The sequence below is a fragment of the Pongo pygmaeus genome, chromosome 6 (assembly GCF_028885625.2).
Source record: "Pongo pygmaeus isolate AG05252 chromosome 6, NHGRI_mPonPyg2-v2.0_pri, whole genome shotgun sequence".
NCBI lineage: Eukaryota > Metazoa > Chordata > Mammalia > Primates > Hominidae > Pongo > Pongo pygmaeus.
In genome coordinates this window covers 26,113,926-26,186,014 of record NC_072379.2, presented here as the reverse complement: position 1 = coordinate 26,186,014, position 72,089 = coordinate 26,113,926, and the positions used below count along the sequence as shown (strand labels likewise).

The following is a 72,089-nucleotide window of genomic DNA, read 5'->3' as shown; positions in this document are numbered from 1 at the left end:
TACACTTGTAGTGTTTTTTTCCAGCATAAATTATTGTATGTATTATAAGGCCTGAGGGCTGGAGTTTGCCACATTATTTACATTTGTAGGGTTTCTCTCCAGTATGAATTATCTTATGTTTAGCAAGACTTGAATGCCTCTTAAAAGCTTTGTCACATTCTTCACATTTGTAGGGTTTCTCTCCAGTATGAATTCTCTTATGTGTCTTAAGGGTTGAGAAGCAGTTAAAGGCTCTGCCACATTGTTCACATGTGTAGGGTTTCTCTCCAGTATGAATTCTCTTGTGGTCATTGAGGGTTGAGGATACGCTAAAGGCTTTGCCACATTCTTCACATTTGTAGGGTCTCTCTCCAGTATGAATTCTCTTGTGGTTAGTAAGTGTTGAGGAGCGCGTAAAGGCTTGGCCACATTCTTCACATCTGTAGGGTTTCTCTCCAGTATGAATTCTCTTATGTCTAGTAAGGTTTGAGGGCCACCTAAAGGCTTTGCCACATTCCTCACATCTGTAGGGTTTCTCTCCAGTATGAACTCTTTTATGTGTAGTACAGTTTGAGGAGCGGTTAAAGGATTTGCCGCATTCTTCACATTTGTAGGACTTCTCCTTAGTATGAATTATCTGATGTTGATTTAGGTGTGAAGGTATGCAAAACGATTTGCCATATTTTTTACATTTGTAGTGTTTCTTTCCAGTATATCTTGCTTCATGTCTATTGCAATTTGAAAATTTACCAAAGACTTTGACACATTTTTGACTCCGAAATATTTTGTTTTGGGTATTTGACAAACATTGGTTAACTTCATTATAACCTCCTTTGTGCATCTCACACTCACCCATACTTTTACAGCATTTTTTAAATTGTAAATTCTCATGTCCACATTTTCCATATGTTCTCAGTATTACTTTTTGGAGTGAATCTTTTATGCCCTGCTCTGGATGAAGGTCTTGGGTGAAATGAGAACACGTAACTGAAAGACATAAAAATCACAAGTTACTCCACTTACTAGACTCAGATAAATATACTTTACAAATCGAATATATAAAATTGTACAAGGCACATTAGCAAAATGGCATATCAAATTACCACAGGCCATAATTCCTTCATAGATGTATAAATGTAACAAAATCATAGTGATCAAAATATCTTTGTTGGAAATTTATAGAGTAAGTGTGTGCCCCATGTGAGCACAATGTCAAAAGCCATATAGAAAGAAAAGAAGTCTGCTGCATTTGCCCAACACAGCCCTTCCTCATCCCCAATAGAAGAACATGCTGCCTTTAATGACAGCTTTAAGTCTTCTGTGATCAAAAGTAAATGTTACAACAGCAGAAAGACTGCAGTACCATGGACAGAAAATAGGTGTAGAAAGTAGTTAGTTATTGACCAGTAATAAGAAACATGAAGAAGTCTTTTAACTGAAAAATAAATACAAAATTGCAGACAAGACACATCCTGAGAACACGTTTGCGAGACTCCCAGAATCTCTACCCAATACAATTGGTTTCAGGCTACGCCAGAAAAGTGCTGCATTATAAAGATTGTGAAAGGTAGTTTTATGTTAATGTCTAAATCTCAACCAAAGATTATAATGTATACAAAATATTTGGGCAACAAGGTCCAATCAAAAAAATCAAAATTTTCAAAAAGCAACTATAAAAATAAAGATGTATATATTGATTTTTAAAATTTAAGATAATCCGTATTTTGCTCAATGAGAAAAATGGAAAACCAGACATCAGATAAATGAGAATGTCAACAAAAGGCTTGGAATAATAAAAATAAACAATTGTGGAAGTAAAAAAGAATAAGTGAAATAATTTTAAAGTATGAAAAAAGTAATGTAAAAAATGAAGAAGCTAAACAAACTAGGATATACACAAAAAGATCCATAACACATATTTAAGCAAAGTTTCAAAAGTCACAAACCAGAAGATAATCTTGGGAGCTGCAAGATAAAAGTGAGGTATTATTTATAAGCCTAGTCCTCCGAGACAACCGTGAATTTGTCAACAGAAACCTTGCAGGTCAGAAAAGAACTGTGTTAAATGGTCAAAGGCTGAAAAAGAATCTTCACTGTAAGAATAATGTAATCAGCAAAAACGTACTACAAAATAAAGAAAAAAAAAAGATCTTCCAGAATAAACAAATGCTGGAAAAGCATACAAGCACTGCACGTACCCTAAATAAAATGCTGAAAAGAGGTCTTTCCACTTAAAATAATATGATGAAAAAATATATAATCATATGAAAATACATAACTTTCTGAAAAACATGCATATATAAAAAAATAAAATTCCGTGGCATTATTGTGATGGTGCAGAAAACATTTTTAGTTATTCTTTAAAATTTGAAAGATGTAAGCATAAAAATATCATAAAACATAAAAAGATACAATTAGCAACATCAATACGAAGTATAGGGTAGATATAATGAGGACAAATTTTTCTATGCAACTGAAGTCATTTTTTTTTTTTACCAGTTTAAAATGTACTGTTGTAACATTAACAGGTTTTATAAAATCTCTAATGTAGCATAAAGAAAAAATCTTTATAGACGCACAAAAGACAATGAGTCAATTACTAGCATGAGACAAAGATTAATATTATATAATGGTAAAATGAGTCCATTTACTAGGAATCTATAACTATTATGTCTATCTATATGTATAGGCATATATAACATCAGGGCTTCAAAATATATAAAGCAAATATTGACAAAAATGAAGCAAGAAATAAAATAACAACATAAAATTATAAACATTAAGACCTCACTTTCAATAATAAATAAAAAATTTAAATAAAATATCAATTAAAAAACAGAAAGCCTGAATAACATTATATTGTGTATGAATTCATTTTGCAATGCTATAGAAAATAACCTGAGACTGGGTAATTTATAAAGGAAAAGATTTATTTGGTTCACAGTTCAGTAGACTGTAAAAGAAGCATGTGCCAGCATCTGCTTCTGGTGAGGATATAAGGAAGCTTACAATTATAGTGGAAGGCAAAAAAGAACCAAACATGTCACATGGTGAAAGATGATGCGAGTGTGAGGTGGAGGAGCCAGGTTCCTTTAAACAACCAGCTCTCATGTGAATTAAGAGAGTGAGACCTCTATGATTACCAAGGGGATTGTGCCAAGTCATTCATGAGGGATTTGTCTCCATGATGCAAACGTTCTCATTAGGCTCCACATCCAACATTGGAGATTACATTTCAGTATGGGATTTGGAGGGCATCTACACCATATCACAAACCAAACAGGCTAAACAGACATGTACAGAACTCTTCAGTCAAAAGCAAGTGGATACACAATATTCTTATTTGTACCTGGTATATTCTGTTAGAACACATAAGTCTTAGTAAATTTCAAAAGATCAGCCAGGTGCAGTGGCTTACAGGTGTAATCTCAGCACTTTGGGAGGCCAAGGTGGAAGGATCACTTGTCCTGCAGCTGAGGGACTTGACTGTTGGAAGGAAAACTAACAAACAGAAAGGAATAGCATCCACATCAACAAAAAGGACAACCACACCAAAACCCCATCTGTAGGTCACCATCATCAAAGACCAAAGGTAGATAAAACCACAAAGATGGGGAGGAACCAGAGCAGAAAAGCTGAAAATTCTAAAAATCAGAGTGCCTCTTCTCCTCCAAAGGATCGCAGCTCCTTGCCAGCAACAGACAAAGCTGGATGGAGAATGACTTTGACGAGTTGACAGAAGTAGGCTTCAGAAGATCGGTAATAACAAACTTCTCCGAGCTAAAGGAGGATGTTCGAACCCATTGCAACGAAGCTAAAAACCTTGCAAAAAGATTAGATGAATGGCTAACTAGAACAAACAGTGTAGAGAAGACCCTAAATAACGTGATGGAGCTGAAAACCATGGCACAAGAACTATGTGATGCATGCACAAGCTTCAGTAGCCAATTCAATCAAGTGAAAGAAAGGGTATCAGTGATTGAAGATCAAATTAATGAAATGAAGTGAGAAGAGAAGTTTAGAGAAAAAAGAGTAAAAAGAAATGAACAAAGCCTCCAAGAAATATGGGACTATGTGAAAAGACCAAATCTACGTTTGATTGGTGTACCTGAAAGTGACGGGGAGAATGGAAGCAAGCTGGAAAACACTCTGCAGGATATTATCCAGGAGAACTTCCCCAACCTAGCAAGGCAGGCCAACATTCAAATTCAGGAAATACAGAGAACGGCCACAAAGATACTCCTCGAGAAGAGCAACCCCAAGACACATAATTGTCAGATTCACCAAGGTTGAAATGAAGGAAAAAATGTTAAGGGCAGCCAGAGAGAAAGGCCGGGTTACCCACAAAGGGAAGCCCATCAGACTAACAGCGGATCTCTCAGCAGAAACTCTACGAGCCAGAAGAGAGTGGGGGCCAATATTCAACATTCTTAAAGAAAAGAATTTTCAACCCAGAATCTCATCTCCAGCCAAACTAAGCTTCATAAATGAAGGAGAAATAAAATCCTTTACAGACAAGCAAATGCTGAGAGATTTTGTCACCACCAGGCCTGCCTTACAAGAGCTCCTGAAGGAAGCACTAAACATGGAAAGGAACAACCGGTACCAGCCACTGCAAATACATGTCAAATTATAAAGATCATCGATGCTAGGAAGAAAGTGCATCAACTAACGGGCAAAATAACCAGCCAACATCATAATGATGGGATCAAATTCACACCTAACAATATTAACCTTAAACTTAAATAAGCTAAATGCCCCAGTTAAAAGACACACACTGGCAAATTGGATAAAGAGTCAAGACCCATCAGTGTGCTGTATTCAGGAGACCTATCTCACATGCAGAGACATCCATAGGCTCAAAATAAAAGGATGGAGGAAGATCCATCCTCACCAAAAAAATGGAAGGCAAAAAAAAAGCAGGGGTTGCAATCCTAGTCTCTGATAAAATAGACTTTAAACCAACAAAGATCAAAAGAGACAAAGAAGGCCATTACATAATGGTAAAGGAATCAATGCAACAAGAAGAGCTAACTATCCTAAATATATATGCACCCAATACAGGAGCACCCAGATTCATAAAGCAAGTCCTTAGAGACCTACAAAGAGACGTAGACTCCCACACAATAATACTGGGAGACTTTAACACCCCACTGTCAATATTAGACAGATCAACAAGACAGAAGGTTAACAAAGATATCCAGGACTTGAACTCAACTCTGCACCAAGCAGACCTAATAGACATCTACAGAACTCTCCACACAAAAGCAACAGAATATACATTCTTCTCGGCACCACATCACACTTATTCCAAAAATTCACCACATAGTTGGAAGTAAAGCACTCCTCAGCAAATGTAAAAGATCAGAAATCACAACAAACTGTCTCTCAGACTACACTGCAATCAAACTAGAACTCAGGATTAAGAAACTCACTCAAAACCGCTCAACTACATGGAAACTGAACAACCTGCTCCTGAATGACTACTGGGTACATAACAAAATGAAGGCAGAAATAAAGATGTTCTTTGAAACCAATGAGAACCAAGACACAACATACCAGAATCTCTGGGACACATTTAAAGCAGTGTGTAGGGGGAAATTTATACCACTAAATGCCCACAAGAGAAAGCAGGAAAGATCTAAAATTGACACTCTAACATCACAATTAAAAGAACTAGAGAAGCAAGATAAGACAAATTCAAAAGCCAGCAGAAGGCAAGAAATAGCTAAGATCAAAGCAGAAGTGAAGGAGATAGAGACACAAAAAACTCTTCAAAAAAATCAATGAATCCAGGAGCTGGTTTTTGGAAAAGATCAACAAAATTGATAGACCACTAGCAAGACTAATAAAGAAGAAAAGAGAGAAGAATCAAATAGATGCAATAAAAAATGATAAAAGGGATACCACCACCGATCCCACAGAAATACAAACTACCATCAGAGAATACTATAAACACCTCTACACAAATGAACTAGAAAATCTAGAGGAAATGGATAAATTCCTGGACACATACACCCTCCCAAGACTAAAACAGGAAGAAGTTGAATCCCTGAATAGACCAATAACAGGCTCTGAACTTGAGGCAATAATTAATAGCCTACCAACCAAAAAAAGTCCAGGACCAGAAGGATTCACAGCCGAATTCTACCAGAGGTATAAAAAGGAGCTGGTATCATTACTTCTGAAACGATTCCAATCAATAGAAAAACAGGGAATCCTCCCTAACTCATTTTATGAAGCCAACATCATCCTGATACCAAAGCCTGGCAGAGACACAACAAAAAAAGAGAATTTTAGACCAATATCCCTGATGAACATCGATGCGAAAATCCTCAGTAAAATACTGGCAAACCGAATCCAGCAGCACATCAAAAAGCTTATCCACCATGATCAAGTCAGCTTCATCCCTGGGATGCAAGGCTGGTTCAACATACGCAAATCAATAAACGTAATGCATGGCATAAACAGAACCAAAGACAAAACCACATGATTATCTCAATAGATGCGGAAAAGGCCTTTGACAAAATTCAACAGCCATGCATGCTAAAAACTCTCAATAAACTAGGTATTGACGGAACGTATCTCAAGATAATAAGAGCTATTTATGACAAACCCACAGAAAGTATCATACTGAATGGGCAAAAACTGGAAGCATTCCCTTTGAAAACTGGCACAAGACAGGGATGCCCTCTCACCACTCCTATTCAACATAATGTTGGAAGTTCTGGTCAGGGCAATCAGCCAAGAAAAATAAAGGGTATTCAATTAGGGAAAGAGGAAGTCAAATTGTCCCTCCTTGCAGATGACATGATTGTATATTTACAAAACCCCATCGTCTCAACCCAAAATCTCCTTAAGCTGATAAGCAACTTCAGCAAAGTCTCAAGATACAAAATCAATGTGCAAAAATCACAAGCATTCTTATACACCAACAACAGACAAACAGAGAGCCAAATCATGAGTGAACTTCCATTCACAATTGCTACAAATAGAATAAAATACCTAGGAATCCAACTTACAAGGGATGTGAAGGACCTATTCAAGGAGAACTACAAACCACTGCTCAAGGAAATAAAAGAGGACACAAACAAATGGAAGAACATTCCATGCTCATGGATACGAATAATCAATATCGTGAAAATGGCCATACTGCCCAAGGTAATTTATAGATTCAATGCCATCCCCATCAAGCTACCAATGACTTTCTTCACAGAATTGGAAAAAACTACTTTAAAGTTCATATGGAACCAAAAAAGAGCCCACATTGCCAAGACAATCCTAAGCCAAAAGAACAAAGCTGGAGGCATCACACTACCTGACTTCAAACTATACTACAAGGCTACAGTAACCAAAGCAGCATGGTACTGGTACCAAAACAGAGATAGAGACCAATGGAACAGAACAGAGCCCTCAGAAATAACACCACACATCTACAACCATCTGATCTTTGACAAACCTGACAAAAACAAGAAATGGGGAAAGGATTCCCTATTTCATAAATGGTGCTGGGAAAACTGGCTAGCCATATGTAGAAAGCTGAAACTGGATTCCTTCCTTACACCTTATACAAAAATTAATTCAAGATTGATTAAAGACTCAAATGTTAGATCTAAAACCATAAAAACCCTAGAAGAAAACCTAGACAATACCATACAGGACATAGGCATAGGCAAGGACTTCATGACTAAAACACCAAAAGCAATAGCAACAAAAGCCAAAATGGACAAATGGGATCTAATTAAACTAAAGAGCTTCTGCACAGCAAAGGAAACTACCATCAGAGTGAACAGGCAACCTACAGAATGGTAGAAAATTTTTGCAATCTACCCATCTGACAAAGGGCTAATATCTGGAATCTACAAAGAACTTAAACAAATTTGCAAGAAAATATCAAACAACCCCATCAAAAACTGGGCAAAGGATATGAACAGACACATCTCAAAAGAAGACATTTATGCAGCCAACAGACACGTGAAAAAATGCTCATTATCACTGGTCATCAGAGAAATGCAAATCAAAACCACAATGAGATACCATCTCACACCAGTTAGAATGGCGATCATTAATAAGTCAGGAAACAACAGCTGCTGGAGAGGATGTGGAGAAATAGGAACACTTTTACACTGTTGGTGGGACTGTAAACTAGTTCAACCATTGTGGAAGACAGTGTGGCGATTCCTCAAGGATCTAGAACTAGAAACACCATTTGATCCAGTGATCCCATTAGTGGGTATATACCCAAAGGATTATAAATCATGCTACTATAAAGACACATGCACACATATGTTTATTGCAGCACTATTTACAATAGTAAAGACTTGGAACCAACCCAAATGTCCATAAAGGATAGAGTGGATTAAGAAAATGTGGCACATATACACCATGGAATACTAGGCAGCCATAAAAAAGGATGAGTTCACGTGCTTTGTACGGACACAGATGAAGCTGGAAACCATCATTCTGAGCAAACTATCACAAGGACAGAAAACCAAACACTGCATGTTCTCACTCATAGGTGGGAATTACAGTGAGAACACTTGAACACTTGGAGTGGGGGGATGGGGGAGGGATAGCATTAGGAGAAATACCTAAAGTAAATGACGAGTTAATGGGTGCAGCAAACCAACATGGCACATGTATACATATGTAACAAACCTGCACGTTGTGCACATGCACCCTAGAACTTAAAGTATAAATATATAAAAATATATATATATATACACACACAAATAGGAAGAAGCACTTGAAAGTATGCACAAAATTAATAATTTATAGAAAAATGCAAAACAAAATTACCTTACATCAGTTAGAATGGCCACTATAAATTTTTTCAAAAACACCAACCATGTTGATGATGTAAAGAAATTGAAACCTATGTAAGTTGTTGAGAAAAAAGATGCAGCCATCATAAAAATATCATAAATGTTCTTCAAATAATTAAGAATGAAATTATCATGTAATACAGCAATACCATTTATGAAACTATATCTAAAATATACAACACAGTAAAATGAAGACATAAGAAATATCCTGCTTGCATATCCCCCCACAGCAAGTATCATAACCCAGCCTCTAAATAAATAAATAAATACATATACAAAAATTTAAAAATGAAAAAAATTTTGTAAAAAAACTTTATATTTCAAGGCTATAGTAATGAAAACAGAATGGCCTGTGTAGAAAAATGGAAAACCACCAATGAAACAGAAATTACTATTCTCACACATTTTAGACATGATGCAAAAAAAATTTTAGAAACAGTTTAACTTAGAGTTTCTCAAAAATATGTAAATATTAGTGTGTCCCCAAAAGCTATGGCAAAGCAGTCAGTTTGTGCAGTCCCTGATAAGCCATAAAGAAAACTTTGGCTCACACTGAACTTGAAGAAAGATTATTGAAGTGGAAGTAGAATCCTTAGAGAATTTAACAGCATGGGGCAGAAGGTGTCCCTATGTGAGAGCAAAAGAAAAAAATGACTCGAGCTTCTCAGAAACTCTTTCCATTAAAGCACAGCTCCCCAGACCACGTTTTAAGGACTGGCTGCCTTGTTGATTTGTGTATCTCTCATCTGTGTCATCTGCTTCATTCGCTCTCACCTACCTGGGTGTTTGGCTACCATCTCATTTCTCTTTATATTCCAAGACTCTTTATTTTGCTCCAGAAAGGTAATCAAGTCTGGCTTAGAGTCAGCAATACCTGTTTTATTAAGAGAAAAAAAAGTAACATAAATCTTGCTGAATTCTTTAATTACCAAACTAGTATTATGGTTAGTAAAGAGGATTTAATAGAAAATTCTAGAAAATTAAAGTTGATTCATAACAGAACTTTCTACATATTTAGAAAATATTTTAAAATTGTAGGTCCTTAATTTCACTACTCAGTACTACTGAATCAAACATTGGTGGTGGCAACTGAATTCTAAGGCGTGGGAAACGCTATTTTATGCCATGACATTTTTGGAATTGCAACTAACCTAGAGCAAAAGATACATAAGCTCAGGAAAGGGAAAAGTTCAGGTCAAGATAAAACATCGTGAAGAATCTGTTCTACACCAATGAATCCCCAAGATTTTCTTAAAATTGGAGAGCTAAAATTTATTCATGCAGAGCAGAAATTACCAAAATCCTCTTAGAAAAGAGAGAAAGGCAATATATTAGGAATTGTGTATTGAAGTTTTCCTCACCCAGGGAAACCAGATTTCTGTAGTTCTCTAACATCACATCTCTATATAAATTCTGCTGAGCATGATCCAGGTATTGCCATTCCACCAGAGAGAATTCTATAGCTATGTCTCTGAATGTCAACAGTCTCTGAAAAAATAAAAATAAAAAAACACTCATGAACACACAAACAGTTACCATGTGGCCATAGGCAGAGATTTGTATTTGACTCAAGTTAAAAAAGAGAGTAAAATGAAGTGGTTCTCACTTATAAGATTGACTAAAATTATTCAATAAGATAATTTTTAACACTGAAGTATTCTCTAACTCTAAGAAAAGAGAATAGCATAAGATCCACAATACCACTGTAGATTTGATACTTTTCTGGATGATAAATTATAAAATTAAAGGCATCAACATGGACATGTCTTTTTTTTTCTATTTTTCTTTTCTTCTTTTTTTTGAGACCAAGTTTCGCTCTGTTGCCCAAGCTGGAGTGGAGTGGCATGGTCTTGGCTCAGTGCAACCTCCACCTCCCGGGTTCAATCGATTCTCCTGCCTCAGCCTCCCAAGTAGCTGAGACTACAGGCGTGAGCCACCATGCCTGGCTGATTTCTGTATTTTTAGTAGAGACGGGGTTTCTCCATGTTGGCCAGGCAGGTCTTGAACTCCTGACCTCAGGTAATCCACCCACCTCGGCCTCCCAAAGTGCAGGACATATCTATTTTTGAGTGCTATATTTACATCATACAGAATAAGTTGTGTTATTTCTCAGATAGAACAGTCATGATGACTTAGAAGGTACCTCTCAAGTCTTAATACGTGCAATAAACTAAAGATCTTGTGCAGATTTTGTTTCAGAAGATTTGGGATAAAGTCTGAATTTCTGAATTTTTAGCAAGCTCACCAATGTTTCTAGCCTAGTAAGAATATTTTGTCAAACATCCAGTAAGTGGCAGAGTCTGAGTTTTTCCCAGTTTCTCTCACCTGTAAATAAAGATAAGAGCCTTCATTGTTAAAAGACAAATATATGCAAAAGTCATCTAAAAAGAAAGGACAACTTCCAGATTAAACGTGATGGTTTATGCACTTCAGCTAGTAAATCTCCTAAGTGTATTTAATAATTAAGAGAATAATAATTAACTCAATAGTGGAAAAAATGTCAGAGACATCTTGAAACAAGTGAATAAAATTGTTATCAACTTTATTAGGACACATTTGTATTATGTGCTGATGCACACAGGACACAACATTACTGCTGTGGTATTTCTCACCTCTCAGAAAAGTAAATGGTAATCCAAATTTAATTTTTATATATATATAATATATATATATATATATTTTTTAAGAGACGGAGTCTCGCTCTGTCACCCAGGCTGGAGTGCAGTGGTGCAATCTGCAATTTCGTCTCACTGCAACCTCCACCTCCTGAGTTCAAGCAACTCTCCTGCCTCAACCTCCTGAGTAGCTGGGATTACAGGTGTGTGCACCACACGTGGCTAATTTTTTTTCCGTAGAGACGAGGTTTCACCATGTTGGCCAGTCTGGCCTCGAACTCCTGACCTCACGTGATCCGCCTGCCTCGGCCTCCCAAAGTGCTGGGATTACAAGCCTGAGACACCGTGCCCGGCCTAAATTTAATTATAAAGAAACCATCAGTTTTATGCAAAGTCGAAGGTGCAGATAACTTCCCTGTTCTGTAATTTTTAATAGTAATTTTAAGTAGTCTTTCTTTAGCACCCTGGAGAGCAAGTATCTCCTTATAGTTTTTTCAGAACTTTCTGGGTAATAAATGCCATTCTGTTTAAATGAGCATTTTCTAAATCCTGTCCTGCATGGAACTAATAGAGCACACGGATGAAACCTCAACAGGACATGTTTCACTTTTCACTAATATCCAAAGACAACTGTGTTTCCCCAATAGAAATCTTGAGTATTTACACTTTCTCATGTTCAACAGCTACAAGGGGAACGTTTTAAATATTGCAGGTCATAAATTTGTAGTAAGAATTCTGCATGGTATACAAGAACCCAAGATGAAGAGTATGTATAGAACACCATGGCATATAGAAAAAATATTTTTTTCAGAACCCCTTGACTATCATAAAAATAAAAAATTGTTGAAACAAACTCATTAGGGATCAACAGTACAAGTACAGAAGTAAAAATGTGCAAGTTCCAAACAGATGGCATTCCAAAAGGCAGAGTGGACACTGTGCTTGATCTGAGACATGCTCACCAAGAAAAAGTGATCTTTTTCTTTTCCTCTTCTTTCTCTGAAATGTATTTTCAGATAAGATGCTCTGGACATATCAAACCTGCATCTCGAGAATATGCCTTTAAAGCACAACCTATTCACCTGCTACCACCACACACACCCACGGCAGAAAGACCGAGACTTGCAGAAAACATTCACCCATTTTTGTTGTTTATAACTGAAAAGATTTAAGAGCAATGAAAGAACAATGAGCTTTTCCATAACTAATAAAATATGTTTCTTTTTCCCTGCCCTCCCCTATCAGACACCAGCAGTTTTCTTTACAGTAATGGGAACATGAACTGCACTGACCTCTTCCTACCAAACTGAAAAAGGGCAGGCAGTGCAGCCTTCCTTTGATGCAAAGGTTGAACTAAACTCTCCTGAATGTATCTTGAACCCCTCAAGTTTATAAATTACTTGGTAATCTTGGTCCTGCTTTTTGCAATGTGATTCTGCAGGATCCAAAAGGGTCCAGGAATGGGCTTTTTCAACAAGTCCCCTGTAAATGCTGATTGTGCTTTCCCAGACACGTTATTAGCATTAGCGAGAGAAAGCAGGCACAGCAAAGAGTCCCTTACACCCACCATATTTGTCACAAAACAAATACATCTGGTACAAATAAAGACAACCAATCACCATGCTGAAATATTATATTTTTTGTTGGCTTTTTTAAGTTTACAGGGACAACAGAAGATAGCAATGTCTGAGTAGGTCTGCTCTTGGGAAATGTGTATACATGTACTAATAAAATGTTTATTAAGCAGGTACTATGTGCTCTGGAGCATGTCACAGAACACTGTGCTGGGAATAACACATAATGTGATTTAATTTTCATAGCACTCTGGCAGTTGCTACTAAGTGTTGAATAATTTTTAGTATTTAGATTAAGAGCACAGCATTTTTATTTCTTCTTATGTTTCTCTATCATTACTTTTAAAAAGAAAATGTGTAGAATAATAATTCAATACCACAAAAACATATGAAATGATACAATTACATAAAAATTGAATAATCAGCTTCAAAATGGCTATTTTGTAAATAATGAAATTAAGGCAGACACAAAAAAATTTCTGAAACTAGTTAGAGCCAAAATACAACATACTAGAATCTCTGGGTTACAGCTATGGCAGTGTTAAGAACAAAGTGTATATCACTAAACATCCACATCAAAAAGTCAGAAAGATCTCAATTTAAAAATCTAATGTTACAATTAAAAGAATTTCAATTTCATCCATGTCCCTACAAAGGACGTGAACTCATCATTTTTTATGGCTGCATAGTATTCCATGGTGTATATGTGCCACATTTTCTTAATCCAGTCTATCATTGTTGGACATTTGGGTTGGTTCCAAGTCTTTGCTATTGTGAATAATGCGGCAATAAACATACGTGTGCATGTGTCTTTATAGCAGCATGATTTATAGTCCTTTGGGTATATACCCAGTAATGGGATGGCTGGGTCGAATGGAATTTCTAGTTCTAGATCCCTGAGGAATCGCCACACTGACTTCCACAAGGGTTGAACTAGTTTAGCGCACCAGCATGGCACATGTATACATATGTAACTTACCTGCACATTGTGCACATGTACCATAAAACCTAAAGTATAATAATAATAATAATAAAAGAAAAAAAAAAAAAATTTCTCTCACACAACTTATGTTAGGCACTAAATAAAGTTTTTAAGATTAAAAAAAAAAAAAAAAAAAAAAGAATTTCAAAAGTAAGAGCAAACCAACTTCAAAGCTCGCAAAAGACAAAAAATAACCAAAATCAGAGCTGAAATGAAGAAGGTCGAGACATAAATAGTACAAGGGGCTTGGTGCTGTGGCTCACTCCTGTAATCCCAGCACTTTGGGAGACCAAGGGGGGGCAGATCACAAGGTCAGGAGTTCAAGACCAGCCTGGCCAACATGGTGAATCCCCATCTCTACTAAAAATACAAAAATTAGCTGGGCATGCAGCACATGCCCGTAATTCCAGCTACTCGAGAGGCTGAGGCAGGAGAATCTCTTGAAACTGGAGGGCAGAGGTTGCAGTGAGCCGAGATTTTGCCATTGGACTCCAGCCTGGGCAATAGAGTGAGACTCCATCTTAAAAAAAAAAAAAAATAGTTCAATGAAACCAGAAGTTGATTCTATGTAAAAATTACTAAGATAGATAAAACACTAGACTAATGGAGAAAACAGAAATAATTCAAATAAAAACAATTAGACTAAAAAGTAAAACAAACAAACAAAAAACCAGATGCTTGTGAGGTTGTGGAGAAACTGAATGCTTATACACTGCTAGTGAGAGTATAAATTTGTTTAAACATTGAGAAAAACAGTTTGGCATTTTTTCAAAAACCTGAAAACAGAATTACCATTCCCAGTCCCGCAATTGGGAATATACCCAGTGAATGTAAGTTTTTCTACCATGAAGACACATGCACATGTATGTTTATTACAGCACGATTCACAATAGCAAGAACCAGAAATAAACATGTATGTCTTCAGTGGTAGACTGGATAAAGAAAATGTGGTAAGTAAACACCATGAAATATGATGCAGCTATAAGAAAGAACAACATCATGTCCTTTGCAGCAACATCGATGGAGGTGGAGACTTATTTTTAGAAAACTAGTGCAGGAACAGAAAATCAAAATACTATACGTTGTCACTTATAAGTGGGAGCAAAATAATGAGAACACGTGGACACAGATAAGAGAACAACAGACACTGAGGCCCAGTTCAGGGTGGAGGGTCAGACGATGAAGAAAATCAGAAAACAAATCTGTTGGATACTATGCTTACTACCTGAGTGATAAAATAATCTGTACACAAAAACTTCGTGATATGATTTTACCTATATAACAAACCTGCACATGTACTCCTGAACCTAAAATAAAAGGTAAGAGAAAAAAAATTCGGCTGTGCACAGTGGCTCACGCCTGTAACCCCAGAACGTTGGGAGGCCGAGGCAGGCAGATCACCTGAGGCCAAAAGTTCAAGACCAACCTGTCCAACATGGTGAAATCCAGACTCTACTAAAAATACAAAAATTAGTTGGATGTGGTGGCACAAACTGTAATTCCAGCTACTCTGGAGACTGAGGCAGGACAATCACTTGAACACGGGACGAGGAGGTTGTAATGAGGTGAGATCACACCAATGCACTCCAGCCTGGGCGGAGAGTGAGACTCCGTCCCCACCCCCCCCAAAAAAAGACACAGTTGAAAAATGCAGGCTGGGTGTGATAACCTATTCCTGTAATCCCAGCACTTTGGGAGGCTGAGGCGGGCTGATCACTTGAGTCCAGGGGTTTGAGATCAGCCTGGCCAACATGGCAAAACTGTGTCTCTACTAAAAATAAAAATGTCAGCCAGGTGTGGTGGCAGGTACCTGTAATCCCATCTACTCGGGAGGCTGAGGCAGGAGAATCACTTGAACCCGAAAGGCAGAGGTTGCAGTGAGCTAATATTGCACCACTGCACCCCAGCCTGAAGTACAGAGCGAGACTCCGTCTCAAAAAAAAAAAAAAAAGAAAGCCAGGCGTGGTGGCTTACGCCTGTAATCCCAGCACTTTGGGAAGCCCAGGCGGGTGGATCACCTGAGGTCGGGAGTTCAAGACCAGCCTGACCAACATGGAGAAACCCCGTCTCTATTAAAAATACAAAATTAGCTGGGGTGGTGACGCATGACTGTAATCCCAGCTACTCGGGAGGCTGAGACAGGATAATCGCTTGAACATGGGAGGTGGAGGTTGCAGTGAGCCGAGATCGTGCCATTGCACTCCAGCCTGGGCAATAAGAGTGAAACTCTGTCACAAAAAAAAAAAGTAAGGGAAAACCAGTTTCCTTTGCAGTGTAAAAATATTTAAACAGCAGGCAATTAGGCTGAGGTGGATTGATTTTTTTCGGTTCTCACTTAAAAAAAAAAATCTACCTCAAATGTATCTCTTATGGTTGGGTGAGGTGGCTCACGCCTGTAATGCAAGTGCTTTGGGAGGCCAAGATGGGCGGATCACTTCAGGTCAGGGGTTCGAGAGCACCCTGGCCAACATGGTGAAACCCCGTCTCTACTAAAAATACAAAAATTAGCCTGGTCGTGGCGGACTCCCGTAATCCCAGCTACTCGTGAGCTTGAACCCGAGACAGGGAGGTTGCAGGGAGCCAAGATCGCGCCATTGCACTCCAGCCTGGGTGACAGAGCGAGACTCCCTCTCAAAAAAAAAATAAATAAATACATTTCTTCTAAATTATTATATTGAAGAAAAAATTCAGGCCTAGTCAACCACAGACTGGCAACTAATCTCTGATGACATAACCAAGACATTTTCACCTGGATCTTACAAATAAGGAAACTACATAACTGTACCAAACCAATTATTGAATCTGGTTTGCTTCATCATGCAACTTATAACAAACTTTCCTTCAAGTCTCTCCCATGGATCACAACCCACAAACCATAGCTGGGCGCTCTATGATTCTTGAATCACACTTTGATCAAGTTCTCTAATATTTTTACAATGACTCCCCTACATCTCTAAAAGGAAAAATGAGGAACTAGGGACCCCAGGGACCACAGCTCTTACCACTTATGAATCCTGCACCCTGAGTCTGGATTCTCCCCTGATGACTTTCCCATCCCTGTACAATCTGGGCGAGATGAGGCGCTGGGAGTGCAGAGCTGCCCAGAGAGAACTCCAACCCAGGGCAAAGCCACTGCGGAGGAAAGACAGAACTCCCAGGGTCCCAGCCGCTGGCCCAGGCAGCATCTTACGGTTCGAGGGGACTAAGAGCTGAGCTGGGACAAAGAGGATTTGGGTCCTCAGACTCCGGAGCTGACTACGAGGAAGTTTGGGTCCTGCTACAGCCATTTTCAGCCGGTTCCAACCGTCTCCCGCCCCTCTCACGATGACAGACCCAGCACTCACCATTTCTCGGCTTCCAGGGGATCCCGGTCTTTTAGCCATAAATCTGCGAATACCTGCAGGACACAAGGCCACAGAGGCTTGGCCTCTAGAGGCAGAGAATGCAGAGCCCTGAAGAAAAGAACTGGAGCTCCGGACGCAGAGAAACACAAAAGGACCCGCAAAATTGCGGAAGCGTCCTGGTCTCTCCAGCTGTACGCCTGATTGGCCAGTTTCTAGTCCACGGCCCCTGATTGGATAAGGTTTCAGGCCCCACCCTTCATGCCTGAATGACGGAATATTTGATCACTGGGCTGAAGGAAGCAAAAATAACAGGCTAGGCTGCAGCCTTTACAGGGAAGACTTCTTCTCTGATCTCAGCCAGGCCAACACCGGAGGATATTTGCATTTAACCTTGTGTATAACGTCATATGCATTTATAAATGATATATAATATAGTTATTCATAAACTGAAAGAATATAATGAAAATTATTTTAAAAATTTGGATGTTATGACCTTCCTTGCTGTGGATCCTTTGCACAGCATATGATATAGTTTGACTCTGTGGCTCCACCCAAATCTCATCTCAAATTGTAATTCCCGTCCATGCGCGGTGGCTTACGCCTGTAATCCCAGCACTTTGGGAGGCCGAGACAGGCGGATCACGAGGTCAGGAGTTCAAGACCAGCCTGGCAATATGGTGAAACCCCTCCTCTACTAAAAATACAAAAATTAGCCAGGCGTGGTGGCGCGCGCCTATAGTGCCAGCTACTCGGGAGGCTGAGGCAGGAGAATTGCTTCAACCCAGGAGGCGGAGGTTGCAGTGAGCCGAGATGGCACCATTGCCCTCCAGCCTGGGCGACAGAGTGAGACTCCCTAACAAAGAAAAAAAAAATTGTAATTCCCACCTGTCAGGGCAGGGACCGGGTGGGAGGTGATTGGATCACTGGGGTGGATTATCCTCATGCTGTTCTTGTGATAGTAAGGGAGCTCTAAAGATACCTGATGGTTTAAAAATGTGGCACTTCCCCCCCCAGCCCCAAGTTCTCTCTCTTTTTCCACCATGTGAGATGTGCCTTGCTTTCCCTTCACCTTCTGTCATGGTCACGATTTTAAGTTTCCTGAGGATTCCTCAGCCATGTAGAAGTATGATTCAATTAAACCACTTTAAAAAAAAGTACGCAGTCTGAGGTATTTGTTTATAGCAGTGTGAAAATGGACTAATACATTCAGGCAGCCTGAGATTTCAAAAAGGAGGCAATCCTTTGCAGTAAAATATGAGCCGCATGTAAATTTTGAATGTGCTAGTAGCCAAATGTTAAAAAGTAAAAAGAAAAAGGTGCTGTGCGCAGTGGCTCACACCTGTAATCTCAGCACTTTGAGAGGCCGAGATGGCGAAACACCTGAGGTCAGGAGTTCGAGACCAGCCTAGCTGACATGGCGAAACCCCGGCTCTACCAATAATAGAAAAATTAGCTGGGTGTGGTGACAGGCACTTGCAATCCCAGCTACTCTGGAGGCTGATGTAGGAGAATCGCTTGAACCCCGGAGGCAGAGGTTGCAGGGAGCTGAGATCCCGCCACAGCACTACAGCCTGGCAACAGAGCGACTCTGTCTCAAAATAAAAAAGAAAGAAACAGGCAGAATAACAGGTGGAATTGATCGTAACAATTTAATCAGTCCAATATATCCAAAATATTGTTATTTTAATATGTGATTAGTGTGTAATGGTTAATAAAGCATATATGTTTTTGAAGCTTAATCTTTGAATGTACCCTTGCATTGTACCTTTCTAGCACATTGCAGTTCAGACCACCCACATTCCAGCACTCTGTGGCCATGTCAGAGGCGTTCGAACCAGAGCAACTGCATCTGGAATAGGTGCTGGGTAAAACAGGGCTGACACCTACAGGACTGCTTTTCCATGAGGTCAGGCATTCCAAGTCACAGGATAAATAGGAGATGGGCATAAGATACAGCTCACAAAGACCTTGCTGATAAAACAGTTTGCAGTAAAGAAGCCGCAAAAATCCACCAAAACCAGATGTGAACAAAAGGGAACTTTGATTGTACTCACGGATCGTTACACGCGAATTATAGTGCATTAGCATGTGAAAGACATTCCCACCAGCACCATGACAGTTAACGAATGCCATGGTAACATCAGAAAGTGACCTTATATGGTCTAAAAAGAAGAGAAACACTCAGTTCTGGGAATTGCCATCCCTTTCCTGTAAAACTCATGGATAATCCACTCCTTGGTTAGAATATAATCAAGAAATAACTGTAAGTATCCTTAGTTGAGCGGCCCACACTGCTGCTCTGCCTACGGAATAGCTGTTCCTTTATTCCTTTACTTTCCTAATAAATTTGCTTTTGCTTTGCACTGCAGACTCACCCAAAATTCTTTCTTTTCTTTTTTTTCTTTTCTTTGAGACAGAGTCCAGCTCTGTCGCCCAGGGTGGAGTGCAGTGGCACCATCTCAGCTCATTGCAACCTCTGCCTCCTAGGTTCAAGAGATTCTCCTGCCTCAGCCTCTGGAGTAGCTGGGATTACAGGCACACGCCACCATGCCTGGCTAATTTTTGTATTTTTAGTAGAAATGGGATTTCACCATCTTGGCCAGGCTGGTCTCAAACTCCTGACCTCAAGTGATCCTCCTGCCTCTGCCTCCCAAATTGCCAGGGTTACAGGTATGAGCCACCACCCGTGGCTCTAAATTATTTATTGTACAAGATCCAATAACCCACTCTTCGGTTCTGGATTGGGACCATTTCTGGAAGCTTCTTTTCAGTGAATCACAAAGGGATGATACTAAGGAAACCACCAACCCACAGGAAATAGACTGAATCACCAATTGGCTAACTTTTTACAAGTGTTGGCATACCCGGGTATGGAATGGGATTGGGTTAGTAACCCAATTTAGGGGAGTTAGAGTGTCTCCTAAGACAGATAAGATAAAAGGTCCTTTTTAATAAAAGGCAAGAACACTTAACGAAACTTGTGGTTGAGGTGCAACTTTGAAAGGTTAGAGTCTTTCCTAAGATTTAGGGGATTAGAGGTCCCTCTCAGTAAAGTCCCTCTGAGCTAAAATTAGATTTGGCATTATGGAATGTTAACCACTGTTGTCTTTGTTTGTTTGTTTGTTTGTTTGTTTTGAGATGCAGTCTCACTCTTGTTGCCCAGGCTGGAGTGCAATTCGACACCTCAGCTCACTGCAACCTCCACCTCCCAGGTTCAAGCAATTCTCTCGCCTCAGCCCCCCGAGTAGCTGGGATTACAGGAGCCCACCAGCACACCCAGCTAATTTTTGTATCTTTAGTAGAGACGGGGTTTCACCATGTTGGCCAGGCTGGTCTTGAACTCCTGACCTCAGGTGATCCACCCACCTTCGCCCCCAAAGTGCTGGCATTACAGGTGTGAGCCACTGCACCCGACCTATTATTTTTTTTATTGTGCTTACACTGGGATTATTTAGTTGCTCTTTTTCAAGTATTTCTGTGGATTAAACTTATGTTTTTTATTTGACATCTTTTCCTTTTTCTTAATATAGAAATATATCACTATAAACTTCTGATTTAGAATGGTTTTGTGAGGTTTTTTTTTTTTTCTGTATCCCAGAAGTCATTGTATGCTTTGTTTCTATTTTCTTTCTTTTTTCTCATTATACTTTCTGATTTCCCTTTGCTTTTTCTTTTGACCTACTGGTTGTCCAGGAACATGTTGTTTACTGTCCACATATTGGTGAGTTTTTAAATTCTTATTTGGCTATTATTTTCTAGTTTTCATTAAATTGTAATTTTAAAAGTTGATATAGCTGGGCACAGTGGCTCACGCCTGTAATCCCAGCATTTTGGGAGGCCAAGATGGGTGGATTACCTGAGGTCAGGAGTTTGAGACCAGCCTGACCAACGTGGTGAAACCCTGTCTTTACTAAAAATAAAAAATTAGCTGGGTATAGTGGTGCATGCCTGTAATCTCAGCTACTTGGGAGGCTGAGGCAGAAGAATCACTTGAACCCAGGAGGCGGAGGCTGCAGTGAGCTGAGATCATACAATTGCACTCCAGCCTGGGCAACAAGAGTGAAACTTCATCTTAAAAAAAAAATGGACAAATGATTAAACTAAATTTTAATAAAAAAAGATACACAAATGGGAAGAAGCATTTGAAAGGTTGCACATAAGTAATAACTTATAGAAAAATGAAAAACAAAATCACAATACAAAACAAAATTCCCTGACATCAATTAGAATGGCCACTACAAATTTTTTCAAAAATACCAACTATGTTGATGATGTAAAGAAACTGAAACCTATGTAAGTTGTTGATGAGAAAAAAGATGCAGCCATCATAAAAAACATCATGAATGTTCGTCAAATAATTAAAAATGAAATTATCATATAATATAGCAATTCCATCTATGAATCTATATATAAAGTATGCAACACAGTAAAATGAAGACATAAGCAGTACCCTGCTTGCATATCCCCCCACAGCTAGTCTCACAACCCAGCCTCTAAATGAATAAATACGTGGATAAAAATTTAAAAATAAAAAAATTTAGTAAAAAAACCTTTATATTTCAAGGTTATAGTAATAAAAACAGAATGGCATGTGCAGAAAAATGGACAATCACCAATGCAACAGAAACTACTATTCTTATACATTTTAGAAATGATGCAAAAAAAGAATTTTAAAAATGGTTTAACATAGTTTCTCAAAAATATGCAGATATTTGTATGTCCCCAAAAGCAATGGCAAAGCAATCAGTTTGTGCAGTCCCCAGAAAGCCATAAAGAAAACTTTGACTCACACTGTGAACTTGAAGGAAGATTACTGAAGCAAAAGTAGAATCCTTACAGAATTTAAAAGCATGGGGCAGAAGGTGTCCCACCCTATGAGAGAGAAAAAGAAAAAAATGACTCGGGCTCCCAGAAACTTTCCATCAAAGCACAGCTCCCCAGACCACATTTTAAAGACTGGCTGCCTCCTTGATTTGTGTACCTTTCATCTGTGTCATCTGCTTCATTCGCTGTCACCTACCTGGGTGTTTGGTTACCATCTCATTTCTCTTTATTATTCCAGGGCTCTTTGTTTTGCTCCAGGCAGTTGATCAAGTCTGGCTTAGAGACAGCAATACCTGTTTTATTAAGAAAAAAACCCATAAATCTTACTGAATTGTTTAATTACCAACCTAGTATTATGCTTAGTAAAGAGGATATAATAGAAAATTCTAAAAAATTAATATTGATGCATAATGGAACTTTCTAAATATTTAGAAAATATTTTAAATTTGTAGGTCCTTAATTTCACTACTCAGTACTACTGAATCAAAAATTGGTGGCAGCAACTGAATTCTAAGGTGTGGGCAACAATATTTTATGCCATGACATTTTTGGAAAAAGAAAGAAAAATTTGGCTGGGCGTGGTGGCGCATGCCTATAATCCCAGCACTTTGGGAGGCTGAGGCGGGCAGATGACCTGAGGCCAGGAGTTTGAGACTAGCCTGGCCAACATTGTGAAACCCTGTCTGTACTAAAAATACAAAAATTAGCTGGGATGGTGGCATGCACCTGTAATCCCAGCTACTCAAGAGGCTGAGGCAGGAGAATCGCTTGAACCTGGGACGTGGAGGTTGCAGTGAGTCAAGATAACACCACTGCACTCCAGCCTGGGTGACAGAGCAAGACTCCATCTAAAAAAAAATTCCTTGCACTCTTTCCCACTCCAGCCAGGGTGGCAGAGCGAGACTGTCTCTAAATAAATAAATAAATAAATAAATAAATTTCTCCATCCTTTGTGGTCTTCACCAACAGCTTAAGAGAAACACTTTTTCCTATTATGACTTAGATGGTTTTGTATTTTCTTACTTATCACATAGCCAGATACAGACTCTGCAAATTTCCACCTCTTTGTTATAAAAGAATCAGCTAAACACTTTTCTTCAGTGGTCAAAATATTTTTAAATCAACTTTGCTTAAATTTTTCTCTTATCTCAGGGCTCCTGACCTTTGAGTACCCTCAGTCTGAGCCAACATACAACCCCATTTTCTGTCTCTCCTTAAGAACATGCTGACTTCAGGGTAAAACCTTCTCTGATCTAGAATCTAATTTTGCCCCCTTCTATCATACCATTCTTACTCCATCTTCTTTCTAAACTTGTTTGCTATTCTCTACAAAAGAAAGTCCTTGTCTGCCTATACACATTGATATCCTTAAAAATCTTATACTTGGCACTTTTTTCTGTTGTTGGGATTCAGAACTTCTTCCCTAAATCTGAATTTGTTTTATTTTACAAAGTCTAGAAACTGCCCCAAAACAGCAACACCTTTATTTTCAGTAAGATCCTCCCAGTTCCCATCTATTCTAACTCTAACTGCATCTGCCTGTGGGTCCCCAGCTTTCCTGGGCTCTGTTGCTTATCTCAGTAAAAAGACTTCTTCCATGGCTGGGGTGAGCAGGCTGGGACATCTGCAGGAGAGGCTCCCTAGAAAGAACTGACTAGGTCTTCAAGGTCTTCAATAACCTCCTTTTGCAGGCTCCATATTGCCCTTAGCTTGGAGTCACAGGTCTCAGGCTTCAATTTCCAAGTCAGAGATGTTCACTTAGTTTTAGAAACTAAGTGGTAGATAAATCCAGAAAAATTACTGAAACGCAGTGTTTACGCAAGGGAAAACAATTTTAAGGTGCTTACATTTTATAGCTCAATGAGAAAAGCAAAAGTATTTATCTCTTTCAGACAATACACATATCACTAACTTATTTCCATAACATGATATTCAGTAAACACTTAGTAATATGAACAAACTTCTAGAAGGTACCCAGTCCCATCTCATAAAGTTTAGCATAAAATTCAGAAATCAAGATAACAGGGCCAGGAGGGTGGCTCACACCTGTAATCCCAACAATTTGAGAGGCACAGGTGGGTGGACCACCTGAGGTCAGGAGTTCGAGACCAGCCTGGCCAACATGGCAAAACCCCGTCTCTACTAAAAATACAAAAATTAGCCAGGCGTGATGGCACATGCCTGTAATCCCAGCTACCCGGGAGGCTGAGTCAGGAGAATTGCTTGAACCCAGAAGCTGGAGGTTGCAGTGAGCCGAGATCATGCCACTGCACTCCAGCCTGGGCAACAGAGTGAGACTCTGTCTCAAAAAAAAAAAAAAATCATATAGGAATGTAATTGGAAGCCATAGTTTCTGAATTTTAAATCATAAATGATTAAATTTAAATGATTAATTTAAATGATTATAAATTACGCCCGTAAATCCCAGCACTTTGGGAGGCTGAGGCGGGTGAATCACGAGGTCAGGAGTTTAAGATCAGCCTGCCCAAGATGGTGAAACCCCATCTCTACTAAAAATACAAAAAATTAGCCAAGAGTGGTGGCATGCGCCTGTAATCCCAGCTACTCAGGAGGCTGAGGCAGGAGAATCGCTTGCATTTGGGTGGCAGAGGTTGCAGTGAGCCGAGATCGCACCACTGCACTCCAGTCTGGGTGACAGAGTGAGACTCCATCTCAAAAAAAAAAAAAAAAAAAAAAAATTACTGAATATTTTTCCAACTGAACACATAAAGATGTTTTTGTGTTTTGATTTATATTGAATGCAATATACAAAGATATTAAGCTAAAAATAAACTATAAGTGTAAGAGAAATATAGAGGAAGAAATTGTGTGTGTGTGTACACTTCTTTAAATGGAAAAGAAAATAGTAGACCAAAAAAATGGTGTCAAATCCGCAATTTGCTAGCAAATCAGGAACTTCACAATGCTTAAAGTAAAATTAATTTCTCTATTGTACACTGAACTTATTTTTCCCAAATCTCAAGTCTCCTGGGTTCAGAATCTTTCTTATATATACTTTTGTTTATGTATACTTTTTGTTTACTTGTGTATTATTCACATGACAAATATACAATTTTTTGTTCCAAAGTTTATGAAATATTTTTACATTTTCTGCTCAGGGATTTTAAGAATGTTTTCATAAAATTTATTTTTTATTTTATTTTATTTTTTTGAGATGGAGTCTTGCTCTGTCACCCAGGTTGGAGTGCAGTAGCGCCATCTCGGCTCACTGCAAGCTCCGCCTCCCAGGTTCATGCCATTCTCCTGCCTCAGCCTCCCAAGTAGCTGGGACTACAGGTGCCCGCCACCACGCCTGGCTAATTTTTTGTATTTTTAGTAGAGATGGGATTTCACCGTGTTAGCCAGGATGGTCTCAACCTCCTGACCTCGTGATCTGCCTGCCTCAGTCTCCCAAAGTGCTGGGATTACAGGCGTGAGCCCCCACACCTGGCGATTTCATAAAATTTAATGTTGCTCAGAAGTTAATTGAGGATTTAATTCTACAGTGAGTGAGCATATTACATTTTATTTCACTATTGCATTCCATTTTCTCCCTTACCGATTGGAGAAAAAACTATTTAAGTCAAAATTTTCTTTAGTTAATTTTTCCTTCTATTTATTTTAAGTGACATCATACAATTTTTAAATTTTACCAGGCTGACTTTTTTTCCGGCGGAAATTTAGGATGTTTTATAAGTTATGGAGTTGTTTTAATGTTTATATAAAGTAAACAAATACAGAGGACAGTGCCGGGTGTGGAGCAGATACTCAACATTTAAGAGAAACCTATTTATTTATTTATTTATTTTTTTTGAGATGGAGTCTCACTCTGTCACCCAGGCTGGAGTGCAGTGGCGCTATCTGGGCTCACTGCAACCTCCATCTCCTGGGTTCAAGCGATTCTTCTGCCTCAGCCTCACGAGTAGCTGGGACTACAGGCGTGTGCCAACACGCCTGGCTAATTTTTTGTATTTTTAGTAGAGATGGGGTTTCACCGTGTTAGCCAGATGGTCTCGATCTCCTGACCTCATGATCCGCCTGCCTCAGCCTCTCAAAGTGCTGGGATTACAGGCGTGAGCCACTGCGCCCGGCCGGCCGAGAAAACTGTTTCTATTAGAGTAATATTACATCTTTCAGGTAAGAGACTGAAACATTTAGAGTGAAGAAATAGCATTGATTGTGCATGTGGAGAGAAGACACCTGCTCTTCAACTGAATGACTGAATTTAGAAAATAAAATTCTGCTTGTTTTATTTTATAATTATCTCCAGTTTCTCACTCTCTCTTTATTTATTTATTTATTTTTATTTTTATTTTTTTCTGAGACGGAGTCTCACTCTGTCGTCCAGGCTGGAGTACAGTGGTGCGATCTCGGCTCACTGCAAACTCTGCCTCCCGGATTCACGCATTCTCCTGCCTAAGCCTCCCGCGTAGCTGGGACTACAGGCGCCTGCCACCACGCCCGGCTAATTTCATTTTGTATTTTCAGTAGAGACGGGGTTTCCCCATGTTAGCCAGGATGGTCTCGATCTCCTCACCTCGTGATCCGTCCGCCTCCGCCTCCCAAAGTACTGGGATTACAGGCGTGAGCCACCGCGCCCAGACTCTTTATTTTTATCCCCAGCTACATATGCATCAAAGCCACTTTCTTGTCTGTCTTAGGGTTACAGGTTTCTTACTGCTCTCCTTACCCCATGGAATCTCACACAAGACTTTTTGCAGTTCTGATGAATAGTTTGGAAGTTTTGCAATGCAATGATAAATTGTTTTTTACTGAAGAGTTTGAGGCCACTTATAGGTTTTAAATACCACATTCTGATCACTTAATTGAAGTAGTAATGCAATAGTCCAGAGGATCAGATCAAGCAGTCAGCACTGTGGCAGATGTGGAGACAGATTAAACATGATAATGGTGTCTTTCTTAGTGAGGTAGATGAGGCCTATTGAAAAAAATATATAGCAGACACGTTTGAAATATGGGGTAGAAATTGAAGTGAGCTCCCTGTAATCACTCTGAGGTCTTAGGATAGCTACAAGTGGTGTCATCACGTGAACAAATGTGACAGAGATGAGATGGGGACTTGGAAAATTTTGTTAAGTTTCCCTCCCTCCCTGTCTCCCTCCCTCCCTCTCTCTCTGTCTGTCTCTCTGTTTCTTTCTTTCTTTCCTGTCACCCAGGCTGGAGTGCCCTGGTGTGATCTGGGCTCATGGCAACCTCCATCCCCTGGGTTCAAGTGATTCTCCTGCTTCAGCCTCACGAATAGCTGGGACTACAGGCACGTGCCACCAAACCTGGAGTCTTTGTCTCCCGGATGACTGTTTCTTACTTTTTACTTGAATAAACTCTAAAACTGAATTTTGAGCCTTTTGATTATTTTAGATTGACAGCCCTTCATAGCATTTTTCTGTCTTCTGCTTTTACTTTCTTTTTTATTTTTATTTTTTAATTTGAGATGGAGTTTCACTCTTGTCACCCAGGCTGGAGTGCAATGGCGCATCTCGGCTCACGCAACCTCTGCCTCCGGGGTTCAAGAGATTCTCCTGCCTCAGCCTCCTGAGTAGCTGGGACTACAGGCACCCAACACCACACCCGGCTAATTGTTGAATTTTTAGTAGAGACTGGGTTTCACCATGTAGGCCAGGCTGGTCTCAAACTCCTGACCTCAGGTGATCCACCTGCCTTGGACTCCAAAAGTGCTGGGATTACAGGCTTGAGCCACCACACCCAACCTCTGCCTTTACTTTCTAACTAAACCCTCTTTCATACACACACGTTGTACCTAACACCATGACTCAGGTGCCTGCTTCCAATGCCTACTGGAATTCAAATGTGCATGAGTTCAAGGTCATGGACTTAGACCTGGCTGTTGTAAAGGCAAATAGAAATTAGAAATAGCAGACTTAATTCTCCAACTTGAAAATAAAGGAAGAGATTTTGTTCTTCTTTTTTCTTAAAGGATTTAACTTAGAAAACTTTGCTATGTAAATTCTTTCTCTGACTCTTTGAAATATATGTAAATCATTTTAATAGCTAAATAGGACTTGGTCAATCATTTTAACGTAGAAATGCCTTTCTCTAGGACCTGGAAACCATTGCTTTGAAATGTAAACAGCAAAAAAATAGTACCCTATGCCACAGTTTCTGTTGGATAGTAGGTGCCTGCCTTCAGCAGACACTTGACTTAGTTGTAAAACTATCTTCTTCTATGAAGATTAAAAAAAGTTATTTTTTCTCCTGAATATAGCCAATTAAAATTTCATTGAATATGCCGAATATACAGATGGCCTTCTCAATCACCAAATGAATTTAGGATCAACTATGTATGACAATTGTGCTGTTAAGTCTATTTAAGAACAATCTTGTGTTTTTTGGCTGCATAAGTATCTTCTTTTGAGAAGTGTCTGTTTGTGTCCTTTGCCCACTTTTTGATGGGGTGGTTTGTTTTTTTTCTTGTAAATTTGTTTCAGTTCATTGTAGATTCTAGATATTAGCCCTTTGTCAGATGAGTAGGTTGTGAAAATTTTCTCCCATTCTGTAGGTTGCCTGTTCACTCTGATGGTAGTTTCCTTTGCTGTGCAGAAGCTCCTTAGTTTAATTAGATCCCATTTGTCCATTTTGGCTTTTGTTGCCATTGCTTTTTGTGTTTTAGACATGAAGTCCTTGCCCATGCCTATGTCCTGAATGGTAATGCGTAGGTTTTCTTCTAGGGTTTTTATGGTTTTAGGTCTAACGTTTAAGTCTTTAATCCATCTCGAATTGATTTTTCTATAAGGTGTAAGGAAGGGATCCAGTTTCAGCTTTCTACATATGCCTAGCCAGTTTTCCCAGCACCATTTGTTAAATAGGGAATCCTTTCCCCATTTCTTGTTTTTGTCAGGTTTGTCAAAGATCAGATAGTTGTAGAGGTGTGGTATTATTTCTGAGGGCTCTGTTCTGTTCCATTGGTCTCTATCTCTGTTTTGGTACCAGTACCATGCTGCTTTGGTTACTGTAGCCTTGTAGTATAGTTTGAAGTCAGGTAGCGTGATGCCTCCAGCTTTGTTCTTTTGGCTTAGGATTGACTTGGCAATGCGGGCTGTTTTTTGGTTCCATATGAACTTTAAAGTAGTTTTTTCCAATTCTGTGAAAAAAGTCATTGGTACCTTGATGAGGATGGCATTGAATCTGTAAATTACCTTGGGCAGTATGGCCATTTTCACGATATTGATTCTTCCTACCCATGAGCATGGAATGTTCTTCCATTTGTTTGTATCCTCTTTTATTTCCTTGAGCAGTGGTTTGTAGTTCTCCTTGAAGAGGTCCTTCACATCCCTTGTAAGTTGGATTCCTAGGTATTTTATTCTCTTTGAAGCAATTGTGAATGGGAGTTCACTCATGACTTGGCTCTCTGTTTGTCTGTTATTGGTGTATAAGAATGCTTGTGATTTTTGTACATTGATTTTGTATCCTGAGACTTTGCTGAAGTTGCTTATCAGCTTAAGGAGATTTTGGGCTGAGACAATGGGGTTTTCTAGATATACAATCATGTCATTTGCAAACAGGGACAATTTGACCTCCTCTTTTCCTAATTGAATACCCATTATTTCCTTCTCCTGCTTAATTGCCCTGGCCAGAACTTCCAACACTATGTTGAATAGGAGTGGTGAGAGAGGGCATCCCTGTCTTGTGCCAGTTTTCAAAGGGAATGCTTCCAGTTTTTGCCCATTCACTATGATATTGGCTGTGGGTTTGTCATAGATAGCTCTTATTATTTTGAGATACATCCCATCAATACCTAATTGATTGAGAGTTTTTAGCATGAAGGGTTGTTGAATTTTGTCAAAGGCCTTTTCTGCATCTATTGAGATAATCATGTGGTTTTTGTCTTTGGTTCTGTTTATATGCTGGATTACATTTATTGATTTGCATATATTGAATCAGACTTGCATCCCAGGGATGAAGCCCACTTGATCATGGTGGATAAGCTTCTTGATGTGCTGCTGGATTCGGTTTGCCAGTATTTTATTGAGGATTTTTGCATCAATGTTCATCAAGGATATTGGTCTAAAATTCTCTTTTTTGGTTGTGTCTCTGCCCAGCTTTGGTATCAGGATGATGCTGGCCTCATAAAATGAGTTAGGGAGGATTCCCTCTTTTTCTATTGATTGGAATAGTTTCAGAAGGAATGGTACCAGTTCCTCCTTGTACCTCTGGTAGAATTCGGCTGTGAATCCATCTGTTCCTGGACTCTTTTTGGTTGGTAAGCTATTGATTATTGCCACAATTTCAGCTCCTGTTATTGGTCTATGCAGAGATTCAACTTCTTCCTGGTTTAGTCTTGGGAGAGTGTATGTGTTGAGGAATTTATCCATTTCTTCTAGATTTTCTAGTTTATTCGCGTAGAGGTGTTTGTAGTATTCTCTGATGGTAGTTTGTATTTCTGTGGGATCGGTGGTGATATCCCCTTTATCATTTTTTATTGCATCTATTTGATTCTTCTCTCTTTTTTTTTTTTATTAATCTTGCTAGCGGTCTATCAATTTTGTTGATCCTTTCAAAAAATCAGCTCCTGGATTCATTAATTTTTTGAAGAGTTTTTTCTGTCTCTATTTCCTTCAGTTCTGCTCTGATTTTAGTTATTTCTTGCCTTCTGCTAGCTTTTGAATGTGTTTGCGCTTGCTTTTCTAGTTCTTTTAACTGTGATGTTAGGGTGTCAATTTTGGATCTTTCCTGCTTTCTCTTGTGGGCATTTAGTGCTATAAATTTCCCTCTACACACTGCTTTGAATGCATCCCAGAGATTCTGGTATGTTGTGTCTTGGTTCTCGTTGGTTTCAAAGAACATCTTTATTTCTGCCTTCATTTCGTTATGTACCCAGTAGTCATTTAGGAGCAGGTTGTTCAGTTTCCATGTAGTTGAGTGGTTTTGAGTGAGATTCTTAATCCTGAGTTCTAGCTTGATTGCACTGTGATCTGAGAGATAGTTTGTTATAATTTCTGTTCTTTTACATTTGCTGAGGAGAGCTTTACTTCCAAGTATGTGGTCAATTTTGGAATAGGTGTGGTGTGGTGCTGAAAAAAATGTATATTCTGTTGCTTTTGTATGGAGAGTTTTGTAGATGTCTATTAGGTCTGCTTGGTGCAGAGCTGAATTCAATTTCTGGGTATCCTTGTTGACTTTCTGTCTCATTGATCTGTCTAATGTTGACAGTGGGGTGTTAAAGTCTCCCATTATTAATGTGTGGGAGTCTAAGTCTCTTTGTAGGTCACTCAGGACTTGCTTTATGAATCTGGGTGCTCCTGTATTGGGTGCATATATATTTAGGGTAGTTCGCTCTTCTTGTTGAATTGATCCCTTTACCATTATGTAATGGCCTTCTTTGTCTCTTTTGATCTTTGTTGGTTTAAAGTCTGTTTTATCAGAGACTAGGATTGCAACCCCTGCCCTTTTTTGCTTTCCATTTGCTTGGTACATCTTCCTCCATCCTTTTATTTTGAGCCTATGTGTGTCTCTGCATGTGAGATTGGTTTCCTGAATACAGCACACTGATGGGTCTTGAGTCTTTATCCAATTTGCCAGTCTGTGTCTTTTAATTGGAGCATTTAGTCCATTTACATTTAAAGTTAATATTGTTATGTGTGAATTTGATCCTGTCATTATGATATTAGCTCGTTATTTTGCTCGTTAGTTGATGCAGTCTCTTCCTAGTCTCGATGGTCTTTACATTTTGGCATGATTTTGCAGTGGCTGGTACTGGTTGTTCCTTTCCATGTTTAGCGCTTCCTTCAGGAGCTCTTTTAGGGCAGGCCTGGTGGTGACAAAATCTCTCAGCATTTGCTTGTCTGGAAAGGATTTTATTTCTCCTTCACTTATGAAGCTTAGTTTGGCTGGAGATGAGATTCTGGGTTGAAAATTCTTTTCTTTAAGAATGTTGAATATTGGCCCCCACTCTCCTATGGCTTGTAGAGTTTCTGCTGAGAGATCCACTGTTAGTCTGATGGGCTTCCCTTTGAGGGTAACCCGACCTTTCTCTCTGGCTGCCTTTAACATTTTTTCCTTCATTTCAACTTTGGTGAATCTGACAATTATGTGTCTTGGAGTTGCTCTTCTCGAGGAGTATCTTTGTGGCGTTCTCTGTATTTCCTGAATCTGAATGTTGGCCTGCCTTGCTAGGTTGGGGAAGTTCTCCTGGATAATATCCTGCAGAGTGTTTTCCAACTTGGTTCCATTCTCTCTGTCACTTTCAAGTACACCAATCAGACGTAGATTTGGTCTTTTCACATAGTCCCATATTTCTTGGAGGCTTTGTTCATTTCTTTTTATTCTTTTTTCTCTAAACTTCCCTTCTTGCTTCATTTCATTCATTTCATCTTCCATCGCTGATACCCTTTCTTCCAGTTGATCGCACTGGCTCCTGAGGCTTCTGCATTCTTCACGTAGTTCTCAAGCCTTGGTTTTCAGCTCCATCAGCTCCTTTAAGCACTTCTCTGTATTGGTTATTCTAGTTATACATTCTTCTAAATTTTTTTCAAAGTTTTCAACTTCTTTGCCTTTGGTTTGAATATCCTCCCATAGCTTGGAGTAATTTGATCGTCTGAAGCCTTCTTCTCTCAGCTCGTCAAAGTCATTCTCCGTCCAGCTTTGTTCCGTTGCTGATAAGGAACTGCGTTCCTTTGGAGGAGGAGAGGCGCTCTGCTTTTTAGAGTTTTCAGTTTTTCTGCTCTGTTTTTTCCCCATCTTTGTGGTTTTATCTACTTTTGGTCTTTGATGATGGTGATATACAGATGGGTTTTTGGTGTGGATGTCCTTTCTGTTTGTTAGTTTTCCTTCTAACAGACAGGACCCTCAGCTGCAGGTCTGTTGGAGTACCCAGCCGGCCGTGTGAGGTGTCAGTCTGCCCCTGCTGGGAGGTGCCTCCCAGTTAGGCTGCTCGGGGGCCAGGGGTCAGGGACCCACTTGAGGAGGCAGTCTGCCGTTCTCAGATCTCCAGTTGCGTGCTGGGAGAACCACTGCTCTCTTCAAACCTGTCAGACAGGGACATTTAAGTCTGCAGAGGTTACTGCTGTCTTTTTGTTTGTCCGTGCCCTGCCCCCAGAGATGGAGCCTACAGAGGCAGGCAGGCCTCCTTGACCTGTGGTGGGCTCCACCCAGTTCAAGCTTCCAGGCTGCTTTGTTTACCTAAGCAAGCCTGGGTAATGGCGGGCGCCCCTCCCCCAGCCTTGCTGCCGCCTTACAGTTTGATCTCAGACTGCTGTGCTAGCAATAAGCGAGACTCCGTGGGCGTAGGACCTTCTGGGCCAGGTGCGGGATATAATCTCCTGGTGCGCCATTTTTTAAGCCCGTAGGAAAAGCGCAGTATTTGGGTGGGAGTGACCCGATTTTCCAGGTGTCATCTGTCACCCCTTTCTTTGACTAGGAAAGGGAACTCCCTGACCCCTTGCGCTTCCCGAGTGAGGCAATGCCTCGCCCTTCTTCGGCTCACACACGGTGCACGCACCCACTGACCTGTGCCCACTGTCTGGCACTCCCTAGTGAAATGAACCCGGTATCTCAGATGGAAATGCAGAAATCACCTGTCTTCTGCGTCGCTCACGCTGGGAGCTGTAGACCGGAGCTGTTCCTATTTGGCCATCTTGGCTCCTCCCCCAAGGTGAATATTGTTATGTGTGAATTTGATCCTGTCATCATGATGCTAGCTGGTCATTTCACACATTAGTTGATGCAGTTTCCTCATAGGGCCATTGATCTTTATATTTTGGTGTGTTTTTGCAGTGGCTGGTACTAGTTTTTCCTTTCCATATTTAGTGCTTCCTTCAGCAGCTCTTGTAAGGCAGGCCTGGTGGTGACAAAATCCCTCAGCATTTGCTTGTCTGGAAAGGATTTTATTTCTCCTTCGCTAATGAAGCTTAGTTTGGCTGGATACGAAGTTCGGAGTTGAAAATTCTTTTCTTTAAAAATGTTGAATATTGGTCCCCACTCTCTTCTGGCTTGTAGGGTTTCTGCAGAGAGATCCACTGTTAGTCTAATGGGCTTCTCTTTGTAGGTAATCTGACTTTTCTCTCTGGCTGCCCTTAACTTTTTTTCCTTTGTTTCAACCTTGGAGAATCTGATGATTATGTGTCTTGGGGTTGCCCTTCTCAAGGAGTATCTTAGTGGTGTTCTCTGTATTTCCTGAATTTGAATGTTGGCCTGTCTTGCTAGGTTGGGGAAGTTCTCCTGAATAACATCCTGAAGTGTGTTTTCCAACTGGGTTCCATTCTCCCCATCAATTTCAGGCACACCAATCAATTGTAGGTTTGGTTTTTTCACATAGTCCCATATTTCCTGGAGGCTTTGTTTGTTCCTTTTCATTCTTTTTTCTCTAATCTTGTCTTCCTGCCTTATTTCAGTAAGTTGATCTTCAATCTCTGATATCCTTTCTTCCACTTGATCAACTTGGCTATTGATACTTGTGTATGCTTCACAAAGTTCTCATGCTGTGTTTTTCAGCTCCATCTGGTCATTTATGTTCTTCTCTAAACTGGTTATTCTAGTTAGCAGTTCCTGTAACCTTTTATCAAGGTTCTTAGCTTCTGGCATTGGGTGATAATATAGTATTTTAGGTCAAAAGAGTTTTGTTATTACCCACCTTCTGAAGTCTACTTCTGTTAATCCGTCAAACTCATTCTCCATTCAGTTTTGTGCCCTTGCTGGAGAGGAGTTGCTATCATTTGGAGGAGAAGAGGTATCCTGGTTTTCGGCATTTGCAGTATTTTTGCGTGGTTTTTCCTCATTTTGTGGATTTAGCTACCTTTGATCTTTGAGGCTTTTGATCTTTGGATGGGGTTTTGGGGTAGGGGTCCTTTTTGTTGATTTTGATGTTGTTGCTTTCTGTTTGTTAGTTTTTCCTCAAACAAGCCCCTCTTCTGCAGGTCTGCTGCAGTTTGCTGGAGGTCCACTCCAGTCCCTGTTTGCCTGGGTATCACCAGCGGAGGCTGCAGAACAGCAAAGACTGCTGCCTGCTCCTTCCTCTGGAAGCTTCGTCCCAGAGGGGCACTGGCCTGATGCCAGCTGGAGCTCTCCTGTATGAAGTGTCTGTCCACCCCTCCTGGGAGGTCTCTCCCAGTCAGGAGGCATGGGGATCAGGGACCAACTTGATGAGGCAGTCTTTCCTTTAGCTGAGCTCGAGCACTGTGCTGGGAAAATTCTCCTTGTCAGGATCTGCTGCTCTCTTCAGAGCCAGCAGGCAGAAACGTTCAAGTCCACTAAGGTTGTGCCCACAGCCACCCCTTCCCCTAGATGCTCTGTCCCAGGGAGATGGGAGTTTTATTTATAAGCCCCTGACTGGGGGCTGGGCATGGTGGCTCACACCTGTAATCCCAGTACTTTGGGAGGCCGAGGCGGGCGGATCATGAGGTCAGGAGATAGAGACCATCTTGGCTAACACAATGAAACCTCGTCTCAACTAAAAATAGAAAAAAACAACTGGGCGTGGTGGTGGGCGCCTGTACTCCCAGCTACTCCGGAGGCTGAGGCAGGAGAATGGCGTGAACCCGGGAGGCGGAGCTTGCAGTGAGCAGAGATCGTGCCACTTCACTCCAGCCTGGGCAACAGAGCGAGACTCCATCTCAAAAATAAATAAATAAATAAATAAAAATAAGCCCCTGACAGAGGCTGCTACCTTTCTTTCAGAGATGCTCTGCCCAGTGAAGAGGAATCTAGAATGGCAGTCTGGCCACAGCCGCTTTGCTGGCTGTGTTGAGTTCCACCCAGTCCAAACTTCCTGGCCTCTTTAGCACTGTTAGAGGAAAACCGACTACTCAAGCCTTAGTAATAACAGACACCCCTTCCCTCACCAAGCTCGATCATCCCAGGTTGACTTCAGACTGCTGTACTGGCAGTGAGAATTTCAAGCCAGTGGTTCTTAGCTTGCTGGGCTCCATGAGAGTGAGACCCTCTGATCAGACCACTTGGCTCTCTGGCTTCAGCCCCCTTTCCAGGGGAGTAAACTGTTCTGTCTTGCTGGGGTTCCAGGCACCACTGGAGTAACAAAAAAAATTCCTGCAGCTAGCTCAGTGTCTGCCCAAACAGCTACCCAGTTTTGTGCTTGAAACCTAGAGCCCTGGTGGTACAGGCACACAGGGGAATCTCCTGGTCTGTGGATTGCAAAAACTGTGGGAAAAGCATAGTATCTGGGCTGGATAGCACAGTCCCTCACAGCTTCCCTTGGCTCAGGGAGGGAGTTCCCTGGCTCCTTGCACTTCCTGGGTGAGGTGATGCCCCACTCTGCTTCTGCTCACCCTCCATGGGCTGTACCCACTGCCTAACCAGTCCCAATGAGATGAACTGGGTACCTCAGTTGGAAATGGAGAAATCACTGCCTTCTGCGTTGGTCTCGCTGGGAGCTGCAGACAAGAGCCGTTCCTATTCAGCCATCTTGCCCCAAACAATCCCACTTTCTCTCTTTTTGCTCCCCAAAGTCACTAAGGTCTTAAGAGCTAACATTGTAGATCAACTTTGTATTTGTATACATGTTTCATTACAGAAAATTTAAAACATATACAAAATAAGGAAAACAGTATAATACGCCTGTTACCCAGCTCAACAACCACTAATAAGGTGCCAAATTTGTTTTATGTATACTCCAATCCATTTTCTACCCAGACTTTATTCTTTATTATTATTTTTTTCAGAGGTAAGATGTGTGCTAATTGAAGGTAAAATCTTGGCTGAGCACAGTGGTATAACCCTGTGTAATTCCACCATTTTGGAATGACAAGACAGGAGGCTCACTTGAGCTTAGGCGTTTGAGAGCAGCCTGGGCAATATAGTGAGACCACATCACTACCAAAAATACAAAAAAAAAATGAGGCATGATGGTGCATGCCTGTATTCCCAGCTACTTGGGATGCTGACATAGCAGGATCCTTTGAGTCTGGGAGGTTGAGGCTTCAGTGAGATGTGACTGGGCAGCTACACACAAGCCTGGGTGACAGAGTGAGACTCTGTCTCAAAAACAAAAGAGAAAGGTTCAATCTTAACTGTACTTTTTAAAACATCAATATGCACATATAAACAATTTTTCTTTTAAGAATAGAAGTATCCAAGTTAATAATTATTACTGTAAACACGTTTGTTACTCAGACTTTATCTTTTAATTAGGTTTTTTAAAAAGTAAGATGTGAGCTCATTGAAAGGTCCAATCTTGGCCAGAAATAGTGGCTTGCATTTGTAATTCCATCCCTTTGGGAAGCCAGAGCTCAGGAGTTTGAGACTAGCCTAGGCAACATAATAAGACCTCACTAGGGCAACATAGTGAGACCTCATCTCTATAAAATTTTTTAAAAAATTAGTTGGGCATGATGGTGCACACTTGTAGATGGTGCACACTTGTAGATGGTGCACACGTGTAGATGGTGCAGTTATTTGGGATGCTGACTTGGGAGGATTGCTCGAGTCTGGGAGGTCAAGGCTGCGGTGCGCTGTGATTGCATCACTACACTCCACCTTGACTGACAGATTGAGATGCTGTCAAAAAAAAAAGGTACAATATTAACTGTACCGGATTGACACATCAATACATACATACAAACAATACCTCTCTTAAAAATAAAAGTACCCCACTGAAAAATTATTGATATGCATGGGAATTACCTACACATTTTTAATTTGTTTTGGTTTGGATTTTTATTGAAAGGAAACACCTAGAAACATTACCTAAAATCTAGATTTTGATAAAAATAGGCTTGAATTTGGTCTGAGAATTTCAAAATAGTCATGAGTTTTGTCTGAGAATTTGTCTTTCTAACAAATTTCTACAGATGTTACAGCACATGGTAGATACAAGGTCTCTTTTATTTAAAATAAATAAAATTTGATGAATAAAAATGCTTAAATTTGACCTGAGGTTAAAGGACAAATCGAAACACCTGTGCAATGTGTTATCTGTAGAAGTATATTTTTAATAATGACATAAACTATTAATAACCAAAAAAGTTATAATAATTTATTAACCAAAGTGAGCAAAATTCCTATTATGGTATCTATGGAAATGCTCTCTGCCAGGCGTGGTGGCTCACGCCTGTAATCCCAGCACTTTGGGAGGCCGAGGCGGGTGGATCACGAGGTCAGGAGATCGAGACCATCGTGGCTAACACGGTGAAACTCCATCTCTACTAAAATTACAAAAAATTAGCCAGGTGTGGTGGCAGGCGCCTGTAATCTCAGCTACTCGGGAGGCTGAGGCAGGAAAATGGCTTGAACCTAGGAGGTGGAGCTTGCAGTGAGCCGAGATCGCGCCACTGCACTCCAGCCTGGGCGACAGAGCGAGACTCCTCTCAAAAAAAAAAAAAAAAGAACAGAAAAGAGAAAAAAAAAGAAAAGGAAATAGTTTCTTAAGAGTAAAATATTCTCTTATCTTGCAAGGGCACTGGTTAATAACAGTGATGATTTGGAAGTCAATGTCTCATAAAGTAAGTAGCAGACCCTTTTCATACTCATAGCTGGCCTTCACAGAGTTATAGAAAAAGTGGTCATTTACACGAGAGCAGATGATTTTCTTAGGTTCTATTATGTTTATATGCTAATGTTTTTACAAAATTTAAATCAATTTTCTTATAAGATTATATGACAAAATTTTGTTATAATATCACAATATACTATATGTAATATAATAAAATTTTGTCCAATATGATGTCATATTATTATAATTTATGTTATTTTATAAAAAAATTAAAAAATCAAAATGTTATGTTATCACAATGTATTATACCATATATATTATGGTATAATATATTATGATATAAAAATGTATTACATATGATATATGTCATAATACATTGTGTTATCATAATATATGTATTATATCACAACGTATTACATATGATATGTCATAATACACTGTGATATCATAATATATGTATTATGATATCACAATGTATTACATATGATATGTCATAATACATTGTGATATCATAATATATGTATTATGATATCACAATGTATTACATATGATATGTCATAATACATTGTGATATCATAATATATGTATTATGATATCACAATGTATTATGACATCATTATATAATATCTGACATATTATATCACAACATATTATATTATGTTACATTATATATTATGTTATATTATATTATATTATATTATATTATATTATATTATATTATATTGTCCAGCTGATTGACATGGCCCCGCAGACTGCCTAGGGCATGAACTACTTCCATGTCAAGAATATTATCCAAGAAGATCTCAAGTCTAATAACATTTTTTGACACAAAGCGTTCCCAGTAAAGATGAGTGACTCCCGTCTGACGACAGTGAAGACACAGTGAAGCAGGGCCCAGCCCTTGGAGCAGCCTTCAGCCTCCATTTTATGGATCGCAGCTGAGGTGACTTTCACGCAGAACCTGAAACCCTTCAGCTCCCAGTCGGACGTCTATGCCAATGTGGTTGTGCTCTAAAAACTCATGAATGGCTCAGTGTCTTACAGCCACATTGGCAGCTGTGACCAGATTATCTTTATGGTGGGCTGTGACTCTTTGTCCCTGGACCTCAGAAAAATCTCCAGCAACTGCCCCAAGCCATGCGGTACCTGCTGTCTGACTGCCTCAAGTTCCAGTAAAAGGAGTGGCTCCTTTTGCCACAGACTCTGGCCACAATTTTTCTGCTGCGAGGGTCACTCCCCAAGATTGAGGGAGATACCTCTAAGCCTTCCTTTTATCAAACCCAAGCTGATGAGTTGTCTTCCTGCCTACTGAGCACAGGCTGTCTTGAGCCTTAGACCTCACTCCCAGCCACTAGGGAGCCAATCTTAGCCCGTCATGCCAAGGAGCCCTGCCCACCAACTAATCAATGTTTTATTGCTGTCTGATGTTGCATCAGGATCTCATATCCCCCACCCTGTTAGATGAGGTGGTCCCCATGTGCTTTCCCAGTTCCTCTAAAATCGAAAAACTCTTAAGGATTGAGCCCCTGCCCCGCTCCATCATTTTGTTTCTTGGCTTAGGAGATACCTCTAAATTTGGGGAATTCCTTCATCTCATGGCTAAATTTTCTAGCACGGATTTCACTCAGAACCTCTCTGGAATGTGTATGCCTGATGTGAATTCCACTGGACTTTGGGGTTCTCAGCACATCATGTATTTTGGGGGTTCCCTTTTTGTCCTCTTCTCCATTCAAGGACTACTCTCTTACTTCACCAAAATACAGAGAATTTTGCTGAAAAATCAATAAAGTGTTTCAAGTAAAACCTTCCCAACCTTTGCCTCTGGGGAAAATATAATTTTTATTAAATTATTTATGTATGTATTTGACCTCTGCTCTAAAAAGAGACACTACTCACTTCACACAAGGCTGTTAGTTATTTAAAAACATCCTTGAAAAGATTGTCCAAACAGAAGCTTATATAAGACATAAAACAAATTAACCGACAGGTCTATAAAAACTGTCTCCCAACAGAGTATAACATGCCTTTAAAAATACAGAAATATTAGTACAACCATTATAAAAAACACTGTGAACCTTTTTCAAATAATTAGAATTGCCATATTATCCAGCAATTTCACTTCCAGATATACAACCAAAGAAAATAAAATTAGTCTCTAGAAGAGACATCTGCACTTCTATATTCATTGCAGAATTATTTACAATGACTGAGACATGCAAACAATCTAGGTATCCATTAATAGATGAATGGATAAAGAAATTATGGAATATTTATATAATGGAATATTATTCAGCCATAAAAAAGAGAATTCTGCCATTTGCAACAATATGAATGAACCTAGAGGACATTAGCTTAAGTGAAATAAGCTAGACACAGAATGACAAATACTGTTTAATTTCACTCATGTATGAAGCCAAAAATGTCAAAGTCATAGAAACAGAGAGTACACAGTGGTTCCTAGGGGGTGGTGGGTGGAAGAAATGAAGACATGTTGATCAAAAGTGCAAACTCTTAGATATAAAATAAATAAGTTCTGGTGATTTAATGTATAGCATGGATGTCCATGAATGTTGTCTTAGGCTATCCCTATTTCTGTAACAAAATGTTTTAGAATAGGCAATTTATACAGAGTCTAAACTTAGTTCTCACAGTTATGGAGGCTGAGAAGTCCAAGATTAGGGCACCAGCAGGTACACATAATAGTACCTGCTAATTACATTAATTTGAGAATTATACTATGTATATGTATGTATGTATTTGTTGGAGCATCACATTTTAACCCTATGTTCTTTTTATGAAAATGTTACTCCTGTACAACTTTATTCTCCCTTTCCCTCCTAGTTTGAGTACTAATGTTTAAATCTACATATGTTACAAACACAATATGCTTTTATAGTTATCTGCTCATATAATTTTATTTGTTTTAAATTAGCTGAAATGAGAAAAAAGAGCACTTGTATATTTACAGGTTTATTTTGTTAAACTTCTTATTATTCATGGTATTATTTTCATCTTTCAGTTTTACTAACGTATTTTTTTAAATCTTTGTGGATACAAGTTATTATCTGGAAAGATTTTCTTAGCCCAGTATAGCTTTTTTTGAACCCACCTTCTCTGTGCTGTTATTGGCAAATAAATTAAATTTATTTATGTTATATAAATTGCACTGAAGATGCAATTACAAACAATATTACAAAGTTGCTTTTGACAACCAGTAATATGAGAAAAAATATTTCTTATATTGCCTTAAATATTTGTTACATTTACTAGTCCTCTTTGTCTTTTTGGGGCATTGAAATTATCTGGGATTACTTGCATTCAGCCTGAAAACTTATTTTTATTCTTTCTCAAATGATCTGTCTGCTATCAAGAAATTGCCTCAGTTTTTATTTATCTGAAATGTCTTTATTTTTATTTATTTTTAATTGATAGTTTTTCTGAGGATAAAATTTTTAGTGGACAGTTTTTTGTCTTTGAGCATTGAAATATATATATTCTTAGAAGTTGAAAAGCTTTTATGAAGAAAAAAATTCGAGACCTGAGAATGTTCAGCGATTTGAGAAATTCAGAAAGGAAGGAAATGCTTTCTGAGGAGTGAGCGACAAGTACTATATGAGTATAGATAATGTGCACCCTACATAGGTGTGATTGTGGATGTGTGGATGTTTGAGATATGTATAACTTATTTGTTGTAAAATAAAGCTCAGGCTACATTTTAAAGAATTTATATGAGATAGTTGGGGTTAATCAAGATAAATGGGTAAAATTAAAATGATAATGTTGGTAATAATTTTGACCATGCAATAAATAGTGATAATAGGATATCTATTGCTTTTTTCAGATATATAAAATATGATTCCTCTTCACCATTAAGATGACCATGTTCCACTTATCATACTATCAAAAATTGCCCTTTTTTTCCAAGCTGGTATTAGACTCACAGCCAACACCTTCCTCCTTTTCTTCTGTATCTTCACACTCCCTCTGGATTGCAGGCCTAAGCCCACTGACCTCATCACCTGTCACCTGGCCCTTGTCCACTTATTGATGCTCCTCACTGTGAGCTTCTTGGCAGCTCCAGACCTGTTTGAGTCACTGTATTTTCAGAATGACTTCAAGTGTAAGGTATTCTTCTACATGCATAGAGGGATGAGGGCTCTCCATCTGCACCACCTGCCTCCGGAGTATGCTCCAGGCTGTCACCATTAGCCCCAGCACCTCCTGGTCGGCAAGAATTAAACAGAAATTCACACTTTGCATCTTTCACTTCTTTGGGTTTTCAGTTTGTTTCTCAGTAGTAACCTGCCCTCCTCAACTGTGGCCTCTTCTAACGTGACCAATAGCAATATGCTAAGTTTCAGTAAATACTGTTCACTTTCTTACATAAGGGACATCATCAGGAGCCTGTTTTTCATGCTGCCACTACTTACAGATGTCTTCTTTGTAGCAATCATGTTTCTCTCAAGTGCATACATGGTAATTCTTTTGTCCAGACATCAGAGACAACCCCAGTACCTTCCCAGCACCAACCTCTCTGCCAAAGCCTCCCCCGAGAAAAGGGCCACCCAGACCATTCCGATGCTGGTGAGTTGCTTTGTGGTCATGTACTGGGTGGACCTTATCGTCTCATCATCCTCAACCCTGTTATGGGCTTATGACTCAGTCATCGTGGGTGTCCAGATGCTTGTGGGCAATTTCTGTTAGCCCTTTTATGCTAATTAGTTCTGATAAAAGAATAATCGAAATTTTGCATAATGTATGATATAAATATCATAGATGATTAATAAATTATGAAAACAATTATCTGAAAAACAGATTTTGACATCAAATTTTTCAAGAAGCAGGCAATTTGATACATTATTTTATTATACTTTTATTTCATCTTAATACTTTTGAAAACTATGCTGCCAAGAACTTGGTGGTTTCTTTAGTTCAAAGTCCACCATCATAGTTCCCTGTGTCCACAAGTTTCTTATATTTAATTTTGATTCCCTAAATTTTATATAAGACAACTTTTCTATCTTCTTAAAGTGTACACTTAAGATGCTCCTGTTGGTAGATAAAATTTCTCTTTGTGTGTGTGTGTGTTTTTACTTTTGAAGGTTATTTAGTTTACCCTTATTTATTAAAAAATATGCTAGCTATGTATTCAATTATAGGTTGAACAATACTTTTTCAGCACTCTTAATACTTCCTTCTCAGTTTTCTGGCTCTGCCATGGGCTGTGGAGATTTTGTACTCACCTGTGTAGATTCTCTCTCTCTCTCATGGATTTTAATTTTCCTCATTCTCTTTGGTGTTATGCAGTTTGACTTATTGTGTTGGATATCTTTCTTTATTGCTCTCTCTGTTTTTTTTTTTTTTGGAGATGGAGTCTTGCTCTGTCACCCAGGTTGGAGTATAATGGTGCAATCTTGGCTCACTGCAACCTTGGCCTCCCAGGTTCAAGCGATTCTCCTGCCTCAGCCTCCAGAGTAGCTGGGATCACAGGTGTCCGCCACCATGCCTGGCTAAGTTTTCTGTATTTTTAGTAGAGACGAGGTTTCACCATGTTGCCCGGGCTGGTCTCGAACTCCTAACTTCAATGATGTGCCCACCCTGGCCTCCCAAAGTGCTGAGATTACAGGCATGAGCCACCGCACCCGGCCTCTTTATTGCTCTCTTTTAGGCACGGTGTCTCTTTTAGGCAAATGTCTGGTTTTTAGTTTCAGAAATTTGTAAATATTTATTAGTATGACATTATTTGTATGGATTCAAGTGAAATAATTGTGCTTTACTCTTTGTCATTCTATTCTTCACATATGTATAATTACATACATATTGCTATTATTTTGTTTCTCTTCCTTTTATTTGGTTATATTCGTTCTGCTCAAAATTCCAGTTCATTAATCCAGCTTACTAATTCTCTCATCATCAATTTAGTCTAATTTTATAATTAACTCACATATTATATGTTAAATTTCTTTATGTTTAAATTATTCCATTTCTATTTGCTCTTTTCCAAATTTGTTTGTTCAGTTTATAGTTTCCTGCTCTTTCAAAAATTATTTTGATATCATCTTTTCCCCGTTTGTTTTTACTTAAACATTTAAAATATTTAAATTTAATATTTTATATTAATATTTATAAATATAAATATATTTATAATACTTTTTACGTTTAAAATATTATAAATATATTTCCAGTATGCAAAGTTTATGTGATATCAAATTTCTTCCAACCTGGCCAGGCACAGTGGCTCACGCCTGTATTCCCAGCACTTTGAGAGGCCGAGGTGGGCGGATCAGTTGAGGCCAGGAGTTCCAGACCAGCCTGGCCAACATGGTGAAACCCGTCTCTACTAAAAATACAAAAATTAGCCGGGCTTGGTGGGGCGTGCCTGTAATCCCAGCTACTCGGGAGGCTGGGGAAGGAGACTCACTTGAACCCAGGAGGCAGAGGTTGCAGTGAGCCAAGATCGCACCACTGCACTCCAGCCTGGGCAACAGAGCGAGACTCTGTCTCAAAAAAACAAAACAAAACAAAACAAAAAACTTCTAACCCTTTTTCCTCGTACCTTATCTTCTTCTGTGCTTCATACTTTTTATTTTTTATTTTTTGCAATAGGATCCGGTTTATTCTGCCTTGGCAGGGTGATCCTGAGAGTGGTGGGTGTCACCCTCTCCCGGGCGTAGGGAGGGCCAGCGGGCCAGTTAAGCCAATAGTGGGAGAAGCACTGGTGGGGTGTGGGATTTGGGGGTCAGGGGTGTAATCCCGAGAATGCGGTGAAACCAGGCCGAGGCCTGGAGGCAGCTGTGGTAGGCCAGGGCAGGGTGGAAAGCAGTGGACTGGGACTGGGCCAGGGCGACAGGCCCGAGGACCCAGGCCACACGGGCACCCCGGGAGGTGGTGCGCAGTGTCACATGACGCAGAACATGAATCACATGCCCAGGGCTCACAGTAAACACATGGACAAGGGGGCACAGACTCACAGGCCAGATGGACATCCAGCCAAGACCAGGCCAGACGAGTGGACACAGGGCCAGTGTCACATACAGACCATGGGGAGACATGGTCCTAAGAGACACACAGACTTGACGTCACAATGCACAAGGCAGGTCACAGAGCTCAAGGGACCTGGGCAGGGGCCGCTTGGCATTTCTGCACTGGAATCCTGTGAGACAAGGGTGGTGGCCGCTCTGGAGGTGCCCGGGGCGGTCCCCTCAAGGCCCCTCCGGGCTTACTCCGTCTTCCACACTGTTGAGCAGCTTTCCTACCTCATGGCAGAGGATAAACACTGTGGTCACATCCAGGCAGACCCGGCCCAGGTAGGGGACAATGCCGTTGTAGAAGGCCTTAAGCCCTTCCTTCCTCAGGATTTGCAGCCGCAGTCCCGTGTTCCGCAGTTGTGCTTTCCAGACCCCGCATCCGGGTCTCGATCCCGTACAGTGGAGTGTTTCCCGACACTGGCTGCGCCCGCAATGGCTCCGAAGGCCCCAGCGACCAGGGGGTTCATGGGCTTGCTGGGGTTGTCCCCTCGGTACCAGCTATGCAGGGGGGTCAGGAGAAGAAGCAGATGGCCTGGTTCCAGCCCTGCTTCAGCGCGGGGGCCGTGAGGCCCCTCTGAGTCCCCGCTGAGTCCCCTTGTTCCCGCACAATCTCCCTAACCCGGGTGGGAGACTCCTCTGCACTGGACGTCTGGGGAGGTCTGGCGGTGGATGAACTTCACCTTGATGGCGTCCATGGGAAATACGACCACCACGGCCTCGGCCACGCGGGCACCCCAGCCGCACGGCAGCCTGCGATGTTGTAACGCCGTCCCTGGGCATCCCGCGTCTGGCTGCTGAGGAACTGGAACATTCAGAACCCAAAGCCGCCTTGGGGAGAGAGCCGCAGAGCAGGGAGCCGAGGCCGCCGTGCTGGCCCGGGATGCCGTGGCCGCGACAGTGTACTCGCGGAATTCATGCGCCGTGTCCCGCGGGTGCGAGCGCTAGTCGGGCTGCAGCTGCGTCCTCCCGCGCTCCGTGGGCAACGGACGCCGATTTCGATGTCGCGGGCCTGGCCGCCTGCCAGGGTCGCCTTCCCCGGAGCCTCTGCTGGGCCTTCTTGGACGCGGTCGGGCCACGGCGGGCGGGAGGCGGGCCCCCAGCATGGTCTGAGGTCCCAGCCTCCTGAACTCCGCACTGGGACCTTAATTTGGTTTTAACACAAATATCTCACTAAAGATAAAAAGAGATGTCTTGGCTTCTAATTTTTGTTAAAAGCAATAGCATATGTTGTATAGGATAGTGCACTGGGGTAAATGGGTTTTTTATTCTTTTTATTTTTTTCATCAGCCCACTGACATTGAAAGGGGATAGTTTTTAGGTTATCGATGAGCGATTTTCCCTCAGATAGGCCTTAGTGTAGGGTTTGTGGTCATGTAGATGAGAGATCGGCTGGGATTAAAAGTCGTTATGGCAGTACTAGCCTTCTGAGGACCAGGAAATTCAAATCCCTTTCATGATACTTTGCTAATATCTCCCGGGTTTGCTTGCCTTCCCTTTGTGCCTCTTCCCACACGTGGTTTCTTGCACTTGGCCCAGCTATATTCCACTGTTCTTTTGACTCCATGCTTCTTAGCCTGGTAGCAGCGGTGAGGGAGTGAGGGGATCTCCAATGTTCTGAGGAAGCCTCAGACTTAGCACTGTGAACTGGGGTGTGGGGTTACTGACATTTGAAGAGTTTCCTGCCCCTCCTGTAGATGCAATGCCAGGACAAGAGCACATTCCTGTCCCTACTTATCCATGGTAGGGGAGAGATACTCCTTCTCCATGTTCTTAACTCCCAGTTGAAGTGGGCCTGCAAAAGTGCCCTGTAAGTTAATAATTTCTTTTCTTTATGGGAGATGCATCTGTGCAAAAATGTGGGTGTTGGCCTTGTTTCTCCACCCTCAGTTCGGGAGTTTTTCCCCAGTGCCCTCTGGCTCAGGTTTGGATGCTCTTTCTCCACAGATTAGGCCCTATGTTATATAGGAGAGATGTGAGGGCTGTGTCTCCAGAGTTGCAGTAGTGGATGGGATAGTGGTCCCTCCCCATCAGCACTGTGTGGGAGCATCCTCAGGATTCTACCCCATCTTCCCTGACAGGCCTTGTAGGCTTCCTAGAAAAATTATACACAACGGTGTAAACCCTATGTCTGTAGACTCCAGGGTTTCACATTCTCCTCACCCACCCACACACAGCCACCAGGAACTAGTTCAAAAGTTCTGGCTTAATTTTACCAGTTTTCATGGTTTTCAGGGTGCACATAAAACCTGGGGCCTGTGTGACCTGCAGGCTTTCTGCATCCCCTGATGTTGGGTTTGTAGTCTGCCCTGTGACCTCAGTTCTCTAAAGGGCTCAGGAGAAACCATCCATCCATTTGCAGTTTCTCCAGGGTTTTGTTTGCTTGTTTTATGTGTAGGAGCAACTCTTTGTCAGGTCTCTACATCTACAAACTTAACTCAGAAACTAATATTTTTAAACACATTATCATACTTTTAGTGCTCCTCTATCTATGCTAATTGTTCTTCAGTATTTTTTATATTTGTAAGTCTTTATCTATTTTAAAACCAGGTTTAATCTAATTCATAACAATCTAATTCATAATCTTAATCTAAGATTAATTCATAATTTTAATCTAATTCATAACTGTTCTTTCATGTATTCCCTGTGTAACTTTCTTTTCAGACATTTAAAGTATTGTTGTGTGTTTCAAGTGGAGGAGGTCAGATTATAACTGACATTTGTCCTTGACTAATAGACATATCACTTCAGCCCTGATTACAGTTATACCTGAAGCCAGATCTACCCTTACCATGTATTTATTTTACTATTCAATAAATATTAACTTATCATGAATGGCATATTTTGTTACAGTTGTAGGTTTATGAACCTGAACAGACAATAAAATAAATAAAAACCAAATTACATGGCTTCAGGAGGGTATAATTTTTTAAGTTTTTGGTTCATTAAAACATTTTTGTCTTTTTGTGATTTGCAACCTTCGGTGATTTCCTTGAAACAGGAACCAGAGTTAAAACTGAAGTAGTAGGTGTTCGTGAGATTTTGATGGCTAAGAGCATCAGGCTCATTTCGTAACTGAGAGGGAAATTAGAACACGTCACCACTTCCATGCGATCACAGTGCATTTGGAATAATCACCATGGCAACCCATGACTTGTATTTTAGGGGAGAATTGGAAATAAAATGACCAAGCATAAAGCTGACCCAGTCTAACATGGATCTTTGTCTTTAAAACATATCTGCGATACTCATGTAGGCAGTGTATAAATAACTTGTCAGAAAAATCATTTATGCCAAGGTTCTTGAATTTTTAGGATTTTGTTTCTCCAGTAGTGTGTGTGTTAAAGAGCAAAAGGGGCTTTCTATCCAAAACACCAGAACCCAAAAACTGTGGCACTGGGTTTTTCTTTTTAAGAAAAAAAAGATTTTTATTATAATTTTTGTTTATAATTATATAATTTTAATTTTATTATGGTTGTTTTATTATAATTTTTATTTTAGTATCATTTAGGGTACAAGTGGTTTTTGGTTACCTGGATGAATTATATAGTGGTGAATTCTGAGATTTTAGTGCACCTGTCACCTGAGTAGTATATATTGTATATATTGTACCAAATAGGTAGTTTTTTCACCCCCATCCACTCCCATCCTCTGCTTGTGAGTCTCCGAAGTCCATTATATCACTCTGTATGCCTTTGCATACACATAGCTTAGCTCCCACTTATAAGTGAGAAATAATGGTATTTGATTTTCCATTCCTGAGTTATTTCACTTAGAATAATGGCCTCCAGCTTCATTCGAGTTTCTGCAAAAGACATTTCATTCCTAAGGTGCTGACCTTGGGTTTACTGGACACATCTCAGAGACAGGGCAGAAGATGAGGGCAAGACCCCTCTAAGGCACTCCCCCACGCCCTACCACTCCTGCTCTGGAAGGACCCCTGAAGGGCACTGGAAGGGTTGGAGTTCTCAGTGCAAGCCAACACCCACACCTGTGAGTACCAACAGCCCCAGAGGGCAGCAGGAGCCCCTCACTTCTGAGAACCCCTCCCAGGATGTCAAGACTTAAGCCAGGGAGTAGAGAGAATCAGTCTCTCAGACTCAGAGAGGATTCAGGGAAAGGGCACAGGAGGCCCCAGCCCAGAGCCAGAACACAGTTCAGCTCAGTGTGGGAACTCACAGCATGGAGTGGATGGCCCTGCATGGCTGAAGAGACCAGTATGCGGGGGCGTCTCACCCATTATGGAGTCAGGCCCTTATATTAGGTGGCGAGAGGGTGAGGTGAGAGTTATAGCCTTTCCCAGCTGAGTTCTGGACCAGGGCTGGAGCCCAGGCCAAATATCCCTGGGGAAAGGGCGTGAGGCAGGAAGCCCTGAGCCAAGTTGAACACTGGGGTGCTGTCCCCGGAGCAGCCTGGGGTGCCCTGACAGCACCCATGCCACAGTCTGCACACACCCCTTACTCTGAAATTAACAGCCTGCAGGGGTGTCCTCAGTATCAGAACAAGTGGGCCACACAAAGCCCTCGAGGACTCCAGGAACCCAGTTCCATGGGGGTGCAGCCCTGCAAGGGCCAGATGGGCTAGGTAGAAAAGCTGACCAAGTCTTCCTTCCTTCCAGCCAAATCTGGAAGAAAGGCCCCTGGCCTGGAGCAGTGTTCCTGGTATCCAGGCCTCTGTGGGCATCCCCCAGCACAAAGACCCTCTCCAAGGGGGATGGGACGGCCCTTCCAGGACCACCAGCCCAGCTCCAGAAGCCCATGGGTGATCCCCACTGTCACCTGACTGAGCTGTCCCTGAGGCTAAGGCCCAGCAGCATGAAGGGACTCCCACAGAAACCAGGGCAGTAGGCTGCTCTCTGGCGGCACTGGGGGAGCAGGGTCTGGCTAACGTGTCCCTGGCTCAGGACACATGCCTGGAAATTAGGGTTTTCTCCTCTGCTCTTAACATCGCCTGGGTAAACCAATAATTACCCTCCCTCATGTCTCAAAATTCACATCTATGTAAAAGTTGCTGGTGAGGGTGACATTTCCAGGAAGCCACAGCCCATGTCACCCCCCTGCAAAGTTGTGACCTTATCCGCGGGCAGGTCAGGCGGCAGAGTTCTCCCAAAAGCGGGTGAACTGGCGCTCTGGCTGGAGGGCGTAGAGGGCAGCAGCACAATGGACAGCGACTGGGACCTCAGGCCAGTTCCACAGCGGCTTAGGAAAGCAGGCGGCTCCCTGGGCTGGAGGAGGCGCGACGCTTTTGAGGGAAACCGAGCTGAGCAGCGGGAGGTGGAGTGAGGCTGAGACCCATCCGATTTGGGCAAAGGCGAGATGCACTTCGCAGCGTCACACCCTCCTCACTGCCCAGCACAGACCTGCCCCCTCAAGTCCCTATCCGGACTCAATCCCCCTTAGCCAGGGTGGCACAGAATGAGGGGCTAGCGTAAGTTTGGAAGCAGAGAGGTCCACAAGGCCCAGCTCCTCCCTCTGAGGCTGCGCACCACCCCCGAGCCCGGCGCCTGCTGGGACTGTAGGCCGGTGGCCCTGCGACCAATGGCCGAAAGCGGTTAAGAAACTACTGCTCCCAAGCTTGCAGTGAGCCGAGATCGCGCCACTGCTCTCCAGGCTGGGCGACAGAGGGAGACTGTCTGAAAGAAAAAAGCAAAAAATAAAAAAAAAAACTACTCCTCCCAGCATGCCTTACGAGGCGCGCACCGCCCTCTCCAGGTATCGTCACCAACCCATTCCCGTTGCATGCTGGGATTGTAGTCTCGCAGCCCTGCGAACAACGGCCGAAAGCGGTTAAGAAACTACTTCTCCCAGCATGCGTGGCGAGGCGCGCCCCGCGCTGCCCCCTCCTGGTGCCTCACCAACCCCACTCCCGTTGCACGCTGGGATTGTAGTCCCGCAGCCTTGCGACCAACGGCCGGAAGCGGCTAAGACACTACTCCTGCCAAATGCCCTGCAGTAGCGCACTGCGCTATGTCTCCCTCCAGGGATCTGCACCACTCACAATCCTGTTTCGTGCTGGGATTGTAGTCCTGTAAGCCTAAAACTAACACCTGGGTGCGGATAAGAGACTACAGCTCCCATCATTCCCAGCAAAGGGCCTTTCTGCACCGAGCTCCTTCAGGATTCCAGTGCAGTTCCGCCATGCGGAGGGAAGCTTGGCTGTTCAGAAACCTCTCCTGCACTCGAGGAGACAGCTTGGCCGGGGCAGCTGATCTCACCTTGTCATTATGACACGGTGTCTCCCCAACGTGCCGACTTCATGACTTGCGCCCAAAGTTTACTTTCTCGCAGAACAGGTAGAGGCCAAGAGCTTCTCACAGCTTCCGCCGCAGGGTTGCCATGGTAACGCACGTTTCACCCCCCCCCCCCCCCCCAGCCGGGTCGACCCCACCCCTTCCCACTGAGGGGGGCCTCTCCTTTGTAGCCCCGCCTTTTATTGTCCCTCCCCTGGCCACATGCGCAGTGCTGCCCCTTGGTCTGGCGAGGGAAGCTCCCTCGTGAGTGTCTTAAACCGTTGTTTGCTGCCTCATGTGAAGGTACCCAGTCTCTGGTAACCTGGCACTTCACTTTTGAAAACCACCTTTTTTTCGTCTCCCTTTGCTCCCCAGATGCACCTATTGGACCCCGGGCTGGCTGCATGGCCGGCGTCTGGGTCAGGCCTCGCACACAGACGCTCCTGTCACTGTGATAAAGAGGAGAAAATGTCCCAGGAGAAAGGGACCCCCTAAACTACTTTGCGAGCCACATCCACCACTTCTCTGCCCCCCACACAGGCTGGTTCCCAGACCCTGGGGTCCTGGTGTGGACCTGCCTGCCGTAATTAACGCAGGTGCAGGACCTGAGCGCTTTGGTCCCTCCCAACACATGAGAGAAGTTTGTGTGGTGAGGTTTGGACAGTGTCTGTGTTTCTGCCCTGAATAGGGTTCCCTGGAAAAACTTTATCCCTTTTTAAATACTTCCTTTGGTACCGCTTTTAAGACTTTGCCGGTGGAACTTAACAGTGATCATTTTTTTGAATCCATTTTTATATTTGTTTTTTAGATTAACTCTTAAGTACTCCACGCTTCTGAAACGGGCGTAGGCACAGCGTCAGTTCTGTACAGTGCAGACGCAGCAGGACAGAATCTCCCTGGGCATCTTTCTGGAGCATCAATTTTACTGCAAGATTTTGAAGAAACAAATTTAATTGATTTCCAAGTTAAGAAATTAAACCTTGAAAACTAGACTAAAAAGTCATCTGCACCTGACGTAACAGACTTCCTGCAGGAAGAAAACTCTAAGGAGAGCATATTGTCCATTATTATAAATAGTGAAAATGAGAAATCATAGCAAGTCCCTTGAAAACCCTGCCCTGCCAGTCTTCTAATAGGGCCTTGGTATGGTTTTATGTGTATTTTCTTTTTGAAGTGTGTGCACCTTTTGAATATACAAATTTGGGGTTTTGACCAAATTTTGCAAGTTTTCGGCTATTGTTTATTTGCTTCTGTTTCATATTTAATTTTTCTGTCTCTCCCTCTCCTTCTCGTACTCAGTCATTCCACAGGTCTCCAAGGCGCTTTTCATTTTCTTCAAACTTGTTTCACTCTTCAGATTGGATGATTTCTATTGCTGTCTTCTGTTTCTACTCTGTTTATAAACTCAACGGTCTTTTTAATTTTTCATTTCATTATCTCTCTATTCCATTCTTTTCATCATTTCCATTTCTCTGCTGAGGCTCCACATGAGTTAATTCATTATGAGGATGTTTTCCTTTATCCCCATGAACATACTTAACAATAGCTGCTTTCAAACCCTTGTCTGCTGATGACATCGTCTTGGACATCTTAGAATTAGCTTCTGCTGCCTGCTTTTTATCTTGTGTATAGATTACATTTTAACGTTTCTTCACACATTTCATGAATTTTAATATTGTGTACTAGAAATTATAAATAGTAGTTATAGAGACTTTAAATTCTGTTGTATTCCTTTGAAGAGCATTGTTATTTGAAGAGGGGTTAATCTGACTGGATTCAAACAGCAATACCTACCTCCCCTACAGTGGACACAGTTGAAATCCTCATTCGGTTAACACACACACGCATGTATTGTATTTAGTTGTGCATTTCTGTGTAACTATATTTTATCCAGATTTTATCATTGTTACCTGTGAGAGTGTTCAACAAGCTACTCTACCATTACTGAAAGTGAGAACCTCAGTTTTGTTTGCTTATTGGATTTGAATACATAATGCCTTTGTTTTCTTTTGTAACATTTTTCAATTTGAAGTCTTATTTTGTCCGATATTAATATAGGACAACCCAAATCTCTTTTGCTTATTATTTGCATGAAATATCTGTTTTTCTCTTTTCACTTTCAACCTAGTTGTGTCTTTCAATCTAATGTGAGTCTTGTACAAACATGATAGTCGCATCATGTTTTTTAGTCTGTTCTGCTGATCTCTGCCTTTTAATTCGATAGTTCAATCCATTTACATTTAAAATAATTATTCATAGGTAGATTTCTGTCATTTTGATATTTGTTTTCTGTATACCTTACGTCTTTTTACTTTACATTTTCTACATTATTTTCTTCTTATGTATTGGGTTGATTTTTTTTTAGTAAAATATTTTAACTTTTTATTTCCTTTGTGTATATTCTATAGCTTCTTTTTGTGATTACCATCATGGTGATGACATTTAACATCTGAATTGATTTAATTGCTGCATAGTACTATATTCAATTATATGAACATAGTATAATTTTTAAATCTACTTTTGATAGTCATCATTGGGATATTTAATATGACTTATTTTTTAGATGAGTATTGAGTTTACATAAACATTGAGCAGAACGTACAGAGTTCCCATATATCCTCTCCCCACACCCAGCTTTTCCTCTATTATTAACACCTTACATTAGTGTGGCATATTTGTTACTCTTAATGAACTAATATAGAAAAGTTATTATTAACTAAAATCTAAAGTTTGCATTCGAATTCATGTTTTCTGTTTTACATTCTGTGGATTTTGACAAATGCATGATGACATGACATGTATCCATTATTGCATTATACAAAATAGTTATATTGTCTTAAAATATCCACTGTACTCCATCTATTCATCTCACCCCTTTTCCCCCCAAACTTTTGGAAAGCACAGGTCTTCTTACTGTGTCCATGGTTTTGCCTTTTACAGAATGTTATATAGTTGGAATCCTATAGTATGTAGCCTTTTCAGACTGTCTTTTTCACAGCCATATGTATTTAAGGTTCCTCATGTCTTTTCAAGCCTTGACAGCTCATTTTTTTAAATCAGTGAATAATGTTCTGTTGTATGGTTGCACCACAGCCAGTTTATTTATTTACCTATTGAAGAATATTATTTACCTATTAAGAACATTATTTACCTATTGAAGACCATCTTGGTTGGTTCCACGTTTTGGCAATTATGTATAAACGTGCTCTAAACAGTCACCTGCAGAGTTTTGTGCAGATGAAAGTTTTCACCTCTTTTGGATTAAGGCCAAAGAGTGTGATTGCTGGATTGTATGTAAGTGTGTATTTAGCTCTGTAAGAAACTGGCAAACTGTCTTCCAAACTAGTCATAGGACTTTGCATTTTCACCAACAAGCTCTTGTTACTCTACATCCTCACCAGCATTTAGTGTAGCCCCTGTTTTGGATTTTAGCCATTCTAATATGTGTGTGGCAGTATGCCATTGTTATTTTCAGTTTCCCAATGACATGCTGTTGAGCATATTTTCATGTGCTTATTTGCCATGCTTATATGTTCTTTAGTAAGGATCTGTATCTTTTGCCATTTTATAATTGGGTTGTTCATTTCTTATTCTTGGGTTTTAAGAGCTCTGGAATTTTTTTGCATATTTTTGATACCAGTCTTTTATCAGTTATGTGTTTTGCAAATATTTCCTCCCATTCTGCGGCTGGTCTTTTTATTTTTTAACAGTGTCTTTGACAATGCAGAAATGTTATTTTTAATATGGTTCAACTTAGCAATTTTTCCTTTCATGGATCATGTTTTTGGTGTTTTTGTTTTTGTTTGTGACAGAGTCTCGCCCTGTCGCCCAGGCTAGAGTGCAGTGGTGCAATCTTGGGTCACTGCAACCTCCTCCTCCTGGGTTCAAGTAATTCTCCTGCCTCAGCCTCCAGAGTAGCTGGGACTACAGGCACGTGCCACCAAGCCCAGCTAATTTTTGTATTTTTAGTAGAGACGGGGTTTCACCATGTTGGCCAGGATGGTCTCGATCTCTTCACCTCGTGATCCACCTGACTTGGCCTCCCAAAGTGCTGGGATTACAGGCGTGAGCCACTGTGCCTGGCCTTTTTGGTGTTTTATCAAAGGAGCAAAACCTGAGGTAATTCAGATTCTGCTCTTTGTTATCTTCTAGTAGTTTTGTGGTTTTTCGTTTATATTGGTCTGTGATCCATTCTGAGTAATTTGTGAAAGTTGTCAGGTCTAGGTTTAGGGTTTTTTTTTCTTTATTTTCTCTTGCATGTGGATGTCCAGTTGTTCAGTACTGTTTGTTGAAAAAGTATTCATTCTCAATTGAATTGTCTTTGCTCTTTCTTCAAAGATAAGCTGACTATTTTTATGGGTCAATTTCTGAGCTTTCTCTTTTGTTTTATTGATGTTTCTCTATTATTTTTTTTACCACTACCATGTTGTTTTGATTACTGTAGCTTTATAGTAGTGCTTAGAGTTGGGTAGTGTCATTCCTATAACTGTCCTTTTAAAATATTTTCTTGGTTATTCTGAGCCTTTTGCCTTTCCATATAAACTTTAGAATCAGTTTGTCAATATCCACAAACTAACTTTGTGGAATTTTGATTGGGATTGCATTGAATATGTAAATGTAGTTGGGAAGTACTGACATTTTAACAATGTTGAATCCTTCTTTACTTGAATGTGGATTATCTCTCCATTTATTTAGATCTTCTTTGATGTTTTTACAGTTTTGTCGTTTTCTTCATATAGATTCTATATTTATATTTATTTTGTTATATTTGTACCTAAGAATTTCATTGTTATTGGTGCTAGCCTAAATGTCACTGAATTTTTAAATTTCAAATTCTAACTACATTACTGATATATAGGACAGTAATTGACATCTGTATATTAATCTTATATTGTGCAAATTGCTATAATTTCTCATTAAAATTGGTTATTCTAAGATTTTGTTTTGTGATCTTTTTGTATTTCTCCATAGGCAATTACATCATCTGTGTAAAGACAGTTTTATTTCTTCCTTCCCACTCTATGTACCTTTTCTATTCTTATTGCATTACCTAGGGCTTATAGTATAATGTTATATAGGAATGGTGAGAGGAGACACCTTTGCCTTGCTCCTCATCTTAGCAGGAAAGCATCTAGTGTTTCAACATTCAGTATGAGGTTAGGGCCGGGCGCGGTGGCTCATGCCTGTAATCCCAGCACTTTGGGAGGCGGAGGCGGGCGGATCCCAAGGTCAGGAGATCGAGACCATCCTGGCTAACATGGTGAAACCCCGTCTCTACTAAAAAATACAAAAAAATTAGCTGGGCGCCGTGGCGGGCGCCTGTAGCCCCAGCTACTCGGAGGCTGAGGCAGGAGAATGGCGGGAACCCGAGAGGCGGAGTTTGCAGTGAGACGAGATCGCGCCACTGCACTCCAGCCTGGGCGACAGAGGGAGACTCCCTCTCAAAAAAAAAAAACACACACACATTCAGTATGAGGTTAGATGCAGGGTTTGTTTGTTTGTTTGTTTGTTTTAGATGGCATCTCGCTCTGTCTCCAGGCTGGAGTGTAGTGGCGTGATCTTGGCTCACTGCAACCTCTGCCTCCCGAGTTCAAGCAATTCCTCTGCCTCAGCCTCCCAAGTAGCTGGGACTACAGGCACGCCGCACCACGCCAGGCTAGTTTTTTGTATTTTAGTAGAGACAGGGTTTCACCATGTTGGCCAGGATGGTCTCAATCTCCTGACCTCATGATCAACCCACCTTGGCCTCCCAAAATGTTGGGATTACAGGTGTGAGCCACATGTAGGGGAATTTTTTATAGACATTATTTATGAAATTGAGGAAGTTTTCTTCTATTTCTAGTCTGCAGAGAGGTTTTCTCATGAATGGGTTTTGGATATTGTCAAATGATTTTTCTGAAAGTACTGATAAGATCTTATCTTTTTTTAACTTAATATGATGAACTAATTTTTTTTTTTAAGACAGAGTCTTGCTATGTTGCCCAGGCTTATCTTGAATTCCCAGCCTAAAGTGATCCTCCCTCCTTGGCTTCCTGCTGCATTAGGATTACAGGTATGAGCCACCACACCCAGCCTAATTTATTTTCAAATGTTGAACCAGCCTGGCATGCCTGTAATAAATCTCACTAGGTTGTAGTAAATAATTCTTTTTTTACATTTTTGGACTTGATTTCTTAATATTTGGGTGAGGGCTTTTGCATCTTTGTTCATGTGAGATATTGCTCTGCATTTTTTTGTTGTAATGTCTTTGTCTAAATTTGGTATTATGGTAATTCTGGCCCCACTGAATGACTTTGAAAGTATTCACTCTGCTTCTGTTTTCTGGAGGAGATTGTAGAGAGTTGGAATAATTTCTTTTAAATATTTACATAAATATACTAGAGATTGGTACTTTCTGTCTGTTAAGTTTATTTATCATTGACCCAATTTCTTTAATAGATGTAGTACTATTCAAATTGTCTGTTTCTTATTGTGTTATTCTGGTAGGTTGTTTCTTTCAAGGAATTTGTCTATTTAGGTTATCAAATTTGTAGGCATAGAGTGGTTTATAATGTTTATTATTCTTTAATTCTTCATGTGCTCAGTAATGATAGATCCTCTTTCATTTCTAGAATTAGCACTGTGTCTTCTTCTCTCTTTTTCAACTGAAACTAAAAAGGAACATTTTAAAAAGTGAAAGCTATTTTTGATAAACTATCTTAATTTCCCATGATCTGCAACTGTGGGTACATAGGAAGTACATGGAAACAGATGTTTGGCAGAGCTTGCCAACAAATTATGTCCTGCATCAAGAAGGCATGCCACTCAGCATGACACTCTTAAGAGGCAGAAAGGTGACAAAAGAAGGATGTGATCTGCTCCTGGTGAAGACAAAAGAAGGATGTGATCTGCTCCTGGTGAAGACAAAAGAAGGATGTGATCTGCTCCTGGTGAAGACAAAAGAAGGATGTGATCTGCTCTTGGTGAAGACAAAAGAAGGATGTGATCTGCTCCTGGTGAAGACAAAAGAAGGATGTGATCTGCTCCTGGTGAAGACAAAAGAAGGATGTGATCTGCTCCTGGTGAAGACAAAAGAAGGATGTGATCTGCTCCTGGTGAAGACAAAAGAAGGATGTGATCTGCTCCTGGTGAAGACAAAAGAAGGATGTGATCTGCTCCTGGTGAAGACAAAAGAAGGATGTGATCTGCTCCTGGTGAAGACAAAAGAAGGATGTGATCTGCTCCTGGTGAAGACAAAAGAAGGATGTGATCTGCTCCTGGTGAAGACAAAAGAAGGATGTGATCTGCTCCTGGTGAAGACAAAAGAAGGATGTGATCTGCTCCTGGTGAAGACAAAAGAAGGATGTGATCTGCTCCTGGTGAAGACAAAAGAAGGATGTGATCTGCTCCTGGTGAAGACAAAAGAAGGATGTGATCTGCTCCTGGTGAAGACAAAAGAAGGATGTGATCTGCTCCTGGTGAAGACAAAAGAAGGATGTGATCTGCTCCTGGTGAAGACAAAAGAAGGATGTGATCTGCTCCTGGTGAAGACAAAAGAAGGATGTGATCTGCTCCTGGTGAAGACAAAAGAAGGATGTGATCTGCTCCTGGTGAAGACAAAAGAAGGATGTGATCTGCTCCTGGTGAAGACAAAAGAAGGATGTGATCTGCTCCTGGTGAAGACAAAAGAAGGATGTGATCTGCTCCTGGTGAAGACAAAAGAAGGATGTGATCTGCTCCTGGTGAAGACAAAAGAAGGATGTGATCTGCTCCTGGTGAAGACAAAAGAAGGATGTGATCTGCTCCTGGTGAAGAGCCACCTGACTCTCCCTCAGCTGTACATAGTGGCCTTAACGTGCATCTTGCTAGAAGGGGCATGCAAGCCAGGGGCTGCCAGCCAAGCCATACAGGCCAAGGGCAGTTTCAAGTCCATCTTTTACTTCATCGAACTGTTCTAGTAAGCAGCTAGAGTTTTATGAACACTGTAAACTCTTTATCATATTTCTTTGCTATTTCTGGAGGATTTGTTCTAGGAGTCCTCTTGTATACCAAAATGCATGGATACACAAGTTCTTTATATATAATGGCATAGTATTTACATATAACTTATGCATATTCTCCTGCATACTTTAAATCTTCTCTAGATTACTTTTAATACCTAAATTGTTGTTATACTGTATTGTTTAGGGAATAGTGAAAAGAAAAATAAAATTCTGTAAATGTTCAGTACAGAAACATTACTAAAAATATTTTTGAGGCTCATTTGTTGAATCCAGGAATGCAGAACCAATAAATAAGTAGGGCCAGCTCGACCTATGTTTGGAGTCCATGAATGTGTCCTCTTCCTGTGTTTGTAAATGGAAATTTATTTCACAAAATGATACAACTGCTTCTTCACTGACATGTTCAAAAACTTGCAAGAAGCAGCCAGGCGCGGTGCCTCATGCCTGTAATCCCAGCACTTTGGGATGCCGAGGCAGGTGGATCACTTGAAGTCAGGAGTTCAAGACCAGCCTGGCCAACATGGTGAAACCCTGTCTCTACTAAAAATACAAACATTAGCCAGGCATGGTGGCAGGTGTCTGTAATTCCAGCTACTCAGGAGGCTGAGACAAGAGAATCACTTGAACCAGGAGGCGGAGGTTGCAGTGAGCTGAGATCATGCCACTGCACTCCAGCCTGGGTGACAGAGCAAGACTCTTGTCTCAAAAACAAAATGAAACAAAACAAAAAAATATATACTGATAAAGACATTTAGTATTGGCAAAGGGTAAACTCATCAGGAAAATATAAAAAAATTATTCACATATATGCAGTCATCAAATAAGCACAGAAATACATGAAGCAAAAATGACAGAAATAAAGGGAGAAATAGATAATTCAACAGTAATAGTTGGAGACTTTAATGCTCCACTTATATTAATGGATAGAACAAGTAGACAGAAGATAAAAAATAGAAAACATGAATAACATTATAAAACAACTAAACCTAACAAACATATACACAGCACTGCATCCAACATGAGAATATATATTCTTCTCAAATCCACATGGAACATTCTCTAGGATAGACTACCTGCTGGGCCATAAAACATCAGTAAAAATAGAGATTGAGATAATACAATGGGTGATTTCTAATTATAATAAAAGAATCAGAGATCAATGAAAGCAAGAAATTTAGGAGACTCATAAGTATGTGGACATTAAATGGCAAAATCCCAAATAATTTATGGATCAAAAGAAAACCACAAATACTTATCAGAAAGTGTTTTAACATAAATGACAATGTAACCAAAATGTAAAACTTCTGGAAACTGGTGAAAGCAGTATTTTGAGGGAAACCTATACCAGTGAATTTCATTAAAAAAGAAAGACAAATCTCAAGTCAGCAACAAAAAAATCTCAATAACAAAAAAAAACTCAAGTCAATAATAGTAAGTTCTCCCAGACTTTTAAATGAATATACTACCTGGCTTTCCTGGGACAAAATATACTAATAGAGGAAAAAATAATCATGCTAAAAAAAAGCCCTAAAAGGAAAGACTGGGGAATGGGATACTTTGGGGATTGGGCTGTGATAACAGTCTAGGAAATTTAGAAGGTCATATGGAGGCTCAGGGCCAGGTATGCGGTCTATAAAAACCCAGGAAGAGGGCTGGGCAAGGTGGCTCACACCTGTAATCCCAGCACTTTGGGAGGCCAAGGGAGGTGGATCACCTGAGGTCTCAAGTTTGAGACCAGCCTGACCAACATGGAGAAACCTCATCTCTACTAAAAATACAAAATTAGTGGCATGTGGTGGCGCATGCCTGTAACCGCAGCTACTTGGGAGGCTGAGGCAGGAAAATCGCTTGAACCCAGGAGGCAGAGTTTGTGGTGAGTTGAGTTCGCGCCATTGCACTCCAGCCTGGGCAGCAAGAGTGAAGCTCCATCTCAAAAAAAAAAGAAAAGAAAAGAAAAGAAAAGAAACTCCCAGGAAGACCCTCAGTATTCACCCTTGTTTGACCTTCAAACTCTGTATCAGCAGAAAGTAAGGCAAGAACCAAGTTGTAGCTTTCTGGCTGATTAGTAAAGGCATGCTCCAGCACACACACACACAAACACACACACACACACACACACCCAAAAGAGAACATTATAAAATTTATTTGGAGGAAGTGGGGAAATAATAAACATTTAAGAAAATCTCTGCAAATCACTAGCTTATCACCCAGCTAATGGAACAGAGACGTCAATGTACATGCATGACAGAGCACACATCACAATAGGTAGCAACAAAAACACAGAAGAAGGATGATAATCTGATTTCAAAATTACTATATTACAATATTCAAAATGTCTTTTTTCAACAAAAAGTTACACAATATGAGGTATATATTATTTGTTGGTTACACTTGAATTTGTAGTTTCTATTTTGATTTCCAAGCTGAAAAATATATTTTCTATCTGTAAATTTTCTAGCTGTAGGATTTCTGCTTTTATTAAATTAGTGAGTCTTTTGGAGCCTAAAATTTTGCAATTTTCAATGATTTTTTTCTCTACTATTTGAAAATGTTGTATATTCTGCTTATTTGTTCATTTAATAATTTTTTTCTAAGACCACAAAAATATTCTTTTTGTTTTTTAATACATCATAATTTATACTTAAAATTTGGTTTCACCACCTGTACAAAATAGATGTTACATGGCTAGTAATGTAATTTTTTCCAGTAAGCTAACAAAATTTAATTTATTCTGAAAATCTTGTCTTAGGGTTATTTTTATTTGCCATCACTTGTCATTGCCTCACCCAGATTAACACCACCTCACACTCAGAGCTGACTTTTTTGTGAAGACTGTGTGTGATTCTTTCTGTTTTTTTCTGCATTTTTCAGTTTTTAGCAATCTCACAACACCAAACAGCCAAAGTAGTGCTGATGTTAAAAAATCTTCAGTAGACTTTTATTGCTCAAAGGATAAATTACTTCCACATTTTATTTTATTAATTTAAAAATGTTAATTGACAAGTGAGGCTTGAGTATATTCAAGGTGTGCAATGCGATGACTTGATACATGCACACATTGTCTAATCATTTTTCACAATCAGTTAAATTAACATAACTCCTATTGTTCAAATATTTGTGTCCCTCCCAAATTTACTTTAAAACTTAATCCTCAATACAATAGTATTAGACTTTAGTTGGTTGCTAGGGCATGAAAAATCTGCCCTTAACAACGCAATTAGCTGCCATTGTAAAATGGCTTGAGAAAATGAGTTTGGCCTATTTTGTCCTTCTGCTGTGTGAGGACACAGCAATTTAAGGTGCCATCTTGAAACCAGAGACTGGACCCTCACCAGACACCTAGCCTGCTGGTGCCTTGAGCTTGGACTTCTCAGCCTCCATACCTGTGAGAACTCAGTTTATACTGCTTATAAATTATCTATTCTAAGGTATTTTATTACAGCAGTTGGAACAGACTAAGATAACATTCAGTAACATCCATGCTGTGCAGTAGACCACCAGAACTTGTTTATTTTATACCTGAAAGTTTGCATTTTTTATTAACAACCCTCCATTTCTCCCACCCACCAGCTCCTGGGAACCACTTTGTACTCTCTGTTTCTATGACTTTAACTTTCTAGGCTTCATATATAACTGAAATCAAAAAATATTTCTCATTCTCTGTCTGGCTTATTTCACTCAGCCTACTCTTCTCCAGGTTCATTCATATAGTTGTAAATAACAGGATTTTCTTTTTATAGCTGAATAATATTCCGTTATATAAATACTCCACAATTATTTTATCCATTCATTTATTAATACTTACGTTGTTTGCATTATCTGTCATTGTAAATAATTCTGCAATAAATATGGGAGCACAGATATCTCTTCTAGATACTAATTTTATTTCCTTTGGTTATATATCTGGAAGTGGAATTGCTGGATAATGTGGTATTGTAAGTTTTTAGAAAGCTCCACAATGTTTTTGATAATGGTTTTACCAATATTTCTGTATTTTTAAAAAAATGGGCTGGGCACGGTGGCTCACACTTGTAATCCCAGCACTTCGGGAGGCAGACGCAGGCGGATCACAAGGTCAGGAGATTGAGACCATCCTGGCCAACATGGTGAAACCCTGTCTCTACTAAAAATGCAAAAAATTAGCCAAGCATGGTGGCACGCACCTGTAGTCCCAACTATTCGAGTGGCTGAGATAGAAGAATCACTTGAACCCCAGAGGTGGAGGTTACAGTGAGCCAAGATCACACCACTGTACTCCAGCCTGGAGTTTTTTCTCAGAAAAAAAAAAAAAAAAAAAAAAGTTATACTCTGTTGGGAGACAATTTTCATAGTCCTGTCAGTTTACTTTTTGACATCCTATATAAGCTTCTATTTGGACAATCTTTTCGATCCATAGGGGTGAAAACTATTGAAGGCTCCAGTGGCAAACCATGGCCTTTCCCCAGTGTTGTAAGGCCTATGCCAAGGAGAAAGGAGGGTCATGCCTTTGGGTGCCCCAGGCACACACCTTTCTGAAATCTTTCTCCAGCCAGCTGCTGCAGACAAAAGATGACATTTCTGGGAAGATGAGGACTTGTTTCCTGACCAGCACCCCAGTGGCCATGAGGTCTTATGGCCCAAAGGCTATGCTTACCTCCACCTGAGTGCCTGGGATGGGCCCTTTCTACGTCTCCCCAAGGCTTGGGTGCTGAGCCTGCCTTCCTCACCACCTAACCATAGTCTCAAACCTGTGAGGAAGGAAGAGGACAGATAACTGATTTCTGTTCTTTTGATTCTGTTTTAAAGTTTTCTTTCTAAAAAAAAAAAACCTATCTGAAACTGAAAAAAAAAAAAAAAAAAAAAAAAAAGGAAAAAAAGATGTCATAACCAAAGTAGGGGCAGTATTTACATAGGTGAAAACATGTAGATATGTCTATAGGCAACAGACATGTGGCTAATTTACATATAAATTAAACATCTTATTGTCTTAAAGTGTACAGAGCTAAGAAATTATTCAATTCATAATATCAAGCGTTAAATGCAAAAATACAATTAAGTGATCTGAGAAATCATACCCCCCAAAAAACATAATAAATATAGAAGTGAAAATAAGAAGAGAGATTTTAATGCATAAAATGCTGAATACAACATAGATAGACCATGAAAAATAATTCTTTAGATATCTGCAGTTTTTAACTGTGTGTACTCATGAAGAGAAGACATTGTGAATCATTGGTATTCAATGAAGAACAGTAAAATTTCATAGAGAATACATTACAATCATTAATAATAGACTCTAATGAGAAAATTTTCAAATAAGCATTAAAGAGACAGTAGAAGTTTTTATCATGTTCTCAATATATTGGTGGTATTCTTACACAGATATACTGGCTATACTATGGCCTTTGGGAGCTAATAAAAACTTTATATTTTTAAAATAAAAGAACAACATAAATTTTGCAAAATATAATCAGCATTACTGAAGTATAAAGTAGATATTTAAGTTATTTATTTATTTATTTATTTACTTTTTGAGACAGGGTCTCACTCTGTCACCTAGAGTGCAGTGACACCATCTTGACTCACCACAACCTTTGCCTCCCAGGCTCAAGCAATTCTCCTATGTCAGCCTCCTGAGTAGCTGGGGTTACAGTTGCCCACCACTACCGCTTGGCATTTTTTTTTTTTCTGGTAGAGATGGGGTTTCACCACGTTGCCCAAGCTGGTCTTGAACTCCTGACCTCAAATGATCCACCTGCCTCGGCCTCCCAAAATGCTGGGATTACAGGGGTGAGCCATGGTGCCTGGCTTTAAAGTAAATATTTGGAATTAAAATATACTGGCATTTAGAAACAGATTGAAAATGAATATAAATTTTAATGATTTTGCTTTCAGTGAGCTTAAAATTATAATGAAATATTTTAATAAATATGTGGGCACCTACTGGTAATTTAATTTACCTTTTACATAATGTGTAACTTTTGAATCTAAAAGTCAGAAACGACATTCATTTCAGAAAGTGAAGTGTATAGGAGAGTAACATAAGCAAGATGATGGAACAGGAGGTCCTGCAGGCATATCCCACAACAGAATGTGGAAGCCATGAAAAACAAAACTGCATTTATAAGAGCCTTGGGATCCAGGTCAGTTTGTGACAGCTGGAGGCAAAGACCAAGGGGAACAATTTGAGAGAGTAAGCCCTTGGCCAAGTGGCGTGCTTGCCAATCACGGTCCCAGCTCCAAAACAAAATACCGCCACATCCCACTGTAGATTTAGCTATAGCTCACTAGGCCTTGGTCCTGCCACTGCAACCATCTGCCAAAAACCCAGGAGAATTTATACTCACCTGAGACTTAGGTGACAGGCCTGCAAAACTTGGTTCTGTCTGTAGTCCCTGAATCAGACAAAACTCACCTTCTTTACTTCTCAGGCATGGTCAGGGAGAAATCTTGTCCACACAGGGACCCTCAGGGGAAAACATCCATCTATTTCCTTGGATGTAGGACAATCAATATTGAACTGAATGTGGATTATGAAATGGTTGGGCCGGGCACGGTGGCTCAAACCTGTAATCCCAGCACTTTGGGAGGCTGAGGTGGGTGGATCACCTGAGGTCAGGAGTTCGACCAGCCTAACCAATATGGTCAAACTCTGTGTCTACTAAAAATACAAAAAATTAGCCAGGGTGGTGGCGGGCACCTGCAGTCCAAGATACTCGGGAGGCTGAGACAGGAGAATCGCTTGAACCCAGGAGGCAGAGTTTGCAGTGAGCCGAGATCCCACTACTGCACTGCAGCCTGAGTAACAGAGCAAGACTGTCAAAAAAAAAAAAAGAAAGAAAGAAAAGAAAACAGAAACGGCACTGGGCTCTAGTTTCATGCAGGCACAGTTCAAAAGCAGTTTTGCTCAACCTGAGATTTGCCTAAAATCATATAAATCAGTGCCCCTCTAGGCAGGCCTGCTGACATCAGTCTCACTGTGAATCTTAAAGCAGCCCTGTAACCCAGTTCTAATCCCAGTCAGCCAGTGTCTGGGAGCAGTCCTACCCACCCAGAAACCTGGAGGGAAATATACCATGGACCCAGAGACAGAACTGAAGAATTTAGCCTCAGTCATGTATCCTGAAGCAGCCCTATAAATTAGTTCCCATGGCTCTCAGCTTTGATCAGGGGTCAGTACTGCCCATCCAGTAAGCTGTCTAATAACTGGATTAGAGCACTCCCAGAGACCCAGTGGGAGCCACACCTGTCTACATCTATTCTACCAGTACCCCATATGCAGAAACAACTGCAATTTCTTATCTCAGCACTAGTCCTGATAATCGATATTCTAAAGAAAGTTGACTCTTGGCCGGGAGTGGTGGCTCACGCCTGTAATCCCAGCACTTTGGGAGGCCGAGGCGGGCGGATCACGAGGTCAGGAGATCGAGACCATCGTGGCTAACACGGTGAAACCCCGTCTCTACTAAAAATACAAAAAATTAGCCGGGCGCGGTGGCGGGCGCCTGTAGTCCCAGCTACTCAGGAGGCTGAGGCAGGAGAATGGCGTGAACCCGGAGGCGGAGCTTGCAGTGAGCCGAGATGGCGCCATTGCACTCCCGCCTGGGCGAAAGAGCGAGACTCCGTCTCAAAAAAAAAAGAAAGTTGACTCTTCCAGGGAACAGACAGAATTTATAACTATCTTATGTGTTAATAACGGGTCTGCCAACCACGAAACCCACTAAAGACCAAGTAGCAATTATGTGACCTGGCTCCAACAAACTCAACTGCAATGTCAATTAAAATCTCATCAGCCCAGGGACCCAATAGGAGAAAGTATTTATCTTTCAAAACTCTCCTATGATTAGCGGAAGATGTGTTTACTCCTTCATATTCAGGGACACAGACATAAGCCTGCACAGATCTTAAAGAATCTGAAAATCATGAACATCACCCAAAGAAACTAATAAAGCTCTAGTAAAAATCTGCAAAGAAATGGAGATCTCAGAATTGGCCGACACAGAATTAAAAATAATCATCAAGAGATTTCAATAAAATCCAAAAGAACACCAATAGATAACTAAAAATGTTATGAAATGACACAGAAACAAAATGAGAATTATAATAAATAGGCTGATCATGCTGGCTTACACCCGTGCTAACTGCAATTTGGGAGGCTGAGGCTGGAGAATTGCTTGGGACCAAAAGTTTAAGACCAACCTGGCCAATAGAGCAAGACCCCACCTATATTTAAAAAATTATTTTAATAGATAAATAGAAACCATAAAAAACAACCACTTCATGAGATCTTCGCTGTGGTGAAGATGGCCATGGTGGCAGCTGACCGAACAGCCGGGGTCTATTTTGTTGTGGGTTTTCAGCAAATCCAGGGCTGGTCTGGAGGTGTGAAGCATACAGAACGATGGAGTATATGACAGAATCGACTGACCGCAGCCCTGGACTCATCCTGTGCTGTGAGTGTGGTATTGCAATAAGTTCCAATCCTGCCAATATTTGTGTGGCCTGTTTGCAAAGTAAAGTGGACATCAGCCAAGGTATTCCAAAACAAGTCTCACTTTTGTTCTACAAACAATGTCAAAGGTATTTTCAGCCACCAGAAACTTGGATACGGTGTGCTTTAGAATCCAGGGAACTTCTTGCTTTGTGTTCAAAGCCCCTCTCAGTAAGGAACGGCTTGTGAATGCAGGCTTTGTTTGGACTGAGCCCCATTCTAAGAGATTTAAAGTTAAACTGACTCTAGAAAGAGGTGATTAATGGTGCTGTCCTTCAACAAGTGTTTGTGGTGGATTATGCTGTTCAGTCCCAAATATGTGGAGATTGCCATAGAGTAGAAGCTAAGGGTTTCTGGAGGGCTGTTATTCAAGTGAGGCAAAAGACTTTGTACAAAAAAGCTTTCTACTATCTGGAACAGTTAATTCTGAAATATGGAATGCATCAGAATACACTTTGTATCAAAGACATTCATGATGGTCTGGATTTTTATTATTCCTCGAAACCACATGCTCAGAAGATGGTCAAATTTATTCAGTATACAGTTCCCTGTAGATACAATGCATCCCAAAGACTGATCTCTCAGGATGTCCATAGTAATACATACAATTACAAAAGCACTTTTTCTGTGGAAATTGTTCCAATATGCCAGGATAATCTTGTCTGTCTGTCTCCAAAACTGACACAAAGCCTGGGAAATAGGAACCAGATTTGTGTGTGTATTTGAATAACCAGTGCCATTCACCTCATTGATCCAAACGCCCTACAAGTTGCAGATATTGATGGGAGCACTTTCTGGAGTCACTCTTTGAGTAGTTTATGTCACCCCAAATAGCTAGAGGAATTTATTGTGATGAAATGCAGCATAGTCCAAAATGTAAAACACGGTGCAGATGCTGGAATGATGTAAAAAAGCGTACCCTCAGGGAAATCTGGGTACAGAAGACATCTGAAATGAATACAGATAAACAGTACTTTTGTCGTACTCATTTGGGACATCTTGTAAATCCTGGAGAGCTGGTGTTAGGGTTTGATTTGGCCAGCTGTAATTTAAATGATGAGCATGTCAATAAAATGAACTCAGATAGAGTTCCAGATGTGGTATTAATCAAGAAGAACCAAGACTGGACCAAACATCAGTGATGTAGAAACTGGAAATTGAAAGAGCTTGCGAGAGAGAGAACATGGATACAAATGATGAAAGGCAATACCAAGATTTTCTTGAAGATCTTGAAGAAGATGAGGCAATTAGAAAAAATGTCAACATTTACAGAGAGTCAATCATCCCTGTGGAAAGTGATGATAATGAAGGAGCACCTCGAATTAGTCTGGCTGAGATGCCTGAAGACCTTCATATTTCCCACGATGCCACTGGTGAAGAAGGTGCGTCAATGATGATATAATGACACGTTGTAGACTGTTTCCACATACGTGGGCTTAAGAAGTTGGATAAAATGACCTTAAGTGTCTCTTCCATCTATGCCTCCAGATTTCAAGAGGAGAAATTAAGTTTTAAACCTGAATAAACATGATTGTTTTGATTACTCACTCAAAGCACTGAAAAAGATGGATGGCTTTGAAGTTTTAGATAATAAAAGATTATGGAGAATGTAATTATTATTGATATTTAGGCTATTTCACATGTGAAATTTTATCACTGTGCTTTTTTATATGCGGCACTATAGTATTTTCACATAGTATAGTACCCTGGATGTAAAAGCTCAAAAATTGTGATTCCTTGGACATTCACTAAATCTTCAAGCAAAAACACATTTTTACATTCTTTTTACATTGACTACTTTAGTGAAAGACCATATGAAAAATCATTTTTAATATTGTTAATGTTGTTACATACTTTGATCCACTTTACATCATTTTTATGTTCTTGAGGGAGGGAAATTAGGGTTCAGTTTATCACTGGATATTCAGGAGGCAAGTCAATCTTTTTTATTTCCTTATAAAATTAACATCTTCAAAAGCTGTTAAACAGAGGGTTGTCTTAATTTTTATTGCAGTAGAGGAAATATATTTAAAATATTTGTAGATTTGTAGCTAATAGATACTCATTATTTAAAGGTTAAATAACAATTTTTTCTTTTTGTTATTTTTGCCAGTTTAAGGCAGTAGCTGTGTATGTCATATAAATGTCTTCCTACCACATCAAAAATGTTGCTTTTAAAATTTGTTTAAAATTGAGAAGGAAGGAATTTTCTCTCTGTAAGTTTCTATCATTGAACATGCCATCAAAAAGAATATTAGAATCTAGCATGAAGATAATGACTAATAAAAATGAGGTACATACTTTATAAAACCATAAATCAGATTTGAATAAGGAATGCTTTCCACATCCTTGAAAGAAAAACTTTGTCTTGGGTTTTAAAGTGTTCTGAGAATGAATTATTAAGATCCTATTTCTATAAGCAAGATCAGACTTACTAAGTATGGCACAACTAAGAGCTAATTCATTCATTCTATGTGTGCCACTAAATAAAGAGATTGAGCAAGTAAAAAAAAAATCAAACAGAAATCCTGGAACTGAAATAAGCAATGGCAGAACTGAAAAAATATAATAAAAATGTTTAACAGGAGAATCAATCATAAAGAAGAAAAATTCAGCAAACTCAAAGACAGGCTATTTACAAGTAACCAACCATAAAGTGAACAAATATACACATTTCAGAAATTTCAGAAAAAGAGAGAAAGAGGAACAGAGATTTAAATATATAATGTCTTAAAACTTTCCGACTCTAGAAAAGAATATGAACATCAAGTTTTATGAAGCTCAAAATATCTTCAGCAAGAAGAACCTAATAAAGATTGCCCTTGGACACATTATGATTGTCAAAATACAAAGATAAAGCACAAATCTTGAAAACAGCAAGGGATAAATTCTTCACATAGAAGGAAACCTTTATAATGGTATCAGTGGATTTTTCAGCAGAAGCTTTGCAAGCAAACTTGGAGACCATATATTCAAAATGCTGAAAGGAGGAAAAAAATTGACAATTAAGAAGAGTTTATCCAACAAGGCTGTTCTTTAGAAATAATAGAGGTCAAGACATTCCAACATTCCAAGACAAAAAAGAAGGTGAGGGAATTTATCACACCTCAACCTGTCCTGCAAGAAATGCTAAAAGGAAGTCTTTATATTGATATGACCGAATACTAATAATATGAAAAATATTAAAGTATAAATGTCAGTGAAAATGGTAAATACATAGTGAAATTTAGAATACTCTAATACTGTAGTGGTTTTGCATAAGTCACTTTGAACTTTAGTACAAGATCTATAAAAAATATTAAAAATAAAATAGCTACAATAATTTGTTATTGGACACACAACAAAAAATTGTAAAGTGTGACATATATAGTATAAAATGTGTGAAAGGGAGAAAATGTGTAAAGTTTTTCTACACATAGAAGTTAAATTGTCATAATCTCAAACAAGATTGTTAAGATACAACATGTTTTATATAAGTCTCATGATAACCACTAGGAAAAAAACTTTAGTAGATACACAGAAGAAAAAGAGAAAGTAATTAAAGCATATAAAAACAACAAAAATGAAAAAAAAATTTACGTTTGGGTGGTGGCTCATGCCTGTAATCCCAGCACTTTGGGAGGCCAAGGTGGGAGAACTGCACGAACCTAGGAATTGGAAACTAGCCTGGGCCACAGAGTGAGACCATGCCTCTACCAAACAATAAAACATTAGCTGCGCATGGTAGCATGGCCTGTGAAACAATAAATAAACATGAAATTCTAACTACCACAAACTAAGCTACAATATTTATGTCATCACAAAATAATAGTCAATTTAT

General features: G+C 40.2%; 2 protein-coding genes and 3 pseudogenes across 2 annotated transcripts in view; 3 read left to right on the top strand and 2 right to left on the bottom strand.

The window, feature by feature from the left end:
- Positions 1-17,498, bottom strand: part of ZNF722 (zinc finger protein 722) — a 19,632-nt gene extending 2,134 nt beyond the window's left edge. The window contains exons 1-4 of the mRNA XM_054495384.1: positions 17,320-17,498; positions 10,166-10,292; positions 9,583-9,678; positions 1-966 (exon numbers count right to left, since the gene is read on the bottom strand). The exon at positions 1-966 is cut by the window's left edge and continues 2,134 nt beyond it. Of these exons, the coding sequence (XP_054351359.1) occupies positions 74-966; positions 9,583-9,678; positions 10,166-10,292; positions 17,320-17,358 (1,155 nt within the window). The 5' untranslated portion in view covers positions 17,359-17,498 and the 3' untranslated portion in view covers positions 1-73. The remainder of the gene's footprint in view (positions 967-9,582; positions 9,679-10,165; positions 10,293-17,319) is intronic.
- Positions 17,499-42,610: 25,112 nt separating this feature from the next.
- LOC129041480 (vomeronasal type-1 receptor 94-like) lies at positions 42,611-43,343 on the top strand (annotated as a pseudogene).
- Positions 43,344-45,722: 2,379 nt separating this feature from the next.
- Positions 45,723-60,107, top strand: LOC129040631 (uncharacterized). Its single transcript, XM_054495383.1, has 3 exons — positions 45,723-45,870; positions 57,779-57,869; positions 58,429-60,107. The coding sequence occupies exon 3, from the start codon at positions 58,558-58,560 to the stop codon at positions 59,752-59,754; it is 1,197 nt and encodes a 398-aa protein (XP_054351358.1). The 5' UTR covers positions 45,723-45,870; positions 57,779-57,869; positions 58,429-58,557; the 3' UTR covers positions 59,755-60,107.
- Positions 45,766-46,402, bottom strand: LOC129041479 (tricarboxylate transport protein, mitochondrial-like; annotated as a pseudogene).
- Positions 60,108-68,132: 8,025 nt separating the features above from the next.
- LOC129041478 (60S ribosomal export protein NMD3-like) lies at positions 68,133-69,671 on the top strand (annotated as a pseudogene).
- Positions 69,672-72,089: the final 2,418 nt, after the last annotated feature.

Excerpts from the sequence above, each read along its gene's own strand:
- LOC129040631 (XM_054495383.1), top strand. The coding sequence starts at position 58,558 with ATGGAAACAGATGTTTGGCAGAGCTTGCCAACAAATTATGTCCTGCAT.